Source organism: Otolemur garnettii, unplaced genomic scaffold, assembly GCF_000181295.1.
Source record: "Otolemur garnettii isolate 467f Iridium unplaced genomic scaffold, OtoGar3 scaffold00001, whole genome shotgun sequence".
Taxonomy (NCBI): Eukaryota; Metazoa; Chordata; class Mammalia; order Primates; family Galagidae; genus Otolemur; species Otolemur garnettii.
This window is the reverse complement of record NW_003852396.1, coordinates 50,719,998-50,792,086: the sequence shown is the minus strand read 5'-3', so window position 1 is coordinate 50,792,086 and position 72,089 is coordinate 50,719,998. Positions and strand designations below refer to the sequence as shown.

General features: G+C 38.2%; 1 protein-coding gene across 3 annotated transcripts; it reads right to left on the bottom strand.

The window, feature by feature from the left end:
• Nucleotides 1-15,364: 15,364 nt before the first annotated feature.
• SLC17A6 (solute carrier family 17 member 6) lies at nucleotides 15,365-56,096 on the bottom strand. Of its 3 annotated transcripts, none has more exons than XM_012801409.1 (12): nucleotides 55,133-56,096; nucleotides 52,077-52,329; nucleotides 50,456-50,574; nucleotides 33,917-34,031; nucleotides 32,717-32,804; nucleotides 31,105-31,195; nucleotides 27,737-27,875; nucleotides 23,043-23,192; nucleotides 17,989-18,121; nucleotides 17,439-17,549; nucleotides 16,829-16,956; nucleotides 15,365-16,112 (listed from the first exon to the last, which is right to left on the bottom strand). In XM_012801409.1, the coding sequence occupies exons 1-12, from the start codon at nucleotides 55,216-55,218 to the stop codon at nucleotides 15,777-15,779; spliced, it is 1,749 nt and encodes a 582-aa protein (XP_012656863.1). In that variant the 5' UTR covers nucleotides 55,219-56,096; the 3' UTR covers nucleotides 15,365-15,776. The 3 variants fall into 3 exon arrangements, with proteins under 3 accessions (XP_012656863.1, XP_003781233.1, XP_012656868.1); XM_003781185.2 differs by having other exon boundaries at nucleotides 27,737-27,879; nucleotides 31,109-31,195; XM_012801414.1 differs by lacking the exon at nucleotides 23,043-23,192.
• Between the last annotated feature and the right edge of the window lie 15,993 nt (nucleotides 56,097-72,089).

Genomic DNA, 72,089 nt, shown 5'->3' with positions numbered 1-72,089 from the left:
AGTAATGTGTAAAAAAAATAAACTTTGTCTGGCTTGTGGTTCTACAGGCTGAACAAGAAGCATCAGCGTCTATGACACCAGCATCTGCTTCTGGTGAGGGTTTCAGGGATCTGCCAATCAAGGTGGAAGGTGAAAGTGGAGCAGGTGTGTCACTTGGCAAGAGCAAGAACAAAAGAGGGAGAATACGAGGCCCAGCTCTCACACAAAGTGATGAAGTGGGAACCCACTCATTACCATGGAAAGGGCACCAAGCCATTCATGAGGGATCTCACCACGATGACCCAAATACCTCCCATCAGACTCCACATTCAACACTGGGGTTCAAATTTCAACTTGAGATTTAGAGAAGCAAAACATCCAAACCACACCAAGAGGCAAAGAACTAATGGTGAAATTTCTCTCGATCGTGATTTTATTTGCAATACTATTCTCATCAAGTAGGTTTGAAAAATAGCTGAACTTCAAGTAGTCCGTCTTAATCAAATCTTTTTTTTTAATGTGCACTTTTCTCTTGTATTTAAAGAGCACATTTCACTGAGGTTGCTTATTGAAAGGTCACCCTAAGATAAATTAAAAGTGGAGAAAGTATTATTGGCACAGGGGAAAAGTGGAGATTTGTTGCAGAAGGAAATAGCAGACCCTGCAGGAAGACATTTGAATCAGTGGGGGACAGTCAGGGTTGATGAATGTGTGGAGGAAAGTAATATAATTCCTGTAAATGTCCATACCCGTAGGAGAGAAAAGGCCAGGTCCAAAGCCAGACCCTCGAAAGAAGGCTTTCTTGGAGTCCAGGACTCAAAAAATAGTCTGAAGCTTCCACACAAGTCCTATCTGCCTCCTACTAGACAAGGTCTTGTCTGGAGCAAATTGCTTCTTACCAGGGTAAGACAGTTGGAGTAAAGGCTGGGAAGCATAGTCTTAATGTCTATCTTTTTCTTGTTTTACCTATCTCAGGTACCTTTTCTAATATTTCTTTGTTTCTCTGAATCTCCTAGCTAAAGACTTTTGGACACAGCCATATCAGCTCCTGCACCTGCCCAGGGTTCTGTTTGTTGAATAAGTAACCTGGCTAGAGTTCATGACAAGAGTTAATACTGTCCAAGTGACTCCATTACCAATGTATAGGATATCCTAAAGATTTCCTTCACTTGCTCAGAGCATTGAGAGTTACTAGATGCATCCTTAGCCACAGCTGAGACAACACCCTGCTCTGCCTTCTTCCCCTGCCTTCTTATTCCCCTTGTATTCCTTCTCCGGTGAGGAAACTTGCAATAAATCACTCACACAAATCCCATCTTAGGCTACTAAGAAATTCTACTTAGGATTCCTCCTCAGAGACGGTTCCTTAACAATCCAGTCTCAGGTAAAAACTTATCCTCCTACCATCCCCTTTTATTTTTTTTGCGTGAATATATACCACTCTTAAATGATTCTCCTTTTATTTAATTATTTTTTAAAAAATCCATCTCTTAGACATGACACATATGCTTATGCTCGGAACAGTGCCTGTTGTGTGGCCATACCTTGTTTGCTGAATGGATGGAGAGCAGGCTGCAAGCCTGGCTGAGGATGGAAATGCTTTCTCTCTTTAAACTTCAATCTCGGCGGTGCCTGTGGCTCAAAAGGGTAGGGTGCCGGTCCCATATGCCTTTGGAGGTGGCAGGTTCAAACCCAACCCCGGCCAAAAACTGCAAACTCCCCCCCCCCCCAAACTTCAATCTCTTGAATCTGGCTTCTGAGGCAGCTTTTTGAATGAAAGTTGAAGGTCAAAGGAAAAACATGATCTCTTCTTCAAAGATCTAGATCAAGAAAGAGGCAGGGCATTCACCATGGACCTTGTCAGGCAATCAGCTCAGGGTATCCTACAAGAGATGGTGAGGAAGAACCAAGGCACGTTCCAGCCCAGAGTTCTGAGGGAAAGCCTACGAGGAGAATCGGCCTGGAAACATTTTGCTCAGTTTGCATTGTTTTCATTATGTGTGCCAACATTTAAAAAAAGGTGAAATGTCAAAAAAAATCTGAATTCTTAGCCCCTCTTGGAAAATAAGTGGTAATCATTCCCATCAGGCCACAATCTGCTGGGATTGAAGGGCTGCGGCCCATTCTCAGTGGGGCATGAGTTTTCTGAGGTTCAACACCACTGCTAGCCATTCTTTTTCTTTTGTATGATATACTTGATCCCTGTGGGCCTTTGAGCTTGTAATTTCCATTGGGATCAGTTGAGAACATCTGTATTGAAATGTTCTTCTATAATTTTGTATTCTTTCTTTGAGAAACCTTCATTTAAAACTTTATCTTGTCTTGAGCTGTGCCGCGAGTAATGAAAGGAAAAATTAGAGTGGTGAACACAAGATTGTGGATCAACTCTGTACCTTTGTGTAAGGTGTGCCCTACACAAAGAGCCCAGGATGAAAGAGCCATGGGGGAAGAAACACAGCCAAAACTCTGTATACCAAGCAGTGTACCCTGGCATGGGACAGCCTCAACCAGGGGATGTCCTTTTCAAAACACACCTGCCTCTTTTTAATTCATTGGCGCGTAGAGGGACGCATATAGAGGCTGTGGCCATGAGGGAGCAATATCCCTGCACACCAACATGGTGCTAGCAGAAAGAGTCCCTGTTGGAACTATCAGTGGTAGCTTGGGCAGTGTGGCCGATGGGTGGAGGGGCTCTCCTGTACCTGTCACAGCACAGGCCCAGTTGGTGACTCAGATAAATATGAAAGCCAAGGGAAGCTACCCAGAAGGAAAGCTGGACATTGAGAATAGTTTTCAGGTTTAACTGTTAAGTGATATTATTAGAACCTAGAAGCAGAATGACCTGGAGGGATACTGGTTTTAATTTTCATGCACCTTTCCTAAGAGTTTCATATACTCTGCAGATCTCATAATGAGCTGTATACAGTTGCTGATTCTTAAATCAATACACTGCCCCCAAATACTAGCTCTGCCTCCTGCAGTGAGTGACGTTGCTATCATATCAAATAGCTTCACTGAATGGTGTTAATCATAGATTAAGACACAAACTGCCAAGTCAACAGAATCAGACTCTTGAGTGATTTGGAATCCCAGTCACACAGCCACATACACTTGTTTTATAGCCTTGTCTCCAGCGCTCATTTTGTTTCTTGCCCTTTGATACAGGACATCTGCCACCTGGTCTTGAGGGAACCGACAACGTGTCGTGTAAGACAGACTTCTTGTCAGCAGAATGGCAGCACAGTGTCTCTGTGACGGCTACCTCCCCATCCCCATCCAGAACTCGTGTTCACTTTTTCATTGCTGGCGAGCATTTCACATTTTCTATTCCAGATGGTGTTCATGGTAGGATCAGATGATCACATTCCTGCACATCTTAGAGACAATCCTGGGAAACTAATACCCTGGCTAAGCCAAGCCTAACGCATTGGTCAAAAATCTTATTAACTGTAGTAGAGGGAAGAAATGGAAAGATTATTAAACACAGCTGTTTGTGGTCAGTAACTGAACAAGATCTTAAGTGTAGATAGCCTGATAGGTTCTCCTAAGCACAAAGGAAAATTGTTATGTACTGAGTTGTGTCCTTCAAGAGTTAAAATGTTGGCAGGGCACGATGGCTCACACCTGTGATCCTAGCACTTTGGGTGGGTTGCCTGAGCTCAGAAGTTTGAGACCAGCCTAAGCAAGAGTGAGACCCCATGCCTACTAAAAACAGAAACAAACTATCTGGGCATGGTCATGTATGTCTGTAGTCCTACCTACTCGGGAGGCAGAGACAAGAGTATTGCTTGAACACAGGAGTTTGAGGTTGCTAGGAGCTACAATGTCACTACAGCACTCTACTCAGGGGAATAGGGTAAGACTTAATTTCAAAAAAAAAAAGAAAGAAAAGAAAAAGTAAATTTAAAAACAAAAAGAGTTCATATGTTGAAGTCCTTACCCCAACCACCTCAGAATAAGACCTTACCTGGAGATAAGATCATTGCAGATGTAATTAGTTAAGATGAGGTCAAAGTGGAGTAGGGTGATACCTTAATTCAATATGACTGGTACCTTTATAAAAATAAATCCATGTGAAGGCACCCACCCACATGTAAAGGGAGACTACCACACCCATCAAGATTGGAGTTATGCTGCCATAAACCAAGAAACTACCAGAAGCTAGAAGAGAAGCCTGCAACAGATCTTTCCTTAGTACCTTCGGCAGGACCATGAGCCTGCTAGCACCTCGATTTGAATCTTCGGGTCTTCAGAATGTTTGGTATTCTAAACACCCAATGTGTGATCCTTTGTTAAGATAGCCCTAGGAAACTAACACAGGGAATCTCAGTTGCAAATTTTAGATCGGAAATATTCCACCCACTTGATTATGTATTTTATTAATTATATGGCATAGTATTGGGAACTGTGGGAAAATATGAGAAAGATAAGATGTAATTCCTACTTCTGTGAATTTTCTGGGGTGCAAAAATTTAAGCACAAACAATGAGGCAATAATAAATGGGAACTACATAAAAATAAGAGTAATAGCTTGCTGTCAGTGAACAGAACCAAGCACACCACACTGGCCTTCCAGACCTCCTCCATTTTCCCTCAGTGCTCCCTTTCTCCCACCCCACCTAGGGTTTCCATGTAGCCATAGATCTGTTCCTGCCCCCATGAAGGACATCTCTATTAAACCCACCTTCGCTGGAGAGCAGATCTTTCTAATTATCACTCCTCTTGGAATTCATTTAGTTTGGTCTGTCCCATCCAAGAATGAATATTGCATCACATCTAAATTAGCATTAGTCATGGGTTCTAGCCCCAAACTGGACAAATTGAAGCATCTCCCTCAATCTTGTTTTTTGTTGTTTTTTTCGCCCCATTTGGAAAAATGGCAATAACACATGACCCTTCTCTATCCTCTATTAAAACACTGGAGTGAGGAGCAAATGAGGGAGAATATCTGGAAACATTTTTGATAACTATAATTTCTCTAATAGTTTATATCATGTTAAATATTTCCTCCCCCTCCTTTTTTTTTTCTGGGAGTCTCTGTGAGATCTATGTACTCCCTTCAATCAAATGGAAGAATTTGAAATTCCTGCATTTTCGCTACCTTAAAAATATTTACAAACTCAAAAATCAAATAATCTCATTTATTTTTACCACAATTCAGTGTGCGATGCATTGCTATATCATTTCTGCAGATGAGGGGACTAGAGCTCAGAGAAATTAAGTGGTTTGCTCACATGTGGCTTGAGGTTAAGATGTGAAATAAAACCCAGTGATCATCTCATTGCATTTGGTAACACCTAGTGAGAAAGTATTGTGGATCACTCAGCCCTTTGAATGGTTTTTAGGGTAGATCCTTAATATATATATAACCAAAACATGTCCATCATTAGTGGTGAAGAATAAGACATTGGCCTTGAAAGCCCTCCCATGACACATTACATTTTCATATGGCAAATCATAAGGAACTATGCTCTATCAAGAGAAAAGAGATAAATAAAATGAGTAAAAATCACAAAAAAACTGACACGGATACAAACAGAAGCTTACGTTGAATCTATAATTAAGATGTGTCTGTTTTTCCCTAGGTTAAGTGCATTGATATTTTTGAGAAAAGAGACTTGGCCATGGATCCTCTGGAATAAATAAGCCCTTAGGTATGAGGGAGACACAAAGACAATATTGATAAACTTTCTTTTCTCCTTGTATACAACCTTAATGTTTGAGACTGGATTTTGAAAGAGAAGAAAGAGAAAGACAGAGGTATTTTTGTAATAAATACAGTGTGTGCTTGTTTGTGTTCAGACTTGTGGAAGTTAGGGACAAGTGGATCATTCTGCCAGCACTTCATTATGCAAGATGTACAAAACACGAATCGTGCCTTTGTCAATATATTTGGTTATGTACATCCCGCCCTAGGGTTCGAGTTGCAAGTGGGTAGATAAGGAAGGAATGAATACACTGTTTTGTCTAGACAGCTGGAAAGATATTGCCATCCCCAAAGCACACCATCTTCCCCTTCACGTCTTCCTTGCCACTGTTGGACAGAACCTGCTTCCCTTCTACAAGACAGATGTGATCATCATAGGTCCCACGTAAAATCCCTTCAATTATAGCATAGTCTGGCATCTAAGGCCCTGCACAACCCACTCAGTCATCCTATTCAGCCTTATGTCTGCCCTTACACACACTTCATACTCTCCAAACACAGCATGGGTGACATATCACCACAAATTTTTTGATTTCTTTTTTATTTTATTGTATTATTTTTTTATTTCAGGTTAATATGAGGGCACTAATGATTAGGTTACATTGTTAGCATTTCTAAAGTAAGTTCAAGTTGTAGTTGAGCCCTTCATCCAGGAGTGTGCTCTATCCCCTTACATTGTGAGCATCAGGTGACAGCTTACCAATCCTCCTCCCTTTCCCCATCCGCCCACTCGAAATACCCTTGGGTTTTTCTCTCGTGTGGGTGTATAGTTGTTTTTCTGTTGGCTTCACATTCATGTTGAGCACCTTGGATAATGATATAGTCTCTATGCCTTTCTCAACTTAGGAAATGAACACAAACCTACTCCACCTTCAAAGTCCACTTCACTGTCTTTATCTTTCTCAGACCTCTCCTCTTTTCAGAAGAATACGTTTTATGGGAGAATAATATCATTCTTCCTACCTCTATAATTTGCTGAGCAAATCAAACATGACCACGCATTTTTCTATCTGTTAACTATTTGTTGGGCTCCTAATCTACACGAGGCCCTGGATATATGGGGGACAAAAGCTGTGCCTCCTGACTTTGACAGGTTACTGGGGGACATATACAGTATATACATGCACATGTGTTCCTAAACAAACACATACCTAGTTAAAATCATAATAAGTAGTCTGTAAAAGTGTCCTGGAAAGTGTAAAGTGGCATACATAGGTAATAACTGATTGTGTTTAGCTTTGATAGGCATAGTTTGCTTCCCCTAGTAAGAGATTTTTTATCCGTGAAGTTCCCTTATATGGGCAGTCTATTACTACCACCGTTTCCATCCTTCTCTATAAACAGTGAGCTGCTCATGGGCGGAGACCACGTCACATTCACTTTTGTATCACCATTGTGCCGTAACAGGTCAGCACAGAATTCGATAGATGTTGAATAAATAGGCAAATAGTGTAGCCCTTGAAAAGTATATTTTAGTATTCTACATTTCAGCTTAGCTAACTAGCATTTCTACCTGTAAGATAAATGCCCTTGCTCTATATACATACGCAGTAACATTTGAGTAGAGCTAACACTAAAATGCTAAAATAGTTACCAAGCTCTTTCCACCTTTGGGCTTTTGCACAGGCCATTTTTTCTTTCTGAAACTTTCTTCCCGTCATGCTGTGCCGGGCTAACTCCCCTTTGAGGTCCCACACGACATGTCAGATCCCTGAGAAAATTTCTTCAACCCATAGATTTAATCCAATGCCCTGACTTGCTTGTTTTTGTTGTTGTTATTGATGTTGATGTTTTGGTTTTGGTTTTTGAAGCGTGAACTCCTTCTGTCCCCCAAGCTGAATTGCAGTGGCATCATCATAGCCCACTGCAGTCTCGAGGAATCCCCCTACCTCAGCCTCCTGAGTAGCTGGGACCATAGGCCCACACCACTGAGCCCAGTTATTTTTCTTACATTTTTGTAAGATGAGGTCTCACTCCGTGTCACACAGGCTGGCCTGGAACTCCTGGCCTCATGTGATCCTCCTGAGGCTCCCAAATGCTGGGATTACAGGTGTCAGCCACCGCACCTGACCAAGTATGCTGTTTGAACTTCTTAAAGCACCTTACTTGTCTTTTACAGCATCTGCCACAATTGTAGTTGGCTTTTGTCTTTCATACTCATTTCTTTACCGTCTCTCACACTCCACTGATACTTCTATGAAGGCAGTGTCCGGTTACTCTTTTTCCCACTATATTCCTAATATTGTCACATAATACATTCTCAATAAATACTTGACTTTTGACAAACTGAAACTTACTGAATGAAAAAGTGGTTTTTAGCTATCTCAGAAGCACTCTAGTCACTCTCACAATGAAAGTCTGGGTTAACTCTCGGCCACTAGCTGCGTACTGCATGGACTTCAACCTGTCACTTCCCCTTTCCATCTTCTGCCTCCCCATCTATGAAATAAAAGGGTTGAAATGTGTTTCTATTTTATCCAGGACGCTAGTACTCTATACTATATTCCATTCAAACTGGTAAAAGTTGAGCATGACCTATGACCTTACATCCATGATTTTTCATACAAGCATTCCAATTCACTGCAGGGCAGTTAGTTAGTATAGGGTTTCATAAAATTCTAAGATTGCAAATTCTGTTAAACTATATAAGATGTCTCTGGAAGAGTCAAAGGGAAAAGAGTAGCACAGTATCACACAAAGAAGACCACCAGGATGAACAGCGTGTCTCCCACAATGTCTATCCTACTGGTTATCCAAACAGCTGGCTAGTTTTTTAAAAAAGTCAACAGAAATGTAAGCAGAAAGTGAACATTTAGCCTCATATTTAATGAAATTCTGAGTCTAATTATAATACTTCTTCCACTTGAAATGGGGAACTTAGCAATCGCCAGAGAGCCTAAAGGCAGAAAATTTTAGAGCTGAGAAGATTTTGCAAACCATTTTGTAAATTTTTTTAAAAACCATAGAGGCCAATCAACCCCATCATTTTCCGAACAAGAGAGCTGAGGCCCAGAGAGCTTTTATGACTCGCTTTGGATTATACAAAAGGGGAAGTGGCAGGTTTAGGGTTCAAACCCCAACAATTCTACTTCCTCTGCCATCCCATTGCAAATAGAATGGAGAGAGTTAACATGCCTTCAGACTAATGGAGACATCCTACTTCCCACACTCCATTCACGGAGATAGACTTGCCCCTTACGCTCTTTATTGTTTAATCCTTGAGAAGCAGTCCAATAGACTTCTGATGAGATCCATGGGAAAGATAGCTTTTATCTGTGACATTTATTCTCATTCACACTTTTGTTGGCTTTGTGCAGAAGGAACTTCATTTAGATTCATAAACCTGTTCATAAATGTGTATAATTCCCCCTGTCCTTGACTTTATAAAAGAAAAAAGAAAAATTCTGCAAAAGCTGTTGCACTAAATTCTATAGCTTCAGAAAACTGTCAAATGTCCTTGAAGACCTTAGTAATACCTTCACTGGCAGCTCAGACATTAAAAAAAAAAGACTAGAGAGCAGTAAAAGCTTGTGTTCTCTGGGAAAAATACCAAAGCTGGTTTACTTGCTTTTATATTTTAAAATGCAGAAAAATAGCATGAAAAATATGATAAAAATTCAGATGTGAATTCCTAGAATAAACGCATATTGATATTTTATGTTTTCTTCAGATCATCTTTCCAATAAAAAATAGGCAAAATTTGAATTTTTTTTCTGCTTTACCAAGAACAATTTCTTCTTTCTGTCCTGATGCAAAAACTGTGAATATTTTTGTGTGTATCCTTCCAATCTGTGTCTCTAACCTTCTGATACGCAGTGTATAGTATCTTGTGTTTTTATAAACATATGGCTATGTTTTACAAAAATAGTATTTTATGGTTCCTACTGTCTTGCACATTTTTGTCACATAAAATTTATGAAATATAAATAGAAAACAAATAACATGGGAACTACACTGAATGTGTTTAGTAGTGTTAAACATGAAAGTGCTTTCCAAATGGCTCTTGGTGATGAACCTGACTTTGAAGTATCAATATTTTATGTTTGCTTAGTATCATGGGGAAAGGTATAGAGAAATAACCTTTTTAAACATGTATGTATCTACATAGGATAAACGTTTATTACACTGCATTAATACACAGGGTGAAGTATTAAGCAATTTATGTATATATGATCTGATTTAAACACCAAACCAGCTATAAGTTAGGTATCCCAATGCCATTTTATAGATTAGAACAACCAAAGCTCGGATAAATTAACCCCTCAAAGTCATACCTTTCTTCAGAGTCAGTGTACTACTGTGACAAAGAGTATGAGATCTAGAGCCAGACTGCTTAGGTTCAGAGAAACCATACATTCTTATTGTAGGACCTTGGATAAGTTACCTAACTTCTCTGTGCCTATATTCCCTTATTTATAATCTGGTGTTATACTAGATAGATACTATTACAAAGTATCTATAGTAGTCTCAATAGTAGTATCTATTACAAAGCGTTATTGTGAAGATTAAATGACTTATGACACATATAAGTTAGTGTATATATACGTGATAGTTTATATGTTTATTTCAATGCCATGTATAAATGATTCCTATTATCATTATCGTTTTTTCTGAATCTCTCATTCATATCTTCCTTTAAAATTAAATCAAAAGGGCGTAGCAGAATGGTTACGGCACTAGCCACATACACCGAGGCTGGTGGGTTTGGGCTGGGCCCGGGCCCGCTAAACAACAATGACAACTGCAATCAAAAAATAGCCAGGCATTATGGCGTTTGTAGTCCCAGCTACTTGGGAGGCTGAAGCAAGAGAACTGCTTAAAGCCCAAGAATTTGAGGTTGCTGTGAGCTGTGGTGCCACAGCACTCTACCAGGGTGACATAGTGAGACTCTGTCTCAAAAAGTATATATGAATAAATAAAAATTAAATTAAATTAAAAGAAAATAACACTTAACCAAATGAATAAACAGCAAAGGACAGAAACCAAATGTAAACGAGGAAGGGACATTAAAAAAATGGCAATTGAGCCCAAAACTGAATCTTTACGCTTCTAGAGGAAGCAAAGAAAGAAACACGATGGGGCCCAGGTCCTTTGATATCTAATTGTTGACAGTGCACTCATGTACCAGAAAAAGCATTCCTCAAGCCTTTAGGAAGTCAAGGATCTTTATCTAATGCATACTGGGGAAAGTAATGAATAGGTCCTCACATGTGGTTGAAGAATGCTAAAGAAATTTATTCATTTGGTTTGTTCTTGATGAAAGTCAGATTTTCTGTCAATAAATGCTGCTAAATAAGAGAGGACAGTGTGATATGTCCAGACGATGCAGTTATTAAGTGCCAGGCAGCATTCAGGGGAAATCTCAGTTACAAGGGACTGAATAGTGTTAGACCAACCTTCACAAATAAGGTGTTTTTGACAGTGGCTGAATGGAAATTCAGGTTTGAGGTCTTGGATGGGGATAGAGAGAAAAAAAATTTGAATATCTCTTTTAGTTATATCACTACAAAAAGAATTCAATCTTTGTAGCTTCTACGGTGGTTCAAACTGAGGGTAGATGGAGAAAAAAACATGGAAAGGGAAAAACGTACAGGTCATGAGAAGCCCAGAGGAGGGACACAACAGAAAGAGATTTGAAGGAGAACTGGAGAATGGGCTTAGAAGTTCAGTGCGGCTTCCCTGCTACAGCGATTCCGGTACTGGGGATAGTAGACACTGATTTCACCCGGTGACCTGGGAGTTGTGAAGCATGAGGATCTCTGAGGGTGAGAAAAGCTTCCTTACCTGAAACTTAAAAAAAAAAAAATTGACATATGGAGTACACTTTTACACCTTGAAAGTATCTCACCTTCGGGAGATTTGGCAATTAAGAAAAAGCCTTCCTTAGGGTTGTTAGGGAGGGCCCATGTCCAGGAGCCTCCTCTCTGGGCCACATCTGTGTGGACTTGCTGGGCAGCTGGGAGTCAGAAAAATACCTCAGGAACTTCCTACTGTACCTTGTGAGGTGTGGGTGCTTCAAAAACATTGACTGAGCAGATGAATGATTCAGTGAGGGAGGCCCAGAAAAACCTGTAGCATTCCCTAAAAACAAATACAGGAATAATAAATGATTGTTGGTAAATAATAAATAAATAATGGATAACAACTTGATTATCCATCATGGGTTCTAGAGGTTGAAGGTGTGCATATGTGACACTGAATCTGCTTATCCACACAAGCACAAACAGGAAAGGGTGCAAGGATGAACACCCAATATTTCTAATACAGATGACAAAAGCAGCCAAATGTTGGAAATAACTGAGATGCTCCTAAGGAAGCTACGGGATTAAAAGATAGCATATAGTTCGTGTGACATAATAGAACATTAGACTATAGAACCCTATTAATCAAAATGAAAATATATAATATACATAAGTAGGCTGAAATATTGTATTTGTAAATTACAGAAGATATTCAAGATTTTTTGTTTGTTTTTTATAGAGAAGGTTCTGGAAATGTTAACAGTGCTTATCACTGGGCAGCAAGTTTATTGGTTAGATTTGTTTTCATTGGTTTTAATACTGTTCCTTACATAAAGAAGCACTCCTACCCACCGAGTGCTGCGTTTCTAATCAGAAAGCTAATGAGGAGACTTAAAAGTAAAAAGAAAATATTCTCTTGCTGTGGCCAAATAGTCTATCTTCTAGTTCTTTCCTTGCTGGGGAATCCTTAGCAAATTAACAACACTATATGAGATCTGGGTTTCCTTACCTGGAAAATACAAAAAGCAATAATGATACATGGCCTTTTCATTTTACAAGGTAGATTTGGGGTCACAACAAGTTAATGCAGGAGAAAACATTTCACAAGTTGTTAAAATGCTAGAGATGTATAATGATGAGGAAAGTGAGGGGAAACGGAGGAGAAAGAGGAGAAGCTGACGGATGGTGATTTTGTATGATAGATAAGAACAAATTAAAGTGGCCACTGCCTGTATTTGGAAACATCATTAGAACAATTTAATTTTCTCCGTTTGTTTTTGCCAAGGCTGCTGTAGTGCAGAGGCTATGTGGCTCTTCACAGGCAGGATCACAGCACATTACATCTTTGAAATCCTGGACTCCAGCAATCCTCCAGTCTCAGCCTCCTGCTAACTGAACTCCACTCACTGCACCCAACTAAGAACACTTTTCTTACAAGAAATGTAAGTTTTGTGTTATGGAATTGGTCAAATTAGTTAATTAACATTAATTTATATATCTCATTCCTGCATATCAAGTTATGCAGAGATGGCATCTGAGCCTCCTTCAGACTTAGGCTGGGTTTCTGGCCACTGTTTCTTTATGCAGAGGACTGTAGGAGGATAAAACATATCTCCTCACCTCCCACGTCCACACAATGGTAAGTTATGTGAGTGGTGGATGTGGGGGTAGCGGTTGAAGCCATGAATACTTACTTGATTCATTTTTTAAATAAAATACCTGGTTTAAAAGGAAAATAAGGGTAAATGCATAGCTAATCATAGTATTTCTTTCCAGTTTTGTAACAATCGCTGTGCCCCTTTGATCAAGTCGGGGTTCCTCATTTGTTAAATAAAGGGTGTCAATGACATCATCCTGCAAGTCCTTTGCGCGGTAAAGTTTCATGAGTCTCTGATTTTATAGATTCTATGGATTTAGATTACACAGACAGTCTTCCATTTCTACACATCTATAAACAGAAAAATCTAAGCTACATGATTGTCTCCGCAGTGACACACACATTCTGTTGTCTGCCTTGATAAACTTTGCTCACTGATAATTGGTTTAGCTGAAACATTATAATGTAACAGCATTACTCTATTTACCTTGGGGAAGTTATTCAAATTTTCTAAACTTCTGTTTCTTCATTTCTAAGCTAAAAATTAGAATATTTACTATTGGGGGTCATTGTGTAGTTCTATCAGATAATATGTAAAAAATGACTCGGATAGTTACACAGGCTATGTATAGTAATGAAAATTTTGTGGTAACCCAGATATAATAAGTTTTGAGTTTTTTCCCTAAATTTTTCTTTAAAGTTAGCAGCAATTACGAGCAGGCTGTCATTGCAAGATGGACTTCAACTCAGAACTTTCTCAATTTAAAACTCTCTGTGGAACCGTATCCCACAAAATTTAAAGAATGTCTTGCTCTTTCACTAAATCTCGAGGGGCTAAAAAGGCTCCCTTGAGCCTAGATGTGGCTTCATCAGAAGATCCACAAGATAAGTTCACATTAAAGTTAAAAATGAAACAAAATACATCCAGATTAATGTACTGTTTTTACAAAAGGATAAATAGAGCATTTTATTAATACTTTTCTCTGCAACAAGATGATCATTCACATCTTTTCATTCAACAAAACAAAAGCTCTGATCGCATTAAATCACTTTGAGACACAAAGCCAAAGGTATTTTTATTTTCTTAAGGTCAAGAACGGTTCGCATTTTTAAAATAAACTTTGTTTTATATTTGCAGTAGCAGGGTCTCCAGTCACTAGCACAATACAATGAAGAGATCAAATACCCAGAATAGACAATTAAATACACCAGGAATATTTTTAGTAGAATTGGGAAATGCATTATTATCATTTTAGAACATTATAAAGAGGTCTGATGTCAATTGTTTCAAAAGGAAAAAAAAAATCATTCCAACCACCCAAACAGCTACCACAAGCAAAATTAAGATCATGTACAGACAGGAAATTTTGTATGCATTGCACTTATTGCTTGGTACACAAATGTTGCAATTCATGTTGAGTTATATTAAGAAATGACAAGCAAAAATGCCTCTTCCCTATCTAAAATTCTATGACTCTATGAAAGTAGAAATTGCAGTCCCCTAACCCAACATTAGGTGTATGCTACTTTTGGTTTCATGTGAAGATCGTTTATTATGTTCCTGTGCATGAATATGTATAAGATATACAGATATATATAGATATAATTTCAATATAATTTATTGTCCTATATTTTAAGACAAATATCTCTCAAATAGGACTTTAAATAATAAAATCTTCTACTTACAATATCTCTATTAAGTTTATCTTTTCATAGTCTATATAGCTCTGTGGCACAAGTTTCATATAGCATTTATTAAGGAAGAAAGATATCTAAACCATTTTCTAGGTCATTGGTTGTTAATATTGCATGTGAAGGGCTACATCCCCATAGCAAATTTCTTATTAGATTCTTTATTTTGTATATATCTTTTTTTTTGTCCCTAACGCATGTTACAACCAGTACAAAGTTGTAATAAAAAATACATTGAAGTCTATTCTTTTTATAATTTTTTTTTTGCAAAAAAGTGACGTGAGGTGCTACATGAAAAGTTGGGTTTTATTGAAATGTGAAGGGTTTATACTGGTAGGTAAAGGAATGGAGGAACATGAAGCATACCCCTCAATTAACAAGCTCTCTTTGGGAGTAAGTGTATGTGCCCAAGCATTTCATAGGAAACACTGCAAGATATTCCTTTTGAGGACCAACAAAATATCCCACATTATGTAATTCTAATAATTATCAGTACAACTTGCTAGCTGCTAATATACAATATACTTCTTTAATGGTAAAATATCCCAGCTACATGATTTACAGTTAATAAACGTTGCCAACACATGAGGCAGCCAACTTGATTGTTTTGCTTATTTTTTTTTAAACAGGACTTCTGTATGATATCTTGCAATACATTGTAACAAATATTTAAGTGCATGTTGCATGATCAAGTAGCTTTGGCTTCCTAACCTTTGTAGGATGAGATGTGCCAACTGTTTAGTTGTGCTTTATTAAATGGTGATGAGTGTTCACTCGTGTGAATTGAATGAGTAACTACTTTGTTTCTACAGTTTTGACAAGTCAACCTTTACATCACAAAGGCAAGGATGGATTACCTGAATGGAAACGATAGAACTTCACAACTTCTACAGATTGCACTTGATGGTAACTTCATGGGTTTGTTTTGATATCATTTTTTACAGCAAGTCTTGCCTGGGTGATATGTTTACATGTTTACACCACATTTTTTTTTAAATTTTTGTGCAATCACAATGAATTTAATCACAAACACTAAAAATAAATCCAGCAATTAGTTTTGTTATGAATAATCATCTCGGTCCTTATAGCTATATGAGTCTCGTACCTCTTCTTGTACAAATTCCTCTTTCTTTTCCCAACCATTGGGCCAACCGCCATTGGCCTGTGTTGTGGCACCATAAGACTTGGCAGTACCATAATTTATATAATTTTGAGTAATGTCCCCTGTTTCTTCATCAAGCTCGTCTTCATGGATAAATCCACATTTTTCTTCACTTGTTTCCTCAGGATCTGCCCAGGGTTGCTTCTCTCCCGAAGCAAATATTGCATAAAATATAACTCCACCATAGTGAACTAGGGCAGCAATCAGGAAGACATACTGCCACTCCTCACGTGACTGCAGTGACAAGAAGTGGCATTGTGAGAATAAACTCCACACCATGGAAACGCCTAACCTAGTCCCCAAATGCTCTGCCATTGAGTTTTTACAAAACACTATCTTCAGGGAAATCTCTATCCTGACTCTATAAAGCAAGCATTCTCCTAAAAAAAAATTTCTGTAATACTGTCACTTTCATTATTTAATATTTTTAAATCTAAAAGTTAGAAATAACATTCAAAACATAGCTATGGCCCACTGATTTTTAAAGTATTCATCCTGTCTTGTCATTTCCATTGGATTGCTCTTCTTTTCATTCCACTATTTTTGTTTATTTCCTCTAGTAAGTCATAATTTTGAAGGTCTATAAACACATACAGGAAACTATAGCTGATGACAAATAAAGCTCAGAAGACTTGTGTTTATTTTTATACACTAGAAGCAAAATCTTGGAGGTTTGGGTTTGTTTTTGTCACACCTGAAATATCACAAATATTAAAAGGTGTTGAGAAACATATTTCTTATTGGTTGTGGAAATGAACTTTCTTAGTTCTTAAAGAGATATTTTCTTCCCTGTCTCAATTTTCTTCTTTAATTTTCATCCCTACGGAGAGGTGTGGTGACTGGAATAGACGGAGAATGCCAACAAGAACAAGTTAAGTCTTTCCCACAAAGGAACTCTCGTTGTGAGAGGAAATTTTCCACAACTAAACATCGGTTTTGCACCATCTTACCTTATTCTTGGTCATTGCACCAACAATGATAGGGCAAACCATTCCTGATAAGGTGCCGACACCGTTCGAAATGCCCATTAAGATACTGGCGTATCTCGGAGCAATGTCCAAATGGTTAACGTTGAAACCTGAAATGCACATGTGAGTTTTGACTCAGGGAATTCTAAGCCTCTTAAAAATGAGGACCTATAACAACATCACATCACAACTTTGAAAACAATACTGGATACGTAACATCTGCTTGACAACTATCCTTTGATAATTTAGCTCAGGGTTATCATGGAAATAGAATAAGGTATCCGATACTTAATATGTCATGCTCATGTCACAGTGAGGAGGAAATGTTTTCTTAACAACAAAAGCAGCAAAATGGTAATGGGAGTGGGGGAAGTGAGTAGCAAGCAATCCAAATAATGTTTTCTAAATGTTTTATTATTTTTAATTCCCTAATGGAAATACTTTGACTATTAACATTTACAAGATATGGGTGTATGTATGTGTGTATTATATACATATATATATAAATATAATAAACACACATATGATCACCAGCAAAAATCAGAATGTCACAAATACAAAGATGTCATAACTACAAAGAAACAAATCTTACCAGAAATAGCAAATCCGCTGAATCCCACTGCAAGTACCAAGAACGAGATAGCCACCCCTCTGGTATGAGAATAGCCAACAACCAGAAGCAATGTGGCTTCCATGCCAAAACCTTCAGAAGCAAATACATGGAAATACTTTAAAAATATGTGTAGATTTTACCAATGAGGCAAAACTGCTAAAAAGCTAATACTTACTAATTTAGAATTTCTACTTCAGCAAGTCTGTCTTAAAAAATAATAATAATAGTAATAATTTATGACAGATTACTGAAGCCGTTCTTGTGTTTTCATAAAAACATCCAGAACAACCCAGAGTTTCAACGGTGAGTAAACTTTGTTACAATATATACAAATGAGATTATTATGTAGTTATTCAAAACTAGGGATTATGAAAAGTTTGAAGATGGGAAAGTGATTTTAAATAAGTAATAAAGGCACAAATTTAGCTGCAATTAAGTAATTTGATATGAGTAGAAACAGTTATTCACGCCTGTGGATTAGAATTTAGTGACCTTAGAAGCGGGTCCCTACTAACACTTACGGACTTACCACCACAGTTCATGATCTTTCTCACGGTGGTAGTTGAAAGAATTTGCTTGCTTCTTAGAAAATCTGCAATTTGCCCTCCAATAGGCACAATGATTGTCATTACTAAGTGTGGCACAGCGGACAGCATGCCAACCTGATGAAAAACAAGAAGGGGGAGAAATATACGTGACCACAAACAATGTGAGCCAGGTAATGGCCTTGGTTTTCTGAATCCATCATCAGTGCTTTATGGACAAAGGAAGAGAAATACTATCTCCAAATGACCGCTTACTCGTTCCTAGAATGACTTCCAGAGAATAAATGAGAAAAGCTAAATACATGTACTTTGATCCCTTTTTATCATCTACAAGAAGGGAATTTTTGGTGGTGTTGTGACTCAGTAAATTTTGAGTATATGAATCAACCATGATGAATCTTATCACACGGCACTTTATATTTGTGTCTCTATCTAATTTCTCCAATGTGTTTGCACAAATACATCATTAGCAGGAGAAGGATGGAAGAGAAACAAAAGAGAAAAAATACACTTGACCCACTTTGAAGAAGTTGTATTTTTAAATTCATTTTTTAATTCATACGACTAAAAATATATTGTATTTGGATTTTGAAAACACTAGGCACATATCTCTTATACGTTTTATAACAGATTTAATTTCCATAGAGTAAGTACCCAGATAGTGCAGATCGATTCTTCAATTTTAATTATTTTCTATATCAATTATCAATACTTGGTCACACTGTCCTATAGTGGCATATAATTTCTGAATTAATTTTATACTAAATAGCACAATCTAAAGCATACCTAGCATCAGTTCAACAAACATGTTTAACCATTCATTATATGCATAACACTTGTTCTCCAGGCTTTATAGGGGCAGGAAGTATGAATAAAATGAATTTAGAAGGTGCATTACCACATACAGGGTGGTAGCAAATTTTGATAGCAAACAAATAAGGAAGTTTCTTACAAAGTATACTTTGCAGCTCAGGTCCTGGTATATGTAAGTATTAACCAACTGTTTATTATTTGTATTAAGTATGTCTTAGTTATTGAAAGTATAAAACAGCAATCTGTTTGGTAGTGTTGTGTAGTATAGTATCAAGGTCATAGGCTTGCGGTCTTGTAATAATTAATTGAGGTAGCGAATGATTCTAAGAAAGCTAAATCTTTAGACTATTTACCCCTTCCAGCCCAGACGGAAGTCTTTAACACTAATATTGATATTTTCTCTAGTTTCTATTTTCCCATCATTTCAATATAAATGACAAAACTGAGACTCAGAAGGTTTAAGTGATTGTCAGGGCCAAGTTTTGAGCCAGTTCCACCTGAGTCCAAAGACTAAGGTCTTACTTAACCTCTGTGCTTAGCACCCCCCCCCATATAAGACTAAAACCCAAACACAATCAGACAACATATGCAAATGTGCTTCCTTTACAACAAAACCTGGCATGCAGCAGGTGCTCAACAAATGTGAGCTAAGTAAAGATACCAAGCCAACTGACATTAGGGCTAACTTGTCACTGAGAATGCCTCTTTACTTGTCATTGTACTTTAGAAAAAGTACAATGGCTCTTTCTTCCTAACTGCAGTAGATACAGTTAAAGCAATGTGTAGAAAGAAACCTTTTAGCAAAACGTTCTGAAACATATCGTTAGGATTTTTATAGAATTACATGCCGTGTTTTTGATGTTTATAAAGGCAGGCTGAAAGCTTGGGAGTAATCATGTTTCCCAAGTCCACATAATTGGCCTTCATTTTGACCCAGGATTTAATGCCTCTGAGTATCTTCTACTATTATTATCTATTCAAACAAACAGTTTGATTGCATGCATAAGCAGAGAACAAACCTACGATAATAGTCATAACTGAACAAAGTTACCATTTATTCGCTCTCAGTAAAGGGTATGCAAGATGCTACCAATTCTAGAGATTAAATAAAACACTGACTGAACAGCTGAGGGTAATGCATGTCCTCCCTGGCAATACAGAAGTACATTCTGTCTTTCAGTTGGGCCACAGAAGGTTCAAACCTTCACGGGCCATGGAAGGTTTAAAATGTTATGAAAATTATTCAACTGTCTTCTCAGCTTTTGGTGACTTGTTTTGAACAATCACTTCCCACGTGATCAGAACAATCAAAACCTTCTTAGACTATCATCAGAAGTTCCTCATTACTTTTTTAGACTTGACAGCTGTAGGTTAAAATGTCTTGAGCTCATAACTGATGGATTTTTCACAGAAACTCCATCCTCCCTTTTGCTTCTCTGGGTCACAATCAGGAGTGCATCTCTCTCCATTTGATCCACGCTCTGTTCAGAAATGGGCGGGCTGCACACGAGGGAAGGACAGCAGCCCACGCTATTCTCTTCCTCTCCTACATATGAAGCTCAAAAGGGACAAATGTCTGCTCACTCGGTTGATTTCTGTTAGGTAATCTTTTCTTCCAAAAAACATGACCTTATTCTGATATGCTATCCTCAAAAGTCTGAAAATTTTTACTTAGGAACATAAGCTAACATAATATATACATATAAGCCTGCTCTAATGTAAATTACGATATATACATATATCAACTAAAATACTTATGTAGTTAAATAATATATACATATTAGTTCCAATATGTGCTATATAACATATTATATAACTATATATAATTAGTTTACAGTCATATACTTAACTAATACGTGTAGATCTAATTATATTTCTACACAGATTGCTTTAAACATACCTACTGCAGCTAAATGTAATTATGTGTGTGTGTGTGTGTGTGTGTGTATACACTCTCTGTCTGAACTGATTCAATATACCTGAAGTGAAGATTAAACCATTACATATGTGGTTTTATCAATAGATTTCCATCTTAACTAAGGTTGGAGAGAGTGACCTTTCATGTAAATATTTTATTTATTATAATTAGTTAAATTTTGCTATATTTCTGAAAACACTATTAATACCATTCTTTATAATAAGAAATTTGGTGCTAACATTTATTCAGTAAGCCAGCCCAATGTTATATAGCAATACTTTACTATAGAGCTTGGATTCTCAGCCATCTCAGCCCAGACCCAAAGCCCATGCTTTATGTCCTCCATCACTTCTTCTGCATATTTTTTAGGTAACTAAAAAAAAAAAAAAAAATTTTTTTACCAAGCTAATGAAAATCTGAAGACAAATCTCCGTGTATAGAATTTATCTACAATTTTAGTTAAAAATTTTAATAAATCAAATAAGTCAACTCGTCTAGTGGATTTATTTTTAGTTTTTGCAACACTATTGCTTTTACTCGCGCCTTCTCAATTAACTGGCGCGCTGCAGAGCGAGAATGACCATGCGGTTTCATTAACATCAGCGGGCTCTCGCACCCTCCTCCATGAGCCCTGACTTTATTAATAGCCTCTCAGGGTCCTATTTGTCCTAGTTTATGAACGTGGACTCACACCTCCAGCAGCCTTTGTTGAGAAGTGTAACACCTCTCAGAGCTCCCAAAGGCTACCCTGCAATGTTTGATTAGCTCCAGAGAGAAGAGCCGTGTCTAAAGCAGCCATTCTTCTCAGGGATGGAGGAAACAGTTTCCTTAGAAACAGGGATTACAAAAGAGCTCTTAGAATAGCTACTCCTCAACTCAGGTTTTCTTCAGCCCCGGAACTCAGATAGTCTTTCAAGTAGAGATGTAATATGAATAGCAAGCCCAGCTGGACTTATGTAATGACATGAAGAGAGATGGCAAGACCATTGCCAGCACAGTGCATTCAGGACTCAGCAAAGAGCAGGGCACAGAGATGGCATTCAGCAAAGACTCTGCAAATGCTGGAATGGATATCCGTGTATGATTTACCTAAATGTGCATGGCATAGGAAAGGGAATGGAAACAGAAATCAAAGAATCTGGGCCTAAACTTGATTCTGTCATTTGTTACTATCACGACTTTAGGCAATTTAAATATTTTCTCTAGTTTCTGTTTTCCCAGCGTTTTAATATTCATGATGATAGTTGTCCAACAGGTTTGTTCATGAAGATGAAAGAACATTCTAAATTTCAAATCCTTACATAAATATACTGCAGTGTTTTTATGTTAGAGAAAATCTCAAAACGATGATATTTCTATAGCTGTGAACAAATGCCTGTGGCACTTAGCATGTTGTGCTGTAATTGGCAACTTATTTTTTTGACTACGCCACCAAACTGTGAACACTTGAGGACAGAAACAATGTTTTTATTTCTGAATCTAACACAAAGATCTGCATATCATGTGCAATGATCCTTGGTAAATTAATAAATTAGATGAACAAACCATAAGAATGTTTTCAGATTTTTTTTTGCTATCTTCCTATCTTTTAGCTAAACAGATTTCTGAAAGCTTGAAAGAAGAGATAGATTGGTAATTACCTAAGTACAATTCCATTTGAATAGAATACTTTTTCATTCACTGTTATATTTTCTCTGACCTGAGACTTGGAAGAAGTTATGTTGAATTACAGGGAAAAGACTACACTGCAGCTCACCCCCACTGGGATGTAAGTTCCATGAAGTTAGAGACTAGGTCTTTTTTGCCTATATTCCCACCACCACACAGCAGTTTCTAGTAGGCAATAGAATACAATAGACCCTGAAACACTTTATATATCCTCTATTTCCTATAAGTTCTGTTTTGAATGAATAGATGAGTAACATATTAAATTTGGGAGATAAAATCCTTTTTTACTTTGTTGTCCCAGTTAGAGTTCCATGGTTGTAGCCTAGCACACAGGAACCTCAAATTCCTGGCTTCAAGCAATCCTCCTGCCTCAGCCTCCCAAGTATCTGGAACTACAGGCCCCTGTCACAATGACTGGCTAATTATTCTATTTTAAGTAAAGATGGAGGCTCTGCCTTGCTCAGGCTGGACTCAAACTTCTGAGTTCAAGCAATCCTCCTACCATATTTTCCTAGAGTATAGGATTATAGGCATGAGCCACCATGCCCAGCCTAGAAGATAAAATCTTGGCAAAGAAATTTAAAATCCACGTAAATACAAAAATCATCCACTCTTGAAATAAAGATAATCTTTACATACCTTGCTGATTTCAAATCCAAAGACTTCTTCAAAATATGCTGGCTGACTAATAAGCAATAAATAAAAAGTCCAACTTCTGCAGAAGTTTGCGACAATTATTGCATAGACCGGCATAGATGTAAAAAATTTCCTCCATGGAGTCTTGAATTTCTGAAATCCCAAAAAGAGAGTTATTCTGACCATTTTCTAACTTACATGGGAATAACAGGTGCTTTGTATTTTCAAGATGTATATGAAGGGGTGGGAGCAGAAGATTGAAAGGAAGTAATGAATCATTAATTACAAACACCTAGAGAACCTCAGCCACAAGAATAATCATTGGAAAATAAAAAAAATAAGATATCAACCTCTGTTAGTCATGAAATTGCCCCAGCTTTAGGAATAAATATAAAAGATTCCATGTATGTAGGAAATTAATTCCAAAAGCATAGATCTAGTTTCTATGATTTTTTTTTATTTTTTCCTTTTTTTTCTTAGCAGTGATAGATCATGCCTCAGCTAAAATTCATTGCCACATCAGCAGATTTCTGATATCCAACATACGTTATTTAAAACATTGAAAATTCCATGTAGTTGGGAAGAAAAAGAAATAAAAATTTAAGTGTGTACCCTATCTCAAGTCAATTATTCTACTACCAAGCTATACATTGTCTTAACAGCTAACAGATATCAGTACAAATTCTATGATACTGGAGTGCAATGTTTTGTGACATTCACATGGCAAATGGCTTGGTGGAGGCATGTAAACCCCTTCTCCCCCCCAGGATACCCTGGGCATAGTTACCTATAGATACTCAGACATTAAAAATTAACAGTCTAAACATGATTGGCTTTGTGTAGGAAACGCTTTAAAAAATTAAAGCTCCTGTATATGCCCAAACATAAAGCAAGTACGTATTGTCCCCTGAACCTGATATTTTTAGACTTTAAAACATCTCTCATATTTCCAAATACTTTCTCAATTACTTTATTCTGAATATCAAATACTGTCTGGTGAAGAAGCAATATTACCTACCCTGATGTAACTTTACTCAAAGCTGGCGTGGGATGCTGGACCTGGCTTTGTGACTGGAAGAGGAGGCAAACATCTTTGACCCAGATGTAATGACTGTTTTTGGATATAAGGCCTCGTCATGACTAATATTGGGTGGGACTTTAAATGCAAGCTAGTAGGAAGTTAAATCGTGCTGATCACTAGTACATACACTTAGAAGGCGAAAAAGAAACAAATCAAAAACCTCTCCTAATAATAAGTAATGAATACTGTGCTAGGATAATGACAGTATTATAACTAGGTTCAAAAAGTGAAATTTTAAAAAAATATTTTACATATGTCCTAAAAAAAGTAGTCCCAAATCAATATACTTATTTCACAGAGAACAAAAATGTCCAAACACAGGAAAGTCTGCAGTATAATATCTCTATAAGAAATTACTTCAGAAGATTATTAGAAATAAAAAACAGTTGCCTGCTAGGAAAATGTTCCCGTCTTCGCGCCAGGATCATCTCCCCTAAGAACTTTCTTCTTTAGGCAGCAGAATACTTCATCAAATGTAAAAGTATTTAATTCTACACCACAAAAAATTGTTGGGGGCTCTGAAGGGGAGTCTATGGTATTATAACATTCTGTTTATTGAACTAGCTATTTGATTCACAGGTGTGTTTAATTTATTAAAAATTAGCAAATTTGGGGCAGCGCCTGTGGCTCAGGGGGTAGGGCGCCAGCCCCATATACTGAGGGTGGCAGGTTCAAACCCAGCCCCAGCCAAATTGCAACAACAAAAAAAATTGCAACATCTGGGTGTTGTGGTGGGTGTCTATAGTCCCAGCTACTCAGGAGGCTGAGGCAAGAGAATCGCCTAAGCCCAGGAATTGGAGGTTGCTGTGAGCTGTGTGATACCATGGGTGATGGAGTGAGACTCTGTCTCAAAAAAAATTAGCAAGTCTTTTATGATTTGTGCATCTTTTTCTGCATATATATTTAAAGATAACCTCTATTACTGATTAAAGTGTTTCCACTTTAGAAAAATACAAGATTTCCTGTTTGTAGAATATTAATTCTAAAAGCATGAATACAGATTTCTAAGAATTATTTTTCCTTTTTCCATTATTCTTTATTTTTAAAAGAAAACAGATTAAAAACATGTTCTAGTCAATTGCTATGTATAATTTTTAACAAGGTCCAGACTCAAAACAAATGGCTATAAAATACATATTAATATAGACTAGGTATTAGAATATGGGCTGGGTATTAGACATTTGAGTATGTTTTAGGTATTAGATGTTAGGAAATTATTTTTAATTGTATTAAGTTTGATAGCATAGTAGTGGGATTGTGAAGGAGAATGGTGTCATTTTTCTAAAGATACATGTGAAGTATTTGTGGGCAAGGAATTATGATGTTCTATTTTAAAATAGTATAGCAAAACAAAAGATAAATAAATACGGCAAGATGTTAACAATTACTGCACCTATGTGGTTAGCACACAATGTTTATCTGACCATTCTTTCTGTTTTGCTGCATATTGAATTCATTCATGATAAAATGTGAAATGCAAGTTTCATTCCCATTGTGTCACATTTTAAAATGTGCTTTGAAGCTACAGAAACATAGGACACATTAGTAAGGAGTAAAATTTTACATTTAGAAAATCAATCAGGTATGGGAAATGAAGATTCATGTTGTTTTATCACCCTACCTGCTATTCTTTGGGGGGGCTAAAGGAATTGATTTTTACTTAGGCTAAACTTTTGGCTTTTTTTTTTTTTAATTTATGTCTGATTTAGTCACATGACCTCTCAAGAACTGGCAAAGGAAAGAAATAGCAAAGGAATGAGGCTCAGGCTGATCGGATTGTGTTTTGGCTCGAAACTGAAGCTAAATACAGAACTCACCACAACCAGCTTGTATTTAACTGCAGCTGACAGGCACTGGACCACGCTGCCAATTCGCAACCCACCCCCATATCACCTCATTTCTTGAGTAGCCACTCTAAACAATTTCTAGTTCATTGAAAGATAGAAACAGGAAGAAAAAAGTTCTAATGACAATCTTCTAATTCATGAAACCACAAAGTAATATATATATATACATTTTTTGAGATAGAGTCTCACTTTGTCACTCTCAGTAGAGTGCTATGGTGTCATAGCTCACAGCAACCTCAAACTCTTGGGCTGAAATGATCCTCTTGGCCTCAGCCTCCCAAGTTGCTGGGACTACAGGCACCCACTACACCATCTGGCTATTTTTTAGAGACAGGGTCTTGCACTTGCTCAGGCTGATCTCAAAACTCCTGAGCTCAAGCAATCCACCTGCCTTGGCCTTCCAGAGTCCTACGAATTTTTTTTTTAATCACTGAAGTTTCACTTCTGAAAGTTATGCAATGGGATTTTTCTTATTCATCAAAGAACAAGGTAGCTCAGCAGCAGTGGGTGATAGACTTTTTTACCTAGGATGAAATGTCAAAGACAGGCCATCCAGTACAAATGAAGTAGAGAATCAGGGCTGGAATCAAACACACCTAAAATACAGACGGAGCTTTTCAAAAAAAAGAGCAGATTCATACACTGCAAGGGGCAAATTTGGCCTCTCAGCCAGTGCCTGATACCTTCTAGCACTTACCGTATGAAACCGAGTTACTGACTAGGTTGATCAGATTGTGAAATTACTAAACCTGTCCAAATGCATTTTTTACTAAATACTATCTGTATTTACTAATTTTATGATATCAGATGGCTATTTGTTAATGACTATGATTACATTGTCACCTGGAATAAAATATTTGCATTATTGAAACAGAATTACATTTTTTCCCTTTGTAAATGATATTTAAGAAATCAAACCATTCAAAATAGGTCTCATGATGTTATCTTTCTGATATTTGATATTCATAACAATACTCAAAGATGATGATATTTCATCAATAAAGGGATTAAATTTTGTTTAAAATATTTTTATGTTAGTGTTCGAATATTTCAGTATTTCCTAAACCACATATAACATAAATATGTATGTGTAAAACCTACATTTAGAACATAATAGTCCTCCTTTGTCTGAAGTTTCACTTGCTGAAATATCGTTTAACCATAAGATAGTACAATAAGATATTTTGAGAGAGAGAGAGATTGTGCATCTGTATTCATATAACTTTAGTTACAGGAGACTGTTAAAATTGTTCTATTTGTATTAGCCTTTGTTGATCTATAAATTTTTTAATTAATCACAGGTATTTATAAGAAAAAACAGTAGTGTATGTAGGGTTTGGTATTATCTACAGTTTCACTGAGGCTCTTGGAAAGTTTCCCTTACAGATAAGGGGGAGCTACTGTACCGAATAAATATAAAAATACAAATAGAATATCCATGATTAGGAATTTCTTATAATTTAAAATTAACAAATATTGGTTGAATTTGTTTACATTTTAGACCGTATGAACGGTTTTTAAAACTTGCTTAAGTTGACAGTCATAACTCAAATCCAAAGCACATTTTTAAATGCTTAAGAAAAGAAAAGAAAAAAAAAAAGATGGATGAAGGAAGAGTGGTAGTTATTTCTGTCAGGGAATATGAATAGATTGAAAAAGCCCATCATGATTAATACCAAATGAGTTTGTTGAATAAGGACTTGCACTTGGTCAAGAGGGGATGAGATGGGGAATAAGATTAAGAATATACACCATAATAAAGTTCTTACTTCCATTGCACCTAAAAGATTTGCACTCTCTCCAATGCTTTCTTCTATGTACCTACGTTCTTCATCTGTAATCGTAGGATGTTTTGCAGGGCTCTCGTAAGACACCAAAAGCCAAAACATGTACCAGACCATTCCAAAGCTTCCTGCAAGCAACAATTCAAAAAGGGAAAGTCACATAAAGCCATCACAAATATTTCCATTGAATGGCAACATGCTGGAATGAAACTGCAATAATCTTATGACAAAATTCTACAGGCTGGGAATTCACACTTTTGTTCTCCAGCTGGCTTTAGGTATCTCTTCTTGTCTTTTGCCACTACACGTCAAACTTCCTCAAGTCTAGTCCTGTGCTTTTATTTTTTTGTTCTATTAAACCGCACTGTGAGACAAGGAATGATAAATAATTATGGAGTAATGTCTTCTGAAAGGTATTTATATACACAACACAAATTTACTGAACAGTTCCTATTCTAGGCACTCTGCTAATGGAGAGAAACTAGATAAAATACCTGTCCGCAAACAACTTTTTAAGCGGTAAATAAATCCCTGTCTTATTTGTCTGTCTTGAATAAATACATGAAACTGATTTGCATTTCTAGAGAAAAGAATTGCTCATTTTACCTTCCCATTGGCACTTAAATAAAAACCTAGATTATTTTAGCCCGAGTGACTTACATAAACCACGAGCCTCTCTGATGAATGTGGTAACACTTAACCCTTCAGGGGACCATCTGCCCCAGTATTCTCAGTGCATACTGTTGCCCAATAATCATTCTTTGGGCAGACAAAAGTTCTAACTCCCAAGGACACAAATTGTTTGCAAATCCTCTTTTCATTCCCTTCTTTCGTTGGCACTCTCCGCATTAAAACACATCCCTACTGTTTGACAGAAAACTGTAACCATTAATAACAGAAAGAAGTTTGAGTGATTTGTTCTGGTTTCCCAGCAGCTGCCTGTTTCATTTTCCTTCACACTATTCTCTTCATCCCTTGGGTAACAATCTGAATGGCCCTGATCTCTATAATATTATATATATATATATTTTCTTTTTCTTATTTAATCTCTAAGAACTGTTCTTTAGTACCATGAATGGCTTCTGATGCGCAGTGTTCCTTGATGTAAGCACTCTAAATTGTATATAAAATCAACACATTGTACCCCATAAATGCATTAATGTACACAGTTGTGATTTAAATTTTAAAAAACATAAAAAAATAAAAACATGAAAAAAGTAATTATTGAACCCACCAGCAAACGTGATTTAAGGTCAGGAAGTGTTTGAAAAGTTGGTGCAACGTAGTGACTACTAAATATAGCTCTCCTACTTCACATCCTGGCTGGGCCACTCATGAGCTATACGATCCAACCAGTGACCAAACCTCTTTTAATTTCCAGTAAAAAATGGAATAAAAATTGATTTTCATGGGATAATGGGAATTAAAGTTGAAGGAGATAATATATAAATCATTCAGCACAGTGGATGGCACAAAAAAGCACCCAATACTTGGCAGCTCTTATAATTTTATAATAATCATCATTACCACTAACTGAATTCCCCTAAATGCCAGACACCCTGCTAATTACACTGTACACATTAACTGTTTTAAAACTTACTCCACTATATGGGCATCTAATTAATCTTTAAAATATGAATATTGAATGTGTGGCTTCAGATCCAGTTATTGTTACACACAACAAATAAGCAATACTATGATATGGTATTTTCTGGTCATCTAATGTTTTAACTTTGATGTTGTCTCATTCAGTTATAAATATCAAATGAGACGTAACTTTAAATAAAGACATTAGATTTTATGAGTGCCTTGTTTAGGTTTGTATTCTTACTTTACAATCACCTCTATCTTCAATTAAGGAATGGACTAACCCCAAATCAGAGTATTTAGTGGATAGCCATACCAACTTGGGAGACATACTCTGCAAACCAGTGCTTTTAAACTCTGTTGAATTGTGGGCTCCCTTGAAAATTTCATAAAATTTACATCAGAAATTAAAATCTGATGTAAAAATTCTTCCTAAAGGATAAATATTCGCAAATACCTATACAATTTAAGGCAGAGATCGAAAAACCTATCCGTGGCTTTTTAACCACAAAAGGAGGCCCTATCGTAAAGTAGAATTTAATAACACCTGGCAAGCATAAGAATTTGTCAGATAAGAACATTTCAAAATGTGAAGAAGTCGGGACAAATTTGGAAGCAGCGAGATAGTGATCTACTGCACGACTTCATTAATCTTTCAGATTCTCATGCCAGTGTCCAAGGACGGTGTTAATCAGTGACAGTACCAGTTGGAATCCAGCTCTCCTATATTTCTCCCTTTCCCCATTATTAAAAAGTGCCTCTTAGAGAGAAAGATCTTAGGGATCCTTGGAAGTGCTAAGCTTTCAGCTTCTTGTTAGAAAATAAATAAAAAAGGGTGTTCAAAGTTAATGTTTCTTATTTTATTTTAAAACGGGACCTCTAATTCTGGGGAAGCAGGGACTGAGGTGTGCTGCTGAAGTAGCTGACTACTGATATTTCATCTCAAAACGGAATTGCTGCATGAGCACTAACTGCTGTCCAGCTTTCAATTCAGTAGTGGTGAAGCAGAATCAGGGAAATAATCAAGAAAGTAACAGCAAAAAAGAATAGGAAGTGATGTCCAGCTCTTTCCTTCTCATTGGCTTTTATTTGTATAAATTCATGGGGTACCAGTGTAATTTACATGGGTGGATTGTGTAATGGGGAAGCCAGGGCTTTGGGGGTATTGGGTGTAAATATAAATGAGCATAATCTCTGTGAAAAACAGTGTAAGGATTTCTCCAAGAACTAAAAGCAGAACTACCAGCAAGGAAAAGAGAGATTGCACCAAAAAGATAACTGTACTCATGTGTTAACTGCAGCACTATTAAAAATAGCAGAGATATGAAATTAACTTAAGTGTCCATCAATAGCTGACAAGATTAAAAAAATGTGGTAGATGCACACCATGGAATACTCCTCATCAGACTTTAAATAGCGCACGTAACGCTTTTTCTTCATAATCAAGGACATATATTTTATACGTTACAAAGTTTCCATCAGCCAAGTGATTGCTTTTAAAACAAGAAATAACGATGTCGAGAAACTAAGAAATATAATAAATTCCTTGATCTTAGAATATGAACAGATGATTATTTTTTGTCACATTTAGATCTATAATCCACCCCAACTGATTATGTTTTGAACAGATGATTCTTAAAGGAAGAAAATAAGTGAATAAACACAGAAATGTATTCAGTCATTGACCTCCTTATCTGCCACCACTCTTCCTTATCTGCAACCACTCTTCCTATGCACATTTTATTTAAAATATGTAGAACTAGGACATACCATAGACATAAAATACCGAAGACCAGCCAGTATACTGTACGAGAATGCCAGCTAAGGGCATTGCAATCACAGCTCCGGCATAGGAACCTGAAGGGAGGAAGGGGGTGAAATCAGCGTAAGTTCTTGACTCCACCTCCCCTTGCTTGGTTGATTTCACAAACACATGCTTGCACCCGCAGGTACGTGTGCACACACACCCATACACACAGCTCACACCAGACACACCTACACACTTACATAGGACTATGTAAGTGGATACCATTTACCTCTTACCTGACACAAAACAGAAATTTAAAAATAATAAAAAAGCCACACTGGAGGGCACACATTTCTGTGCTGGGTCGGGAGCGGAGTCTTCAGCACTAACCAGTCACCTTAAATCTACCCTGGACACCTCGCTCCTCTCTCTCCTGTAGCACAGTCATGTAGCTTCGGTTTTGTGTAGTATTTTCTGGTTTCATTTTAAAATTTACCAAAAGCAATTGTGCAAACAATGTCTTAAAAGTATAGACAGATAGCAGCATGGATGCCCATCATTGAAGCCCACATGCTTGTAAATTATGTAGGAAATAACACTGTGAAGCTAATGTTATAGTTTAAATACAAAGAAAGATTACAGCAGCCTTAATTTCCTATCATTAGGATTATTGATGGTGGTTCAAATTTTCCTAATTTTAAAATAGGTGGATATTCTTGATATTTGGAAAGGGAACCACTTTCCTGCCTTGCTGGTTTGGTATAAAGACAAAATACCGGAACTCTCTGCAGACAAAGGATGGCTTGAAATCACATTAACTATCTTAAGATATTATAAAAGTAAGCTGTGAACCAAAGGTCCTTTCAGATTAGTGGGAAAAGCTCTAAATTTTAAAAATTGGGATTAAGGATTTAATATACATTTGTTAATTATGTTACATAAAATAGTGGTAAACTCATTTTTGTTCTGAAAATTGAAGTTATAATAATTAGGAAAGTGGAACAACAGTACTTATGAGAATAGTTGAAAATCATATCAATTTTAATTACATAGTTATTTTTATACGGATTTTGTCCACTAACCTTCTAGCACACAGTTATATCAAGTACAAATTCTGACAAAGTGTTAGGTGTTAACACCAAACCAGATTCAAAGTAAAATGAATGTGTGGAAACATAAATTCAGTCTCTACTTCTTTATATTTTTAACCTTTGTAGAAGTTTTTAAAATTTGTATTTTTTCATCTCTATATTAGGCTATAATAAAAGGAAACAGCACTGAGTTTCTCAAAAAATAATACGTTAATAGAAGAGTATTTTGAAAACCACCCATGAGTATATTTGAAAACTTAGGTAAGTGGATCAGCTCCTCAAAAAATATAAAGCACAAGAAAAAATAGAGGATTTAAGAACACTAAGAGTTACAGAAAAAGAAATGGTGGTCAAAACCTTACACACACAAACCCCGCACACACTCTCATAGGTACCAGCCTGAAAACTAGATGGTTTTACAAGTGAATCTAGCAAATTTTCAATTCTTACCCAAATTTTTCCTAAACTTTAACCCACCATAACCACATCTACACACGGTACTCACCACCATAACCACATCTGCACACAGCCGGTACTCACCACAGAAGGAGGTGGTTGCCAGTCTACTCCGCTCTAGAGGAGGGGCCCATTTGCTCCATATCCCATGACATGCTGGGTAGGTGACGCCCTGTGAAGGGGAGAGACATGTATCACCGTTTAGGATCCAGGTCCATGGTGAAACGTGCATACTCCCTCCTCTGATGCTGTTTTCTATAGGACAGTCACAGGTATTAGGAAAAGCTCCTACTCGTGGCCCTCACCAATTCCCTGACATTCCGTTTTAAAAGCCTTCAGTCTGAACTGCGTAAGACAGAGTCCTTTTACTAATCAGTTCCATTCCTGCACACCCTAAGGTCTTTCTACCTCAAATTTCTTCCAACTGAGGCAAAAAAGAAAAAAAAATGAGTTGATATATAAATCCATTCATGTGCAATTCTGAACAGTTTGAGAAATTTAGAAGATATTTTTGCAAGGCACAAAATTCAGTGATTCCCAAATAAAAGGTATCTATCTGTAGAGGAAAGGTGTTGCTTAGATACCAGAATGCAAACTTTCTGAAAGTAGAACTTTAGACCCCTAAAATAATTACCCTGTTCCTATTACTTGTGTGCTATCATTTTTATTAGAGGAGGGGAATTAATTTGCCCTCATATTTTATATTATTTATCAATTAATTTGAGGGAATTAATTTGCCGTCCTATTTTATATTATTTATCAATTCCCATTACACTCCACAGAAGGAGAAGGAGTAATTGGTAGCTCAAATTCAAGTGTTTAAATGGTAGTATTTCACATTCCACAGGCTGATGGAACAGGACCTAACCATTACAGTTTGATGACAAAAAAATATATTCAATGAAATAGTTTGGTGAAACTCAATCTTGAATTCAAGACTGACCGGGGCTTAGGAAAAAAAACTCCCCAAAGGAATTAATTGGGTAGCAAAGGACAGACTGAAATATTCTTATTACAACACATTAACAAAAGTGCCTGTTTTTCTTAAGTCAAATAGTCACTAGAACATTTCTTTAATCCACCTCAATTTTAGCAGTCACAATTAAAATTTAAGCTTGTTTAAAACAAAAATATTTGCCTAACTTTGCTAATGTCCCATTTTTTTCCTTTAACACGAGGTAGATATTGCCTATTAAAATACGTTTATATATAAAGTCAAAGATAAACTAATCTTACTCCATTCCATGCCAACATTAAAATGATTATCATCTCGTAGTTCCATACCTCAACAAGTCCCTGCAATATTCTTACAAAAATGACACACCCATAATGCACCCTGGCTGCTGATGGGATTAACATATTGAGGGTAGAGGTAAGAAGTATGGCAGCTCCAAAAACCCTGAAATAGAAAAGATGGGAACACTGTTAAAAAGATTCGGCATTTTATACACACAGATGTAAATTTCTCAGTCAAGTTCAACCCTTAAGATAATCGACAACTGCAAACAGTCTTGAGGGATGGTTTCTCTCTGAGAGAATAAACTATGTTCTGGATGTGCTTGTCTAGCCATTGCAAACATACACTTGGGACTATCTCAATAGTCTACATTATTTGATCCACAGAAATGAATGAAGGATACAATAAATCTGGGTATACTTATATGCATTATCTTAATAGATCCAATTACCAGTTATAAATACGTAGTGAGTCACTGTATATGTTTTCAGTTTCTATTTCAGTCTACACTGTAAGGGGCTGAAGGACAAGAGCCCGTTTTGCCAAATCCACTCTGTTCTTCTCAACACTCAGCACAGTGCAGAAGCCAGAGATAATATTCACTGGAGTTACTGAAAAGTGATGAATACATAAATGGAATTGTGCTTTATATTATAAGCTTCCTCAGAAGCTGCACAGACCTAGAAATTTTATAAATAAAATCATACTTTAAATGCCCAGAGAAACTTCCTGATTGGATCCCCCAGCACATGGTTTTATAATGTAACAACTAGACTTAATACATGTCTCAGGGTATTTTTTTCTTTTTTCTTTCACCTTTTTTATTTTTCTTTGTAGGTATGTAGACAGATTGTGTTTGAAGCACACCTCTAGTAGCACACATACACACAACAATTCAAGAAAGAATTGATAGAAAATATGGTGCTAAGGTCTTTATCCATCTGCAAGTACAAATTCTATTCCATTCCATCATTTTTTTAAAATAAAGCTTCTATAATGTGTATACTAAGGAATAAAAATGGCCCCTTAGTTGGGTAACTTTAGAACCATTCTCTTTGCAAAGATATTTTGAAGCATAGCATCTTGAATGAGCTTATCTGTGTGTTTTGGTCAAGTATCAGTGAATTATACACTAAGATTTCAATTCACTCAAGGCTCGTCACCTCATAGGAGTTCTGCTTTTTCCAGGGGGCACATTTAAATATAATCCATTTAAGACCTGGATTTCTAAAAGAGGCTCTGATCATTAATGCTACTGAAATTTGGGAAATGGCTTTGAGAAGGGCAGAAGTGGAACAGCTCTTTTTCTATCAATTATTTACTATTTATATGTTGTATAAAAATGTATGCAGCCTATATCCACCTTCCCTCATTGGCTTCTCTCCACTGAGTTAAATATTCGTTCATCAGGCAAATATTCTGGTCCATTCTTCCTTCAAGATGTTTGCTCAAAATAAGTATCTTGGTTTTAAGTCAAAAATAATTTTGCATGCTTGAGGAAAATGCTTTTTATCTAAGTTCACCTAACCTGGGCCTTCTTTTCCTATGTTTTAGAAGTATGATGTATGTGTTTTATTTTCTATGACTATAACTTCCTATCTTCACTTGCTCTCTCCTTCTTTGAAGGGCTGTTAAATACTGCTCCCTCCAGATAACCTGGCGAGAAATGAATTGTGTCCATTCTTTAGCTTTGGGTTTGTCAACCTCTGCATTACTGACTTTGGGCCTGTGTATTGGCTGAGGTTTAGCAGCTTCTGTGACCTTTACCCACTAGGTGCCAGGAGCACCTCTCTCCAAGTTATGACAGCAGAAATGCCTCTAGCCATCACCGAGTGTCCCTTATGAAACAAAATCAGCACCAGTAGAGATAAATCAGCTGTGAAACATTCATAAAGAGCCCAGTATAGTCAGAACTAACTTAATAAGTGCTTATTTGACTTGTATCACAGTAACCCTTCTAATGCTGTAAACTATACACAAACAACCTAACAATGACATGAGTATTTTTAATATGCCCATGTTGTAGATGAAGAAATGGAACCCCAGAGAAGGGAAATCACTTGCTCAAGTTGTTAACCAGTTCTAAGCAAAAGATACTTGTTTTCTATCCAGTTGTCTTTGAAATCCAGTGAGTTTTGGATTTACATCAAATTTTGTACATTCTATGTAGTTAGTAATGCATTTTAGGACTGCAACTATAAATTTATTTTTTTAATTTAATTTTTATTAAATCATAACTGTAAACATTTATGGGGTACAACACGATGATTTGATACACAATGTGGAATGCTTACATCAAACTCATTAACAGAACCAGCACCTCACTTCCTTATTATTTTAGTGGTAAGACTTTATAATATACTCTTCTTTGTTTTGAAATGTCCCCTTGCATTGTGCACGTTAGGTGAGCCCCCACCACGTACCTTCCCTCCACTTGCCCTATTAGGATGAATTAAAATAACCATCTTCAAAAAACCACTTAAAAATCACACTCTTATTCCTGAAATAAAATACCAATAGATCAACAATGTTAATGTTCACCTTTCGTTATTGCCCTAAACAATGTTTCTAACCATGTAATCTCTTGATAAGATCTAATTACTTTTAATGTTCAGTTCCTTAATTCCTTTACCCAACATTTTCTATCAGTGTCCATTGCGTGTGAAAATGCATCGACTTTATTCTAACTAGTTAAGAATAAAATTTTCCAAACCAGATGACTTTATCTTCTTTAGTTTCACACAGTTGCCATCCAGATTAATATACAAGTAATTAAAATGTTGATTACTAAAATTCTTGCCCTATTGGGGCAGCCTTTACACTTTGCTTTACCATATAGCTAAAAACTGAGGCAGCCTCCCCACTGAACACTCAGTCATGCACTGGCACTTCACACCTCTGTGAGATTATGTTTAGAGCACAAGGGTGTGCAGAAGAGAGGGGGGCTAAGATTTCCAGAGTTATTGCTATACTTTCTATGCCTATATTAACTCACTTAATCTTCACAACTCTCTGAGTTAGTCTTTCTTCTCATTTACAAGTAAGGAAATGGAAACAGTCAAGAAATTTAAAAAAAAAGCAAGTAATAGAGCTGAGATTTGAAACCAGGGCTCTCTGACATGAAAATCTGTTTTTCCCTGAAGCAACTAGATACTCAGAAAAAGACAAGGATGGCCCTCAGTGCAGTAGGAAAAAGAGAGACAAGTAACCAAGAGAAAACATACACCAAAGGCATTAACCAAAGTACACGTAGAAAACAAAAGAGTGAAAAGTTCATACCGGTTGGGTTAGCCAGGATGCAAACCTTTCATAGGGAAACTTGCTTTCTAGCTGGGCCTTGGAAGATGAATGTGAAAAAGAAGGAAGAAATTCCAAAAGGAAGGAATGGATCGGCAAAGGTTTAACAATGGAAGAATTTATAGTAGAGACCCAAAACTAGGGCAGTATTGAAAGATGAAGTATCTCAGGAATGGAAAAACAAACACCATGTGTACCCACTATTAAATTGGAGCTAACTGATGGGCACACACATGCACAGAGGGAAGTGACACTCAGCAGAAGTCAACCCCGGGGAGGAGGAAGGAAGGGAGGGGCAAAACCCTCCACTGTACCTACCAACAGGTACGATGGACACTGTTTGGGTGATGGGCACACCTATAGCCAGGACTCAAGCATTACAAATCCATGCAACCTAAAACATTTATACCTCCTTAATATTTTGAAATGTAAAGAAAGAAGAAAAGAAAATGGCTGGTGGCACGGGTGAGTAGGTGAGGTAAGAACATCTAGAATGAGATGATAAACAAGAAGTGTTTGAGGAAATGTAGAGCAAAAAGGAGGTAAGGGGTGGAGGCCGTAGTGTCGAACGTCTTTCAGAAGATGGAGTTTGGGGTGATCACAAGGATGCCTGGTGCTTAGGCCCCTGAAGCGAAGCACACATATCCTTGAGGGGAGAAGGGTCTGAGCCAGGGAGGGAGAAAGTGATCAAGATCTTTCTGAACTACAGACAAGATGATGGCTTGCAAAGGAATAAGAGGCCAAAGTCATGGATGGTGGTGGAGGAGAAGGAGACTGACACAGTATGTGAAGGGCAGCACTCGACCAGCAGACATCTCACAGACCACCAGAGCTGCAGAGCAGCACCAAGGAGGAGGGAGGAGAGAAGAGAGGAGAGGAGAGAGAAAAGAGGAGAGAAAAATGAGGAGAGAGAGGAGGAGAGAGAAAAAGAGGAAAGAGAGGAGGAGAGTGAGAGGAGACACAGAAGATGAGGAAGAGAAGAGAAGGAGGGACTAAAGAAAAGTGCACCCTTATGTAGGTTCAGCTAGGGGAAGTCTCAGAATGATGACAGGATAGTAAAATAGCCAATAAGGAGTTACTGCTCTAGCAGGAAGAGCCCTTAGGGGCAGGCCATAAGTTTGAAATTTTCAGCGGGTAATTGGGACAGGGACATGAGGCAGGTTTTGTGGTTGGGAGATAAGGAGATGGTCTAGCAGACAACTCCCTGTTGTTCAGAGGGCAACACCCTGTGCTTGGAAAGGAGCTGTAACTTAAGAGTGAGACAGCTAGTCTGGGTCTGTCGAAAGCAGGAAGGGACTTTTGGGGGCAGGGGCTTTTCTGGAGCAATTACCTAAGAGTATGCAACAAAAATTTTTGTAGGACTCTAGCTTTGTCATTTAATAATTATGTGACTGGAAAGTGGCTTAACTTCTCTAAGCTTCTGATTCCTTGTCTTTGAAAAGGGCAGTACTAGGCGAGGGTTAAGGACATGGCTTCTAGAGCCAGACTGAGTTCAAAGCTCATCTCTGCCACTTATTCCTGCAGTGACCTTCAGCAGTTTCATTTTCAGTGCTTTGGGCCTGGCCCTGTAACTCATGCCTGCTGCAGATCCTAGATGCTTCACCCCTAAGATCTACTATACTACAATAAGAGCAGAATTAATCTAGCCTCCAACAGTGCCAGCAACAGCATATAAAATAATGTGTAAAATCATATAAACTGAATAATAGGCTGAATAATAGATGGCTGCCACAGAGGGAAGTGAGAGGAGAATTTTATTGGTTCCTTCTTATGTTTTCGAGTAAGTAATTAAATGGAGAGGCTCATTGATGAAGGGTTCTGTCTTTTTGGAAAGGGAATCTGGGTTTCAACAAAGACATGGAAGAAGTAGTGGAACTGAGTATGGGAAAGAATTTCAAGAATATAAGGTTGGCACAGAGGTTTCCAGACTTTAGCATACATGATAATAAACTCGGGGCTTGTTAACATACAGATTGCCACTTGTCAGAGTTTGTGACTTAGCAAGTATTTATGGGCTTGATAATTTGCATTTCTATTAAGTTCCCAGGTGGCTTGTTTTGCTTTGAGAATCATTGGCTTAGCAGAAGTAGATATCCCCCCCCACCCTAGGATATCAAAAAGGGGACAGATATTGGAGACCTAGAATAAACAGAGCTGGACAGAGTGGAAACAGGGACCTTTTACTATGCAGGGGAGAGGAAAGGGCAAAATGGAAACACCACAAATTGAAATTAGATCACTAGGTCAAGAACCAAAGTGAATTTTTCTGACCCAATTTTGACTACCCTTACTTGCAAATTGAGTGGCTGCCATATTTTTCTTGAAGACATTTAAGCAGCATGATATAGAATGAGTTAAGAATACAGTCTGTGGTTACAGTGTGAGAATTAAAGTCCAGTTCTAATTTTTTATCAGGTATGACCTGGGTGGTTTCTCATTACTTAAATTCCCTAAGTCTCACTTTCTCCCTCTGTATAATGGAGGTAAATTTCCCTATTTCAAAGGAATATCATGAAGATTTAAATGAATCAATGATGAAGGAGGACAATGTCTAGTTCATAATAGTTTATAAATGTTACGTGTCATCATATAGAAATTTCTTAAACCTTAAGAGACCTTCCAAAGAATGGTCATGCCTCATCCCTTTCTTCCAGAATAATTTTGCCCTGATTAAACAATGCTAATTCTGTGACAATGGATGCATGGTTGTTCCATGCCAGACTGAAATTTTAGCCACTCAAAGTGGATGAACACATGTAAAGGGAATTCTATCTCCTTCTGAAGTCATACAGAATTTATTGAAATGCATCAAGCTCTCAGTCTATGCCTTAATAGTCCATCTAAAATATCAGAAGGGAAACAAATGACCAACAAAACAAATTCACAGCTTTCTCTAGATCAATATCCTTCTTAGCATCCTCCACCCTCATCCTCAATACTTGTCCACCCTCCTCTCTCTCTCTTTCTCTCTCTCTCTCACACACACATGCCCACACCTACACCTCTTTTTTAATCAATCTCTTTCAGACATTTCTAAAGTACTGTAGATCACTTTTAAAAAATTTAATCCATGAGTTCATATGTTCTCCCATTCTTCCTATTATTTATGCCTCTTCTACAATAGGGTCCAAATTGTCACTTCTTCAAACCCCATGGGGCTAGCAGAGTGCTTGTATATAGCATGTTCTTAAGAATGAGCATCCAATTCCCTTTATGTAAAGACTTTAAATAAGTGAGCTATTATAACATCTTTTCCTGAGATATATAGATAGATATACAGATAGATATATAGATGTAGATATAGATATAGATATAGATATAGATATAGATAGATCTTACTTCTATGAACCTTCTTGATCTCACTTCCCTTTCCAATCAATTGACCATTTGGTTGTTTTTGAGCTATTAATGGTGAGAGGCTATTGCTATGGGTCAATTCTGTCAATTCCAGTCAATTCTAGGAAGCTGACTTACTTTCATCTAGGAACTGTAGGGTGCCTGCTATGGGCTAGAACTCACAGTTCTCCTGTGGATAAATCCTCTCTTGAGCGAGTTGCTGAATTCAAGTGCAGGGCTCCAGTCTGGCCTCATCTTTTACTCTTCCAAGGACACTGGAATTGCCTGAAATTGACTGCCATCACACCAGCAGTTCATCACTGCATCTTCATCAGCCTCTGAAACCATTGGCTCTGCTTTTAAAATTAAATCAGGCGGTAATGCCTCAGAAGTGACATAATATCCTCTCAAGGAACCTCACCATTTATTAATGTTTAATGTAGTTATAAATATTACATCATGCTTACTTAACAGTCATCATTTTTGTTTTCCCTGATGCCAGAAAACAAAAACAAAAGCACTAAATATATTTTTGGTATGTCACTAGAGGGAAATTTATTATATGCCAGGAAATAGTTAATATCCATGGAAATTTTATTATCCCTAACACTAATCTTAACTTTGAATCACATAATTGGGTTCTATAGCCCCACTGCCCTGAAAATAATATCGACAGTCACAAGTTTTTGAAGTTTATTCTCTTATCAAAATACTTGTCTAGCAAACAAAACCAAGAAAATAGATAAATTCTTAAAATTATTAATTTTTTATGCACTTAGCCCACTTAGCTTTTTCCTATGGACTTAGCCCATATTAGCTAATACAGTGATTTTTTAAAGGGAATCTAAGATTAAAAAAAAAAAACTTTAAAAGAAAACACACTGTGAAGATATTTAATAGGAGAAATGTGTTAGTAACCAAGAATATAACTTACTATCAGACAGCCTGTGATTTATAATCCAGTTCTGCTCCTTACTATCTAGTGGTATTTGGAAAATAACTGCTTATCCCTATTCAGATCTCTCATGAGTAAAAGAAGGATAAGAATGCCTTAGGAAAAACACGATGTATGTCAAATTTTAGTTATATATGTACATATTAAATATATCTATTTAGACACAGATCACTTTTTACTACATTTTTATATATTTATTATATATAACTAAATTAGATTATATATGTATGTAATATATAATATATATCTCTATATAACTATATATTATATAATATATAGTAAACATATATATTTAGATGTAGATCACTTTTTACATCTTTATATATTTCTTATATATAACTAAATTAGATTATATATGTATGTGCTATATAATATATATCTCTATATTTATATATAACTATACATTATATTATAGATTACACATATATTATTTCTATTTTATATTTTATATATACTTGTACATATGTTATTCTATTGAATTCTAATTTCATCTGCCTCCTGAAATGGAGAATAAAGCAATTTTGAAGATGGGTTATAGTTTATTTTTTCGCTCTTCTCATCCTCAAGACACATGTCTCTACTATTTATGAAAAGCTGGCCCACCCTGATGGAAAAGCTCTTCTGCCATTCCCCCACTCCTCTCCACCTCACATGGACGGAGGCTGTGTTTTCACTCAGTGAAGATGGTTTTCTATTTTTCCCCACTGTAATCTAAAAGCTAGATTCCACGATTATCTATAGGGAAGGAGAAGTCTGTTTCCTACTTCATCAGGTAAGGTTAGTGACCAGTTAATGCTTGACCTCAGTAGCCCTAAAGAAATGTATACTGTTTGTACGTTCATTTTTACAATCTTGTCATTTGATATTTTGTTCTGGATTTTTAAGGTACATCTTCAATGCCTGTCTGTAAGCTAATCAAAACATTTGATAAAATATCAAACAATAATGCAGTTTATAGGAGGATGTTTTCATGAAATTTGTGATTATAGAAGATAAATTTAAGATTCTATTCAATGTGATAAACCAATTACATGTTAATAAAATTAATCTTTGACTTCTGCTTTATATTATCATGTTTGTTATTATTGGTTTTGTTTTGCCTTTTGCTTTACAATCCATTTCAATAAAGAAACTCTCTTAAGATCTGAACACCACTTCTTCTAAATAAGGGTTAATAACAAGCAGGAAAATAAAAAATACTAGACATTACATTAAAAAGCATTTTATGGAAATAAATACACGTTTTCCAAGTAAATACTTATCCATCTGGGGGCTCTTTTTGATTCTTTTGATTATAAAAGTAGATTTTCTATATCAGCTAATAGATTTATATCACTAATGTATGTATATTAAACTACCCATGAAAAAAATTAGCAAATTACACAAACTTTTTCAGCAATAAACTAACTAAAATAATATTATCACTGAACAAATTGATGAAACTACAAAGTTGGGAATTCAATACAGACAGCTGAACTTGAACTTGTAAGTAGTAAGCTGAATCTCAACCAGGCTGATATTTCATTTCAAATCCTTTTCTTTAGAACTGGCAGCTCAAGCACTTGCTTAAAAACGCACTCCTGATATGAATATAAGTCAAAGGGCATCAGTAATAGAGCTGGGGAGAGGAAAAAAGGGAAATAAGTATATAAATAATATGTAAAATACTAACTATTTCTTAAGAAAAAGAAGAATTAGAAACTAATAGGTGCTTTTAATTTTTCCAAGAACATTATAATCTCTATGAAATGACATAGAGCTATTTGCTTATTAAAGCTGATTTTCAAAATCAGCCCTTTGAAATCCACGTATGATTGTTGTTTTCCTCATGATTTCTAAGGCAGCGAATAACATATGACAATAAATTCATTTTGATTGTTTTCAAGTTAAAGCCTTTCTTCTCCTCTTCCCCTTCCTCTGTTTCTTCTTCTTCCCCTCCCCGTTCCTTTCTCTTTCAAAGAACACCGGTCCTCTTAAAACGGTGGCGAGCTCTATATCACTAAAGAGGTTGGCAAAATCAAGAGATACAATAGTAATCACGATATAGAAAGCAATGCAGCTGCTGAAAATCCACATCACCCACTGGCTGGTGATTAAGAATCAATGCCGCCAGTATTGAGTTGGCTTTGACACTCCCAATCATATTCTTTATAAGGGTCCGTAGCCACACACCCTTGAGTATCAAGCTCACCCCAAAAGGATTTTCCCAGAAGAGGTGGTAAGAACACTGGCGACTTGTCACTTCTACAGATGATATATAGTTTCCCTAAATCGATCAATTCATTTCCATTTGGGCAGTGACTTGTCACTTATCAGGGGACTGGTGTTCTTCACCCCAGGTGTGGGACTAATTCTCTCCTGGAGGGTCTGCAAGAGTCGACTGATTCAGGCTGTTTAATCTATTTAATCTAATCAAATCAGCGCCCGGACACCTCCCTTTATCACATCTGATGCCCCTATTCCTATATTAAAAAAGGAATACAGAGGCACAAGACAGCCCTCTGGGTCCCTTGGTACATCATTAAGTTGTAAAAATGACTTCATCATTCATGACAGAGAAATTAGATGGCCCCAATTGTGGCATATGGCAGCGGGAGAATCGCTCTACCAGCTGCCCACCTGACTCACTCCTCCCTCCAAATCACGGCCCTCCCTTCCAGAAGCTGCCTCTGCATTGCGGTAGCAGAATGCTGCAGCAGCAACAGCAGCAGAAGCCTGCACTAGTAAGGGGTGAGGGGATTGGAGAATGAAAAGAGAGAGAGAAGCTCATGTGGGCAAAGCACGTGCAGGCCCTTGGAGACCCCTCCCCCCTCAATCCATCTATTCATCTGGTGGTAAAAGGCATTTTCTTTTGTCAGAAAAAGAAAGCCCCTTCTGCAATACCCCAGATACCTAACCTATAGGGCCCACAATAGGAAGGGGGCTAGATGTTTGATCAGCAGCTAGATGAGTGAGATAAAATCATCTCTAATCCTAAAAGGCTAGGTGCCTATAAAACATTTCTACTAGAGTAGGATGATGGTCCTCTGCAGCAGGCTTTATGTTCATAGTCTGAATTATTTTCTCCCACAAAAGACATTAGTAAGTATTTCTCACTGGAAGGCTTAAAGGACCCCTTGTTGAAATGGATATTGCAATGGATAGGCAAGCAGAAAGGAAACAAAAATAATAATGGTAGTGTTTGTGTGCATGTTTAATAAGGGATCTTAAATATTTAGTTCTCAGTGCTTATTCCAATAAATAAATAAAACATAGCTTTGTTTTGTTTAGTTTTTTTTTTTTTTTTTTATTTCTGTGAAGAAAGAAAGGCAGAATCAATCCAGTAAAATTGCTCCTTTCTGGGATCCAGACATGAAGATGTTACGGTTAAAATGTCTGTCTTCCTCTCTTTCTGATGGTCATTCTAACCAGGATTTTCCACAAATAGACAAGCCACAATATTCACCTAAAACACACTAAATGTCGGTTTTGTAAATTCAGATGCAAATGCAAACAATTTTAAAACCATGCTTTTGGATTGGTGCATGTTTAAGTATAAATTACTTTTATGTTAGGTGTATAAATTGAGTTGTGAAAACTCAACCAGTGAACCCCCCCCCCCCCAAGGAACAGACTCCTTGTTTTTTTTTGCAGACAAAAGATCTAAATTACCCCTCACTAGTCCCGTTCACTTCTCTGCCATCTTCTAGATGCCCCAACTGTTGAAGGAACGAAGTGGGCAGAAAAAGTTCTATGTACTATGCTTTCTTCTATAGACTAGCATGCTATTTGTCTAAATTGTTATCAGCTGTGGAGTCTGCCCTTTGTAAAGAAAAGAACAAAATCACTCATCTTGTGGCTAAACAGTTTGGGAGCACAAATAAAAATACAGAGCTCCAGAATATTTCTCCTGGAGAAAAAAAAAAAAAAAAAAGAACAAATAAAACTAAGGATCCCTTGGGCCTGCTAAAGGCTTCTCTAATTCAGGGATTTCTCTCCTGGATTTGGGGCATGATCTACTGTAATCACTCATTCAGAGAGCAGATGGCTCAGCCTACTCATGAAAGTGGACTTTGCAGAGAAGTAAATAGAATCAGGCCAAGATGTTAAATTTCAGGGTAAAAGTAACCCGTGATTGTGCATTACCAGACACCTGAGATCTAGCCACAACCCCTTTGCAACCTTAGATAAAACACTATATCTACTGCTCTCAAACGAAGGCCTTGTATTACATGAGCCCTGTTCAGCTCCAGTGTGGGTTCTTCCTGTTATGGGGAGTTCACTGTATCTGCAGCCATGTGTGATCCTTAGTGGCTCACTCAGTAAAGAGCTATTTTTTTCTTTAGCAAAAGTCAAGTTAGAAACCCAAGGAATATCTGACAAGACAAAATGTTGCACTTAGGCATTGAACTCACTTTAAATAAAGGTTAGGGGTAGGTAGGGGGAAATAAACCTAACTTTCAATGGAGAAGTCTATCCTCAGGCTTAAATGGATTTCTCTAAGCCTGGTTAGAATTCAGAGATGGCATGCACTGAATTACCAGCATCTTCTATACTCCTAGCTAAAAATACTTGTTAGGACAGCATTTTAAACCTTCAGATGAGATTTATGACATTTTCAATGAACAATAATTTCAATTGTAAACAACGTGTATGGGAAAATTATTTAAAAGGCAGAAATAGGACCCAGGAAAAAGACTTTAAAATCACAAAGGAAATAATCTATTTGCATTACAAATACTTAATGCAAATTTAAACACCTAAGCTGAATGGTGAGGATTTCCCCCCCTTCTTCCAATTCTTTTTCTTTTTCTTTTTTTTTTTTTTTTTTGAGACAGAGCCTCAAGCTATCCCCCTGGGTAGAGTGCCGTGGCATCACAGCTCACAGCAACCTCCAACTCCTGGGCTCAAGCGAGTCTCCTGCCTCCGCCTCCCAAGTAGCTGGGACCACAGGCGCCCGCCACAACGCCTGGCTATTTTTTGGTTGCAGCCGTCATTGTTGTTTGGCGGGTCCAGGCTGGGAATTCGAACCCGCCACCTTAGGTGTACGTGGCTGGCGCCTTAGCAATTCTTTTTCTGATTTAATATTTTCTTAAGAGTAAACAATAACAGCAACAAGTACTTGGCTTTAGGTACTTCAAAAAACTTCACACATATTCTCTTACTTAGCTGTCCCTGAGCCATATGAGGTAGGTACTTTGATTAATCCTCTTTTACTGAAATACCAAGGAGACTCAAAAGGGTCAAATTGGATTCTATGTCATTCAGTTATGAAGTAACACATGCAGGAGTCTGAACCTAAACAGTTTTGCCTTAGAGCCTAAATCTTCCTGCTTATTATTAAAGCCCCAAAGACCTTGTTGTGATGTGCATTTTATGTATTCAACAAATATCTATCATGGGTCAAGCATGCTTGGAGATGTTAGCAGAACAGCAATGATAAAAGCATGGCCAAGACTACCTGCACTCACAGAGCTTACATGATATTGGAGAAAAGAAAATACTAAAGAAAAAACAGACAAATTAGTAAAATAATGGGATGACAGGTGGTAACTATTATGTAAAAATATTCAAGCAGGGTGGAGAAATTAGGAGGACAGAATCAAGGTATAAAAATGGTAAATAGAGTTTAAATAATATTGTCACCTAATAAAGGCAAGATAGTATTTGTGGTACAGTGTTACATTAAAACATCATTATTTGGGCCAAACTCCTTTGGTATATTTGCCCTTCTACAGTAATGCTCTTTGTGAAAATTATGTTTTTCCCCCACTAAAGATTTGCCCTGGTGTTTAATGCAGGGCAAAAACAGTCTTCACAAATCTCCCATTTGTAAATATCTGAATTACTATAAACCCCATGTCTTGTATTATTTAAAGATAAAATTAACTTGCTACCAACATCTTTTTCATTACTATATTACTATTTTTATTTACTGCATTACTATATTTTTATACTATATTAAATATGTTCTTATCTTAAAAAAGTGCGAGTTTGTAAGGAATTTTCCTTTAATTCCTCACCCTAAGGCCCTCCGAGGAGGTGATTAAATTCTCTTTCCCACAGTGTGCACTAGCTCTTTAAGGAAAGAGAAAGGAAAAATTGATGCAAGAGCCCTCCTCTGGGACTGAGTTTACTCCCCTCCTTACTCTCCTTACCCTTCTCAAAGCAGGAAAGCAAGAATACTTAGAATCTGACCAGGTAAAGGACCAAGAGTTTATATTCTGATCCAAAGTGGGGCTGCCTTTGCTTACACAATAAAATTCAGAAGACAAATTACTGCTGTTTGTTTTTCATTGACAAATCAGCCAGGAGGTGTAACCAGGAGTCATTCCCCCTTGAGGAGCTGTGTCCACACCTCTCAGTTCCTCCACTCTTGTTCCACCCACAACAGTGAGGGCACACCCTTTCCAAAGTGAGTTTCTTTTGCATCTACAGGGAAAGGAATCTGTATCCCACCCAATAATAGGAAATATACGTCTTTCAAACATTATAAAAATCTCTCAGATTTTGTATTTATAAAGAGCCTTCTGAGATAAAATTCTAAGATATTTAGAATATCTTCTAAGATAAAATTGCATTTGCAGGAATGGACACTCACCAACACATTAATAATAGGTTCACATGGGTGATTAAATTATTCATGATTTTTTTGTTATCCTTTCTCATATCATTCTCTTATTTAGTATAAAATACTTTTATGACCAGAAAGCAAATATTATACATGCTTAAAACCTCTTTGCATAGAGGCCTTCAACTGTATTCACAAGGTTTTGCTATATGTAAATTTCATTTGTAAAAAATGAAGCAAATACATCAAAATACGCAGGTGTGATACGTTAGTGTCTATAAGTTTCTATATGTTCAAAATATTTTGTAATGAACTTTAACTTCATTTTCTCAGTCTCATGGAACACCAAATATTGTATATGTAAATATTAAGTTTCTCTCCCTCGAATATTCACTGAAAGATGAATTTGAGTCCAAATAAGAGTTATAAAATTCAGAAATTATTCCTTTGAGGAAAACCTACAACGTTAGAACCTAAGCACCAGTCATTTACTACTAAACAGGACACAACAGCAGCAATGAACGTCCATTTTTGAACAAAAATCAGGATACCTGCTTACTGATCTCCCAGCATTACAAAGAAGAGTAGCTGGAAAATCCCTGGTGGTTTTTACTGGCAGGAAAATGTTAATATTTGGCCAGCTGAATATTTTGGCTATGAAAATATTTTTAAAGGAACCACCATAATGTTCTCATTTGACATCATATTGATTTTTATGTAACATACAAATCTTGTTTTTGGTGACTTATTGGAATTTTATGTAACATAAAAATTCTTGTTGTGTGGTGAATTATTGGAATTTTTTCTCCTAAAGTGAAAATATTTCATATACGTATACTTAGGTTATCTTTCTTGAACATTTTTTTTGCTTTAGGAAATAATTATTTTAGGAAGGTTGAAGGTACTATTGGGATTTGAAAACAAAATGTAACACGTTCATAAATAGGCATAATGAACAGAATATTTTCTTTACAATTTTTTGCCTGATATCCATTTTTCTTTTAACATATCACATCATATTGGGCTCTTGCAGAGAGTTAATACTTTCATCTTAAATTGAGTTTTTTGAAAAAGAATATTAGCCTCATAGTTGGCCTGAGTGCCAACCAACCCTGTTGTCCAGTAAAGACGAGATCCAAAAGGCATCGCTCCCAATCTTTTACACTTCCCTCCCAACATTTCCAAGATCTATCCAAGAATCCTTGCCCTAGGTTAATTACTCCTGAAATTAGTTTCCAAGAATTCCTCCCCAGGAGGTCCTGAGTAAAACCTTGGGGTTGAAGACGCTCTAGTGAAAAGGACGGTGAGTTGCAAAGTCTTTGGGATGAGGGTGATTTAAGTGAAAGGTGGAGAGGGCCCAGGTTACAAATGGAGACACGTGACCAGTCGTGTCCAGTTATAATCTTTTTCCTCTAAAATGTAACTTTTGGTGGGAGGGAGAGGGGTACAATCATAGGTGCGAGGTCAAGGTCAAGGAGTAGGGTGCCGGCCCCATATACTGGAGGTAGCGTGTTCAAGCCCGGCCCAGACCAAAAACTACAAAAAAATAAAAAAATAAAAAAAGAATGACCCTAAGTCTTTATTTTGCGTCTCTAAATTGCAAGAACTGGAAGGGCCGGGCGGGTACATTTGTCCTATGCAGGTTGAACAATTAAGCCTTAAGAGCATTTAGTTTTGTTTATCTGGACACACAGCCGGAACAAAGAAAGATACCCAAGGCCTGCCGGTGTGTTGAGGGGGCTCCTTGACAACCCCCACTCCATCAGCGCTTATACCTTAGGCTTCCCGGTCTCTGCAGGTGGCGCTGGGAGCGCTCCCGTAAGCTGCGGTTAGGACCCTGGCTGCGGCCAAGGCAGGGGCAAGAGGCCTCTGTACGCGGCTGAGCACCTCCCCCGCCTCCCCCTCCTACCCAGAGGAGCTCATTAACAGGTGGAATCGCACCCCTGGCGCCAGAATTCCCGCTTGCCTCCATAGAAACAAATCCTTCAGACCAGAGCACCACCTGGGCGGGCTCCAGTCCGGGCATTCGACGTGCCCTGCCAGGGAGTCAGCAGCCCGGGGTTCCCAGGCACCCAGGGGACGCTTGGGAGAGAGCACAGCATGTGATACCCCCCACCCTCAGTGCACTGGGCTGCACTGCCCCAGCTCAGCCTGCTCCTCTCCTGACTTCCGCTCCTATCTGGGGCTATAAGGCACGTCCACCCTTTCGCCAAAACACGTTTCAGCCACAGCAACAGAGGGGAAGAGAGCCTGGGCAGGTCCCAGAGAGCCTAAATCCTTCCAGGCGCTTTATTCTGGAATGAAGCACCAGCAGTGTGGCAAGGGACTAGACCTCCCCCGGGAAGGAGTTCTCAAACCCCCTGGGCTGTCTACCCTGCCCCCAGCTTCCGCTGCCTCTACCTAGTGTGCAAATTTGCGCCTCCAAGCTCTGACCCCTCGGCGTGTTACCTGTTGGCTGCCAGCCTAGACGCGATGTAGCCGCCCGGAATCTGGGTGATGATGTAGCCCCAAAAGAAGGAACCATGGATCATGCCCACCGTTTCCGGGTCCCAGTTGAATTTGGCTTTCTATGGAAGTAGGAAAAACAAAAGGGGAGAGAGAGAGTCAGTGTCAAAGATTCACCTTCAGTGGTTGGCGGGCCAGAGCCTTAATGGTGGAGAGCGCTTCTGGCATTGGGGGTGGGGAGTAGGAACAGAGGTGCTTTAGTTTTCGTTTCCTAACAAAATTGCCCCTTCGGAATTAAGAAAAAAAAAAAAAAAACTTGTTCTCACTAATGAAATTTATTGGGATTTTGCTAGCGAGGCTGGGCACCCTGGCTTTGCTCCCTGCTATTGGCAGGCAGATGGGAATCACCCCAAAAGAACGAGTAATTCTCAGGGCCTAGTCTTAGAAATTTGAATTCCCCATAACGGCATTTTTTAGCCAGATGGAGACTCCTGGCCAAGGTCCTTTTAGTGGACACAGTAATCGGGTGACTTAGAGAATGCAATCCAGCCCTCAGGACCTATATAGGGAAATTCTGGAAAAGGAAAACAGGGACCCAGGGATGAAAGGTGCGGGCTCAGAAGCGCCTGGGAGAAATACTGTTCCTGGGAATGGGGATGGGTCGCAGGCCCGAAAGGTTTAGAGTGACCAGGTGACTTGGGGGTGGTGAGGGAGGCATTATTCAGGGGTTGTAATAAGTACCGGATAGGGTATGTCTGAAGGTCAAGTTCTAACTCCGCCCTGGCCAGCCCCGGTGGCTCCCCGAGATGACTCAGTCTCCAAGTAACCCCAGCGAAATACCTGCATTTAGAACTTGAGAGAATTGATCCCATCCCGGGAGGCGCAGAGAGCTGGGGACCCTTTCTTTCTCTTTAAATAACGTTTCAAAACCAAACGCCTTTGGCGGGGTCTCCCGGATTCCCCAGAGGCCGGTTGCGCTAACCGCTTACCATCCACAGAGCATTCCCTATTGTTCGGTCTACTTTATGGTCGCTCAGGTCTCTAAAGCAGGAAGTCGAGACCCACGGGTTTCTATGACCTTGACCAGACCCTGTCCTCTCTAAGTGTCACTCCCAGCGACCCAACACTCTCCCGCACCTGCGGCTTCTTTCCCCGCCTGTGAGGTAGACCCCTGAAGACCTCTCCCCTAACCTGCTGATGGGCTTACAGCTAACTGGATTTCTGTTTACGGTTCTGTTTCATTTCTAATATTGAGAATGTTTTGGCGGGAATTGGAGGAAGTCAGGGGAAAAGGAAAACTAATACATTATTCTATTCCTCTGAATAAAAGAATATTTCGATTGAGCTTTAGCGGAGGGTCGTTATCGATTTCTTGTATTAAATCACGCTTCACAAACACCTGGTGAGCTAGACCCTATTTTCCTCTTTGCAAACGAGGAATAGAAGGCACCAACAGCCGAGCGAAAAGACAGGTGACACTATTACAGAATGGCAGGACCAGAGAGAGGGGCTGTGGGAGCAGCCAGGCCTCCTGCAGGGTCAGAAAAACAGGAAAACGGGGCTCGGACAGGCGCTGTGGCTTCGCGAGGCCACCTAGCCGGCAAGCCGCCCTGCCGTTGCCCACCTCCTTGATGACCTTGCCCCCTCGGTGGATGGTGCTGTTGTTGACCATGTCCACGATGGCCACGCCCAGGTTGCAGCGGATGCCGAAGGAGATGCAGAAGCCCAGGCCGCTCATGATGGCGATGATGTAGCGGCGCGGCAGGCCGAAGCACGTGCAGTCGCACAGCGGAGCCTTCTTCTCGGGCACCTGCAGGGGCTTCCCATCCTCCGTCAGCTCGATGGTCTCCCCGGTCTCCTGCTTCTTCTCCAGCACCCTGAGTGGCAGAGCGGGGTGGGGGGCGGGGGAGGTCAAGGACGCCCGGGGTTAGGCACCCGCGCCGCCCGCCCACTCTAGCGTTCCCGGACGCTTGGGGCTGCGGGGAGGGCCGCTGACCTCACCCCTCCCTCAGGGGTTCGGGAGGTGGGCGCCACCAAGCTTCGCGACCTCTCCTGCTCGCCAGCATTCTGCCCTTCCCCTCCCGCCACCAGGTCGCTTCAACTTCAATACCTTTAGGCCCCAAACCGTGAGTCCCCCATTCTGTCGGGAGCGACATCTCGGCGCCTTGATTCCCAGATACAGTCTGCTAGGGCCTCATTTTCTTGCAGGCTCTGCAGTTTGTTAGGGAAGAAGTGACCGGAGCCTCCTTTGCACCTGTGCAGACGCCTCCCCACTCACGCAGGGTCTCACCCCGCGGCTGGCAGGTGAAATCCTGCCACCCGGCCTTCTGCGGGCGGGCCCAGCCACAGCCCCGCACCGCAGCTATCTTCTTTTTAACTAATTTGAGGCTTTCTTTCTCTAGGCCGCCGAGATCCCGCCCTGCAGCTGAGCTCAATTGCCCGACCCCAGGACTAAGGCCTCTCCAGGCCGGCGCCCAGGCGGGAGAAGGGCCGAGAACGCTCTCCGACTCGGTCAGGAACTCTGTTGCCCTTTCCTCCACCCCCAGGGTGCCGATTCAACGCTCGCACTACCATTACACATCTTACTTTTTTTTTTTTTTTTTGACTCGAATAGCAGACAAAGACCTTCCCAGCATATGGCGACACCTAAGCTTCCTACTGCCAGAACATGAATAATTAATTATTCACAGTCTTGCGTCATTACTATCTCGGCTACAAACACTGAAAAGTATCATGGGCCCATTTCCAAAGACATAAAATACGACACCCAGATAAGCAAGCGAGCCCCCCCCAAATAAACTTTTGTGAGACTTTCCATCCCAATGTGGAAGATTTCAATTAGAAAAAAATTGTCTTAGATTTTCCCAAGATTTCACTCATCTGATTCAATTCTTTGCGGGCTTTGGTCCTTAGGATACAGAAAGGGGAGAGGTGAAGGCGAACACGGAGCGGAGCTGTGGAATGGTTTTGTTAAAAGGTGGTGGTGTTTCTCTAGTCCACACCATAAGCGTGAAATTTCTATTAAAAAAAGAATGTGAAATGTAACAGTATCTCCATAGCCCCTTGGGACTGATACTTCTGATTTTTTTTTAAATAGAGGCTTTTCGTTTATAGTTTGCTCATAGTTTTCCAATAAGTTATGTAATTATTTTTAATCGGTGCCCTTTTAAATGATGTATGCACACACAATCGCTTTCACACACACGGGGGAAAACAAATGAAATCTTTAGATCAATTCTGAGAATGCATAGCTGGGGATGTTGCTGTCAGGCAATTTGAGATTATGGAAAATAATATCAGACTTCCAAATTCCTAAACTATCGTCTAGGAAATAGGTCATACAGGAATTTGCAGCTAGGTTAAGGCTCATTCTTAAAATCCAGGCAAAATTTTAGAAAACACTGCAGTTTATTTATACTGGGAGGAAAAAAAAATCAGCCTCTGTAATTTTTTTTTTTTGCATTCCTTTTATATGCTCAAATATGCAAAGTTGAACTCTGCATCTGAACTCCCCACCTGATGGCGGATGGGCTGGGAATGAACAGCCCTTTCCCAGGTAGCAGCGGGACTGCAGGGCCCTTGCGGTATCTGCTGCCGCAGACGCAGAGGTGCATAACCTTCCTACACGAAGCCCACCAGAACAGAAGAGATGTGAAAAACTGGAAAATGCATCGGTTCATTCTTTACATTTCTTACACATTTACAACGACTTCAGCTTCCCACATGAGAATATTAGTGATCTCTTAAAATCGTTGGTCTTTTTATGTTTGCCCTCTTTTTTATTCTCCTTCTGTTCAGAAGAATTGTATCCACATGACATACTTAAAATTTTTTAAAGTTGTGAACCGTAGCCTAATTGGCACCGTGACTACAGGAGTATACAATTTAAGAAAAAAAATATTTCTAGATCAAAGTAATTTTGCTAGTTATTATTCTGGTGGTTCTTCCATGTACTGTGAATTTACTATGCAAGAAATGGACTTCTAGGAGAAAGCAAATAATTAAGGTCCATATAGACACATCCATATATACATATATATTTTCAGTTTCAGAGAGAAGAATTACTTCAACTTCAGCTGTCAATTACTGATACATTTGGATTTCTCTTCATTCAATTCAGAAGAAAGATTTCATTGAGGGATTTTTCTACGATGACCATAAAACTGAGGTCTAATTTTTTGTCCTTGTTACTACTCTTTGGAATTTCTTGGTTGATTTTTTAGAGGGTTGTGATTTTTATTCATTTGTCTATATCAAAGCGATTTGACTTGAGGTATCTATAAGAAGAAAAAAAGGAGGAAAGAAAGAAAGAAGGAAAGAAAGAAAGAAAGAAAGGAAGGAAGGAAGGAAAGGGTTTGTTCTTTGAACAAGTGCCAGTCATTTCTCAATTGTAAAAAAGGATAAATCCCGGGTAGGAAAAATGAAAATCTATCAGCAGGTACCGGAACAAAAATCTCTCTTACACACACACACACACACACACACACACGACAGGTTCATTTAGTCCAACATTCTTGCATCAGTAAGCAGGTTTCCAGAGCAGCCCCTACTTTAGCAATGGACAGCAAAAAGACTTTCTGATCATATTACAATCTCTTTGAGCAACCAGGGCTTACGGAAATGGCCCTGCAGATCTTTTCATGCTGAGCCCCAGGTAAGCATGGGTTTGCTCTCTCTTACCTGTAGATCTGGCCGAGGGATTTTCCTGCAAAATTCTTTAGCCCCTCTTTTCCGGGGGCCAAAATCCTTTGTTTTACTGACTCCATTCTTGCAAGGACTGTTCTCGGCTCTTGCCAGATTTAAATAGTGATGGCTATGAAAGGCGAAGGCTGCGCATATTGTCTCAATCGCTTTAAGGTAGTTGTGGGCTTTTTCTCCTCAGCAGAATGTGATTGGTGTGCCTCCAGCAAGAGTGCGAGTGAGAAAGGGGAGGGAGAGTGAGAATGAGAATACAACAGAATAGCTGCCTGCAACCCACGGTTTCCTAATAGGAGAGTTGGTAGACACAATCAGAAAGTCTCATTGGAAGGGGAGGATCCGGTGGCAAAGAGCGCACGCAGTGCCATGGTATTTGGGCGGATGCAGAGGAGTGAATCCTGGTCCTGGAAGTCGGTCCGCTGCAAATCAGCGTAAATTCCCCAGTTAGAAGGCTTAGTGCTTTCAAATCGGTTGGCTTTTAGACGAAGGGGACGAATTTCACGGAATCCTTGTGTAAGGGCAGCGTCAAAAGCATAGTACTTTGTAAAATGGTGTCTTTGCTGTGAGGAACAGCACACGTTCAAAACTCAGGGGAGCGTCTCAGGTCTCAGGTGAGCAAACGCTGCTCCTAGTTTTTCCTCCCTGCCCGTGACCTCCTCCCATCACGCCGGCGTAACTCTGCTCTGCGGTAGAATCGAATTAAGATGGAGGAGGCTTGCTGCTTTTTGAGGACGTGAGTAAATAACAAGACACACGGTTCTGATTTGGGCAGCGTCTGGGAACATTTTTTTTTCCCCCCACCGGCTGACAGCGCCGGTCTGGGCGGGTCTCTCCGCAGAATGGTTCAGCACCACGGACAGAGTAAGTTTCAGGAAAAGGGGAAGCTGCTTTTGGCTTGCAAGGTTGCCAACTTTCTAGGGGAGCTGGGCGGATTGCCCTGACCAAGGACCATACTGGGGCTCTTCAGGAACGGATGCTATGGAAACCATGTGGGAAGATGTCATCATCTCTAGAGTTTGCAGGGAGAATGGTGCATTCAGCTCTGCAAGGGAGGAAGACTTTATTAAAAATTGACAAGCTACTTCTGGTTTGCTACATTTTGCCCAGCATGCTGACGCCAGCTATGACAGTGTTGCAGGGGGAAAAGATTGCAACATATTTCACTTATGTTAGCGGTATTCTAGCACACCTGGGCTCCCTTGAATATAAAACGTATGCACACAAACGGCATCATTTTCTTGTTCATGTGTTTGTTTTAACTCCTGATAAGAAAAGGAAGGAAGGAAGATAAGGAGGGAGATAGAGATAGAAAGAGAGAGAGCTAAAGTTAGAGGTGTGAGAGAGATGCAAAAAAAGAATGACTGTAACCTCAGGACACTCTATTAAATAAAAGACAAGGAGTTTAATAAAAATCCATGGGAATTGTAAGCTTTTTCATTTACTAATGTACAGTAGGATACTGAAATGTCAATACACTGATGAAACTTGTGACTATCCCTTGGGCTTGTCAACAAAGTATAATTGATTTTAAGCTTTAATTTGCATACATTCCATTCACCTATATATTTACTTCCCACCACCTTCTTGCAAAATGGAAATTTTGGAAGGCACTCATGTAAGACTTTTGGTTTTTCTGTATAGGTGTAGCATCAATGAAATTATTTCATTAAGCAAAGCAAGAAAACAATGTTAAATTAATGTGAATTATTAATGCCTTTCGCATGAATCACAAACCTCTTAGATGCTCTTCAGACAAAAGCTTACAAAATAGATCGGCCTTGAACCACATTCTCAAGGTCAAAATCTTGAAGGTCATCAAAGCCAAGGAGAGGAGTATATTTCACTTAGGGTCCCTGGCAGGAAATCTCAGAAGTGTGACTCGAAGTACACTATATTAGGAATCATGTAAAAATATTTTCTAAATAGTTCAAATGAGATAGCAGATATTGTACTCACTGAATGAATAGCTGAGAAAAAGTCAAAAGTACCTCTCTGCCATTATTAACATTGATAGTTGTTAAATTATATTTCATTATAAATTATAACAAAGACAGAATAATGGAGCATCATTCTCTTATTTTGATAAATATGCATTGAATATATATTTGCAATAAAACAGTAAATTTGATTTTTCTAAGACTCTGCAATGCCTCAAGTAATATAGATTTCCAATGAAGATGAAGTAAGAAGAAGGGGCGAAAACTTATTCATCTACCTCCTTGCCAACAAAAGATTTACACTGCTTAAGACTTTGACTCATCTAGGTGCTTTTTCAAAATATATGTTTTTTAAAAATCTTTAGTGACTAAATGTATTGCATTTTATTTATTTAGTGATATATATGATTTTGAAATTCTGTAAAGTTATACAAAAAATAGACTTATAACAAATATCTGTGAAGCTGTGGTAGTGGCATAAAAATGATTTTTCTAGGCACCCCTGCTGAAGTTTCACCACCCACGACTAGAAATATAAACCACCAGTAAACATGATGGCTAAATCTTCACTATGCATAGTTGAGAGAACATCAAGTGATACAACTCCAACTTTAAAGCTTTGCTTCTAGGGTAAAATCATTATATTCACCTTTATGGAAATGAATGTCATCTAGGTCTTGATTACAGGGTGAGTGCTTGGATCAGAATAACTGCTAATATTTATTAATTCATTCTAAAAATATTCATGGAGTGCCAAGAATTACACTGGGTCTGGGAATGCCCCTGAAAGCTCTCACAAACGACATGGGAGATAGACGTATAAATACAATTACAAATAATTATGGGTGAAGTTAAATAAGTTAAATAACCCAGCCTGAGAGGGAAAGTGTATGGAAAATACTTGAAGAGGCAATATTTCCTTGTATATCTTAATACTTTGAAAGAAATTCAGTCCTTTAAAGATGATGGCAGCCCAGTGGAGTTTGGCCAGGAAGGATGGTGGTAGTTGGATATGATCCCAGCCAAAGGAAACATCTTTAACAAAGTGATAAACAAGGAAAAATGTTGCATGTGGAAAAGTACAAGAATTGTTACCAGGCTACATGAGAGTGAAGAATGCCATGTAGGCTATGCTTAAATTAATAGCTGCTCCCAAGGTAAGAGACACATTCTCAGGCACTATTTGCTAACCCAGCAGATATTATTCATCTGTAGTCCCAAGTTGCAAAACACTGAACATGTATTTTGTGATCCTCAATTTATCAAATTTATCCTTATGTATGCAAAGAAACACTAGTAGTTATAGCATGCTATAAATTCAGCAGTATTTAAAAAAGCCTTCTCTTCTCTGGACACCTTTCTCTTTTACCCCTAATATCTTACATTCAATTTTAACAGTACCTTAAATTGCATCATTAAACAACTATTCCTCTAGAGGAAGAATTGTTCCTCTTCCCAAGCACCGTGAACAAGAAAAGGAGAAGCTTTCATTGAATATAACTAATGCGGCTCAAGCGGCTAAGGCGCCAGCCACATACACCTAAGGTGGCGGGTTCGAATCCCCAGCCTGGGCCCACCAAACAACAATGATGGCTGCAACAAAAAAATGGCCAGGCGTTGTGGTGGGCGCCTGTAGTCCCAGCTACTTGGGAGGCTGAGGCAGGAGACTCGCTTGAGCCCAGGAGTTGGAGGTTGCTGTGAGCGTGATGCCATGGCACTCTACCCAGGGGGATAGCTTGAGGCTCCGTCTCAAAAAAAAAAAAAAAGAATATAACTAATGTAGGAAAACATTACAACGTATGAATGGCCTTGACTTACATGGTGATCTAATTTATTCCCCCAAATTATTATGTAAACTAAAATAAGTTTGTTTCATGTTATTGAGAAGGAAAGTGACATTTAAGAATGGCCTGGAGTCACACAGATGAGAGAACATCACAGCTTAGAGTAGTTTCACAAGTTAAAAATCTTATTAAAATACAGATTCTAATTCAATAGGTCTAGAATGGAACTCAAGATTTCAGAAATTCTAACAAGTTTCCGAGATTGCTTGTCCAAGGATCACACTTGAATACCATCAGCTTAGAGGCTGGAATGTGAAATCGGTTGACCTGGGTTTGATTTTGGTTCTAACGATTCTCATCCCTGCAACTTTGAGTCAGACATTTAATTAGCATTAACAGACTTCAGTCTCCTTACTGGTACAAGTCAAGGCTTGTAGTGGGCAATCTCTATCATCCTTTTGACTTGTGAAATTCTACGATTTTTCATTATTTTATTCATTGACGTAAAATCTCTTTTCCTTTGTTTCTCTCTCCTTAAGATCTTTCCATTATAATTGTGCTAAAAGGCTAATAAATACACTGGGAAAAGCCATTAATATATAAGAATGTGTTCTTTTCTCAAAGTTCTATCCTCTTACTGTTAATATTATTTTACTGTTAATACTTAGTTTTATGTACAATTATTTAAATAATTTCATTCATAGTCTCTTTTTGAAATGTAGATATTACTCAACATCAATGTAATAGGTTTATATGTATTTGTTCATACTATTTCTTTGTGAGGACATACTCTTGAGAAATCATTTAAATGTCTTGCAAATGTTGCCCTCTGGTGGAAAGTTGTGTTAAAACTTTGGACACAACAGTACTTATGTAATTGGACCTATTGTTTCTTTCTTTTTTCCATCCTTTTAGGTATTTGTTAAATTTACATATAAAAATATTAAGTCACTTTTATGGGTAACACATTAGCGATTGCCTTACCTGTCCAGGTAATAAAAATATTTATAAAAAAGTTGGTATTCTGAGAATCCCTGAGTCAACAAAAAGTTACTTTTGTGAAGGAAATATCATCATATTTAGGTTTTAGAAATGGCTTGATAATCACATAGGAAGAATGGTTTAAACTTTCTAATCCACATAGATTAAATTATGGTAATTTTATAAATATTTAGAAATAGTAGTATAAATTTGATGTTTTCCTACTCATCAACAAAAAATGTATATTTTAAAGGGATCATATTTAAGATTATTAGAAAATTATTTCTATGGTATTTATATGGCAAGTTTATTTTAAACATGCCTCAAGAACATACCTCAAGGTGGTGACAGTGACTGTACTCCCAGCTACTGTGGAGGCTCAGAAGGGAGGATTTATGGAATCCAGGAGTTAGAGGACAGTTTGGGCAAGATAGCCAGACTCTGATCCCCGCCTCCAAAAAACCCTCAAGATGACTGATTCTGAAGCTATTGCAAATAATACATTTTATGTTTATCATTTTAACAAATATGCTCTCAACTACTGTCTTCTGTGAGTTGGGCTCTTCCCTGGGATATAGTAAATGAACTCAGCACAGTTTTATAGCTTTTTATATTACATTTAGAGAGTGTATCTTCCTAAAGAGGAGACTGATTTTAAAAGCTTTTTTACAATATGGCTTTATTTGACATTGAATTCCTGAGTAAATGTTCACTCTAATAATTACATATTTCTTTCAGGTTGAGGCTATACAAATAAGCTCTAGGATTCATCTGTGACTTTTTTCTTATCAAGGGTTTTTAAGCGGACAATTTTTAGTTCAGCTTTATTTGATTTTACTTTGCAGTGTTAGCCTCAGAGACAATGTCCAAGAAATTATCATTATGCAACTTTCTGAGAGCTGGCTAAAAGAAATAATTTAGTTTGTCCTGAGAACCACATCTATGTACACGACTCAATATTCTGCACTGCTCTATTTTGTAAGATAGTATAAGATATCTTCTGATTTCTCTGTGATCTATGTGTTAAAAAAACAGAAAGCAGAAGATTTTAGGTGAATGTACATTGGTACCTCAAATGTATATTTTAACGACCAAAAATGTTTGTACATAATCACATATGCAAGGTGTCCTTTTTGTGTGAATCTACTGTCTGTATTTATTATTTACCACAAGATAAATCTGAACATCTCATTCAGTCTTTTCTTTCTGTACTCAGAGAAAAATAAATTTAACCCACGCCATTGTGCCTTGGGAAAATAGAACCTTTAAAGTAAATAGAGGCCAAACACTGTTCTTCTAATGCCAGAATAGTATTCCTAATTTTGAGTTCCACACTATACATAAAGAGTAACAAGTCATTGTATCATAAGGACATTTGTACTAGACTGTTTATCACAGCTCAATTTACAATCACCAAAATAGCAGAATGTCCACCAACCCAGGAATGGATTAACAAGCTGCGGTATATGTATACAATGGAATGCTATTCAGCCATTAAAAAGAATCTCCATCTTTTTTAATGACTGAATAGTGTGAAGTTGGAACATATTCTTCTTAGTAAAGTATCACAAGAATGGAGAAACAAGAATCCAATGTACTCAATTCTAATACGAAGCCAGTAGATGATCTAATACAAACCTTCATGGGAGAAAAACTCAGATCAATTCAAGGAGGGAGGCAAGGGATCAAGAAAGCAGGGAGAGGAGAGGAGGGAGGGGAATGGGGGACTACAGTGTATGGCACACCTCTTGGGATGAGACACAGTTATAGGAGGGACTTTACCTAACAAATGTAATCAGTGTAACCTAATTCTTTGTAATCTCAATGAACCCCAAACAATAAAAAAGAGAGAGAGAGAGAGAGAGAGTAACATAGTAACTATAGCAGTACTTTGAAAATGTTGACCTCTTTAAACTCTCAGATTGGTGGGACCACGCCTATGGTTCATCTTACAAGGGTACATTCGAATCTTTCTAAATGTAGAATATAAATGCCTTAACACGATAACTAAGAAAATGCCATGAAGGCTATGTGAACCAGTTTGATGAGAATATTTCAAATTGTATATAAAACCAGCACACTGTACCCCATGACTACATTAATGTACACAGCTATTATTTAATAAAAAAATAAACTCTCAGATTTTTCGTAAAGCAAAAGTCATAATTGTATAAGGGAAGATGGGGAAAAATTAAGAATAGGAATGAAATGCAACTCTCTACAATAAAAGAAATATATACTCTAATATGAGGGAGACCAAAGTGGAGATCCCCAGGACCTATGGTATTTTACAAATAAACAAATAGATTTGATGACAAATAATATGTCATATTATTTGTACAAGACAAAATCAGACCTGATTGAAATATCTCTATCCTGCACTTCTGATTCTCTTCCTCTGGCTACCAAAAGTTTTTTGTAACACCGTGGAATACTACCTTCCTTGAAGGAAGAATGCTAATATTATTGAAATCTACCACCTGGCTATAAGTCCCTAGAGATTTTTTATTTAAATTCCTGCTAATTTCTAAGTTACTTAAGCTACCAGAGGCAAAGGATGGGGGCAGCTCTACTTTTAAAATATTTACAGTGACATTTTCCAAAGCAAAGATCTGAATACATAGGCTTTCAATGAAACAGAATATTTAAAATCCGACATTTCATTGCTATAAACATGCTAATCTTAATTTTGAAGTAAAAACAAGAGACAGTGGTGATAATGATTTTCTAACTTCTGCCCTCTAGTGGTGGAAAAATACTTTTCCCATGCAAAGGTCAAACCTAAAAGATTACAATTATTTGAAAGTCAGTGGGTAAACATATTTCCATTGAGATATATATGTGTGTGTGTAGATGTATGTGTGTGTGTGTATGATTGGTCCTCCTACAAAGAAGAAAAAGACTTTGATAAATCATTATTGAAAACTTTGCTGCTACTTACACAGCTTTCTGTGCCTGCTTGTGAGCTTACAATGATAAAGATCTGGTTATACTGTGGGAAGAGCCACAGAGGGCACATCCTACTGTATTGAGTGTTCATTCCATCTTTGGACTCTGAGTACCAATTCTTGTAGTCTTTAATTGTGAGGAAAGAGTCAAAAGTCTGAAACCTCCTAGACTGACCTTTCAAATTCTGAGCCAATCAACCTTTTAAATTAATATTTAAGTCTGTTTCCTTAAATATTAAGCAGAACATCCACTACTTGCAACTGAGAGAATTTGATGTATCATCTAAAAGTATTTTTTTTTTTTTTTTTTTTTTTTGGCCGGGGCCGGGTTTGAACCTGCCACCTCTGGTATATGGGGCCGGCACCCTACTCCTCTGAGCCACAGGCACCGCCCTATCTAAAAGTATTTGATGGATGGATTAATGGAAGAAGGATGGATAAACAGAATCAAGGTGTAGAATATAAAGGCAAAACACTGGAAAGAGGGAGGAGTCATGTAAAAATAATCATAGAATAAAATATTAGAAAGACAGAATAGGCTCAGGTCAAGGAAAGCCTTGAATTTCAAGGTTAATTTAATTAAATTTTGTTCACCACTTCTACATTATGACCGTGAACCAGCTCTTTGGCTGAGTACCAGAGACACAGAGACAAGACACACATTTGCTCCTATTTTAAAAAGTTAGACCTTTTAGTGGATAACTGGAAAATATTTTTAAATTTACAGGCAAAGAAATAATTTGACCAAGCAGAGTAGTATTCTTAGAATTTTAATCAGGCAACTATGTGAAGAGAGAGGAGGGCAGGAGGGTGAGGGATAAAACTTACCCTACTGGGTACAGTGAACACTAACGATTCTGGTAACACACACACCAAAGTCCTGACTTCAGCATTCTACAAGGTTCTCGTGTAAAGAAAAATGTGTACCCCCTTAATATTCTGAAATCAAAGAAATGTGTATGCAGAAGATAGAAGTAGGGGTCTGAGTTCAGAAGATGAGCAATATGTATATCAGTTGATGCAATATTTTTTTAAATAAGTCTTTCCCATTTTATGATTCACTTTAAAATCACTTAGGAGTGTGGAAAAATTGCCCATATTCATACAGATAGTAAGCACAAACTAGAATCAGGACACAGGTCTTTTGCTTAGACCAATTTGTAAATCAATAACTCAAAGAACATTGAGAAATTGCTTTTGTGGGATAACTTAATTTCTAGTGAGCACATTTCCTTTATCCCTAGCCCATTTTCCTGTTTCATCATGGATGTAACACTAGACATTCCAAAAGGAAAAATAAACACACCTATTTAGTGAGTGAACAAGAAAAAATGTCACTGGAAAGTGGTAATAATTAATAACGCTTACTCTTCCTACCCTTTGCCCCAAGGTAGCAGGTGCTCACCATCCAAAAATGTCCTCCTTGGTTGCTGTGAGCTATGACATCACAGCACTCTACAGAGGGTGATAAAGTGAGGCTCTGTCTCTCTTAAAAAAAAAAAAAGTCCTCCTCAGTACAGATTCTGGTAGATGGATCTGATGGGACTGACTTGGATTAAGAGTTGGAAGCTAATGAACCCCACCCCCTGTTTACAGGATAATTTGAATTTCTGTTTTAGTAAAAGTCTTCAAGGTAGAAACAGGTCTTAAAACAATATTAGCATGTGCAAAATATGAAAAATGGCATCCCTGTTATCCCTGTTATTTGAGTAGAGCTGGGGTTTCTTGCAGTGCTTCCTACCGAAGACACTACCATATCCGAAGAGAGAAGAAGAGAGAAGAATAAGTTTTAATAGCTCATTACTTCATATTCTAGGGAAGTAAAATTTTGGCGACACAAATTAAAATGCTATTTTGACATAGCAAGTAAGACAAAGCACAGAAATGTCTCTAATCTGTCGTGTAGCTCGTGTTTAGATTAGCTTTTATTTTATAAAGCTGATGTATGTTCCTAGCTCTATAAGTCATATCTAGATTTTCTGTTTTGTTTTGAAAAGCAGCACTCCTTTGATTCGTTATATCTATTCAAAATTCTTGCTATTGAAAGGCAGCATATCATTGGAAAAGATTAAATAAGCAAATGAGTGTGTGTGTGTTACAGGATAAAGGATGCTTGGAGTAGAATAAACCCAATATCAGCTATGATGATTATTATACCATGTTGGCTGATTTTCAATTTTTGACTTATCTTTTGACATCCTCCTATTAAAGATGGAAATTAATTTTAATTCTCTCTCACAGAGGCACTTCCTATCCTTTCCCTACTTTTATTAAAATTAAAATTCAATATTTATGTAGTAACTGTTGCAAGAATGTTAAGCAACTATCTCAAGGTCACACATTCAGTGTCAGAGTTAAAATTACAACTCAAGTAACCCACTTCTCATTGCTCGCGGCAATAAGAAGCAACAGGGTTGCTTTCCTTTGATTTCCTTTCTCATATGGCATTTTCTTTCCTTTAGTGGTTATAATGGCATCTTTCTGTTGGTGAATGCTGTTTTCTTCTGTTTCTGTGTTTCTATCATTCATCAGTCTTAAAATACTTAGAACAATAAAACTCCCTTGATATAAACAAATCCATCAGGTAATCTCTCAATTCTACTACCTTTTCTTTCCCCACTGGACAGTTCTCTCCTGAGGCTCTCTCTTCTTCTATTTCCATCTGAACTGAATGCTCTCCAGTCCTGTTGCCCAGTTGTGGACCTGGGGTCCTTTGTCAATCACCCGCATCCTGAGAGGCCACTCCCCCTCTCTGCTGTGCTACCTGCTTGCTTTTTGGGTCTGCTTTTCTAGGATTACATATTCCTGCAGTTTCCTGAAATAGGGGACTTGGAGGTAAATTATTTGAAACACGGATATTTGAAAATTGATTTTTTAAATAATTTATACCTTCATGCTAGATGTTTTGTTTCTATTAATTCTATATGAAAAACTGTTTTCCTGATAATTTTGATGGCTGTGTCCTATTCCTTTTCATTTTAGACTAGGGCCATCCAAATACTTGAAGCCTTGTCTATGATTTAAAAATAATTTCTCTGGAGACTTTATGATAGTCTATCTCTAGTGTTATGAAAATTCCTGTTATATCTTCAGAAGGGGCATTTTTTTCTAGTCTTTGAGCTTGTCACTCATTTGTGTCCTTCAATCTTGAAGTGTTATTTTATCTCATTGACGATTTCCTTTCCTCTGTTTTTTCCTATTCTTTCTCAAAATTCTTCACTTGCATATTCACCACCCTGAATCAATCTTCCACATTAAAAGTCATCTTCTCTTTAATTATTTATCTGTTTAGATTTCTAATATTTTTCACAGTTTTCTTCTTTTTTCTTTCAACACATTCATTTTTAAAGCACCTGCTCTTATGTCTTTAATTTCTAAAAGCATTTTATGTTCTGCATCTTTTTTTCCTTAATAGTATCTTATTCTCGTTTAAAGGATGCACTTACCTTCTCTCTCTGAAATTTTTACTTTTAGTTACTATTTTTAATTTTCTTCTGGCCCCTGTTTTCATCAACTTCCTTTCTGTTTGTTTCACCTTCCTTCAGTCCTTTTCTTAACTACCTAGTGGTTCTTGGTTGTTCACACGTACTTAGGAATTAGGCACTGGCAGGTATGTGGGGCTTGCCAACCTGTATCGTTCTCACAGCCCTTTTGTATGGACACCAGATAGCAACAAATATATGTTTTTATTTCTCAAATTGATAAACTTCTTTATACAGGAGTCCTTGAACCTCTTTTCTGGAAAGGATTAGGCCTCTGCCCACCAGCATTCTCAAATATGAGTAGGAAAGGGGTGGGGAGTAGAGTGTCACCATTCAGTATGCAACCTTTGAGATTTCTCCCTGACTTCGGTAAGGCGTCTCTCCCTCCTCTCAGCTCAGCCTGCTGTCTCTGAGGCCTGGTCTATGAGAGAGAAACTTCTGTCTTCTACCATGATTGGTGAAGTCCTTTTGTCTTGCTGCATAGGCTGGGGTAGATGAAAGTCTTTCTTGTACAGACTTGCCGAAAAACACTGTGTTTTTTGGGCTAAGTCCACCACACTGGTAATTCCAGCTCCCAAGGTTTTCCAGGGTAGGAGCACGAATTGAATAGCTTTCCGCTGAAAGGCATTTGGGTTTCATCTCCCTCAGCTGTCTAGACCCAGTGGCTTAACTTCTTCTAAAACCTCATTAAAATCTCCTAATGCTGTATCTCGTGTCTCATTCCCATTTATAGCTTAACAACAACAACAACAAAACCTCTGCTTTCCTATCATTGTAACAAGTCCCAGGAGAATGTGGGCATGAAGTTTAATGCTTAATCTTCCAGACTTAACTGGAAATCTGTGTCCCTTCTATATTTAAAACAAAACTTCAGTGTGTAAACTTCTCTATTTGAGGGCAGAAAAGTCATAACAGAATTCATCCCAGAAAAAAAAAGTCTAATATTCAAGTTTACACACGTTACATTTCGTCATTATGACCAGTTCGATGATTACATGCAGAATTTTAAAGAATGACTTCTCTAGGGCAGCCGCCTCTCCATCCTTATCTTAACTAGTCTCACTTTCGTTCCTACCCACCATGAACACAGACCCAGTGTGTTTTTGGATTAGGGTCTTTTCACTGTCTTCCTATCCTACTACCCTTCTTATGTTCTTTGCATTCTTTATTTTTTTCCCCAAGTGGTATGACATTTATTTATTTATTTCAGCTGAATATGAGAGTATATGTGATTATAATGTTTGTGGTTGTTAGGTAAGGTCCCTGTTGTAGTTCATTCTAAAACATATGGCTGGGTATATAAAACATCCTGGGTATTTTTCTGCTTAAATCCTGTTTTCGAGGCCAGTTGTTGCCGTGACAAATGATGACAGTGTGGCTTAACAAAACACAAATTTGCTCTGTGTGTGATTTATAAGCCTGACAAGGGTCTTCCTGGGCTAATGGCATGGTGTAAGCAGGGCTGCGTTCTCTGGCCACCGTAGGGGGGAATCTACTCCTTATCTTTTTCAGTCTCTGATGGCTGCCCGCATCCCTTAACTCATGACACCCCAACCTCTGGTTAACACTCGTCACCTCTGCTCTCATCATTGCATCTCCTCCTCTGCCTCCACCGCGTCTCTCTTTCACCCATAAGAACCCTTATGATGGGAAAGGCCACCCAGATAACCTAGGATAATCACCACGTCTCAAGACCCTTAATGTAATCAGATTTTCCCAGTCCCCTTTTCCACCTAAGGTCACATATTCACAGGCTCTGGGGATTTTTGAAGAGAACACCTTTGGGAGGTTACTATTCTGCTATCACAGTGTCTGTTGTTTGTTTTGTTTTGTTTTGTGCTCTGCCTTTATAAAAAAAATCCTAAATGGGGTTTTTATAGGAGCTGTGCCTATATCTTATTCATAATGCTATTCCCAATACCTAGAAGACTCCTTCTTAAAGAGAAAGTGCTCTATTATTTTAATAAACCGATGTTTATTTTTGGTTACAGTGATTTCTACTTGTATGCTTAAAAAGCATGTGAGCAGGCAGCTTAAGAGCACTCAGTAATTGTTCGTATTCACTCAGTGGCCACACGGTGGCAGCTGCAAGGCAGGTCGTCTTCAGTGGTGGGCTCAGTGAGTGACCCCGTCTTCAGTCGGGGACTTGCTGGATAGACCCTGGAGCACCTGTACACGTTCAGACTGGTCCACAATCTCTCCTTGACTAGCAATAAATTCTTCTTTTCCAGCAGCAACTTGCTCTTCCTTTTCAGTTTTTCCAGGATCTCTGTAGAAATAGAGATCAAGTACGATGTCACTACACGTGTGCCCACATGGTGCCACACACGTGCAAAATTTCCTGGGTCAACACTGGCACGTCAGACCCCAGAGGCAGCACCCTTGGTGTTGCCTGGCAGGGTGATGTGTGCAGAATCCAGAGCAGAACCTTTGTTACACAAAGAAAGACAAGCAGGTTAGCATACACCACCTCTGGTTGGCGGCTGGTAGTCAGCCCTGCAATCAGTAGCCAGCGGAAGACAACAGCAGCAAGCCATTACTCTGAATGAACTGACACTAACAGCAGCTGGATTTCCAATGGTAATTGAGAATGGCACAAGCTGCCAGCAGCAGCTTTCCCCAGGTCCTTTGATGGCTGATGTAGATGCCATCACTTTTCCTTTTGTAGATAGACAGTTCCATTTAACAGTCAATACTGGTGCTGCCTGAGTGGATTCTCACAAGAAATAAGAAGATATTCTCCTCCTTCATCTGGGGGACAGGAAGGGCTCTACAACTTGTGAGAGTTTCCATTTAAGTTACCATGGGAACGCAGGATTGGACCTGATATCCCATCTTTGGGTAGCATGGAAAGGTCTAACAGATAACAGGTGTTTTTGAAAAAATGAGTAATGAGATCTTGCCCTTCGACTTGTTTTCTAAGGAATGAATGGATTTTACCCCCCTTCTTACAGTGTGGGCCTCCTAAATGAATGCTTGGTCACCAGGCTCTCTGGCTCCAGTCCACTTTTTACTCCTCTGTGGAATTCATCTCCCAGAAGCAACATTCTGATCACTTGTTTTATCACAATCTTTCAGGACTTCAATCTCTTTAAGGAATAATTCCCCAGCTCCTCCTGACATTTGCTCATTAGTCAACAACTGGTCTGAATCTACTATTCCAGATTGATTTCCGTCTTTCCCCATTAGTGTTCCACATCCTCCAACAAATTAGAACCCTCTGTTACTCACAAAACCCGGTGCCCTGCTCCTCTGCCTTTGCGCTTACCATTACCTCGCCCGGAGTAGCGCTGCCTCTGACTCCATCTTCAGCGCCCATCTCTAGGCATCATTCAAGACCCGTATCAGATGCATTTTCCTTAGTGAAGTTCCAGTCTTCATCCTCTCATTGGCAGCTGGGATCCGGCCATAACTGTCATCGGTAGAAACAGACCAACCTTGGAGGAGGTAATTAAAATTCTTTAAGACCCATTTTCTGTACGTGTTACGTGGAAAGAACGATGTCTACCTTTTGCAGATTAAATCATGCACGTAAGCCACCTCTGACAGCATCTGTCATAGAACTTAATAGATGAGAATGATCCTTCTTATTATTGTTTATTGAAACCTCCTACATGACAAATATCACTTTCTCTCTTGCAGTCTTCGAAAGTGGTGATCCACATTTACATCATCTGTATTTTCCGTGACTTTTGCCCAAATATGTGAGAAACAGTATAAACAGTACAAATGGGTGAAGAAATAAATCCTCCTTAACCTTTATACTGCACGGTCCCCTTAGGGGAAAAGTTCTTGTGTTAATTTCCTAGAGCTGCCGTAAGAAATGACCACAACCAAATAGCTTATAATAACAAAAATGTACCGTGGGTTCCTTCTGTAAGGGAGAGAGCCTCCTGTGTCTCTCTCCTACCCTCTAGTGGCCCGTGGCGATCCTTGTGGTCCCCACCTTGTGGATGCGTCACTCCCACCTCTTCCTCCAGCTTTCTATGGCTTTTTTTTTTCCTGGTGTCTCTGGCTCGTCTCTTCTTTTAAGGATGTGAATCCTTGCCCTTACAGCTCACCCTCAATCCAGAATGGCTTCATCTCAAGGCCCCAATGATACCTGTTAATGCCTGTTTCCAAACAATTTCACATTCTAAGATTTAGGGTGGACATGAATTGGAAGGGGCATTATTTATCCCACTATAGTTATGTACGAACCTCCTCACCACTTAAAACGTGTTATAATTAAAAATTCTAGAGCTAGACTGTGTAAACCCTTAGTCTCTGCCTAGATGCCCCCGCCTACCCTTATAGGATGTACAGCTTTTGGTTACCTCATTTAACTATATCCAGCTTCAGTTTCTGCATAAGGGAAATGAGTATAATGATGCTAATACCTACCTCAAGGGACTTCTGTGAGTATTGCAATAGAAGATCCTCACAGTGGGTTAGTTTCCCCTGGTTTTTATTTATTTCTTTATTTTTAACATACACAGAGATAGGTATTTATATATGTACACACACATCATTTAATGCAGTGCCTAGCACATGATTATCAGCATCAACATCTGTAACTAGTCTAAGTAAAATTATTACCATTATTACTAATCTTGTTATTTGAAGCCTGCAAGTAGCTCTTACTTATTTGACCACCATCTGACTTTGTCCCCCCCCATTGTTATTAATAAACAACACACATTTGATTCTTCTTCTTTTCTTTCTTTCTTCTTTTCCTTCCCTCCCCCCTTCCTCTCTTTATTGTATAAGGCAGGTGCCTCTGCCCAGGAAACTCACCCCTCCCACTTCTTACCTGAGTCCTCAACATGTCTGTCTGGGTTTAGGTGTTACTAGCTCAGGGAGGTATTCTCTGACAACCTCCATAGAATCTAATAGATCTCAATAGCTTTTATTAGATTTTATGGCAATTATGTACTGATTAAATTATTATACTCAATCATAACTGAATGAATTTTAGGTAATTAATATTTAACACCTGGCTGCTCCGGGGATAAGAACTCTGTCTATTGTCAGGTGAACTCAGATTGCCCGGGGTTGAATCCCGGCTCCTTCCTGCTTCCTGCTTCAGTGAGTCCTTTAATCTGACTAAATCTCAGTTTCCTCATATCAATGGTGATGGTAACTTTAATTACCTCCAGCAATTGTTGTGAAGATTGAAATCTTGCATAGAGAACACATAGCTCACATGGTGAGTGTCTAAAACTTGCTAATTAGGATTAATTATTTTTTTTTTCACTTCTTGGCATCTAATCCGTTAAGTGAATGAATTAATAGGGAATAAAGGAACCAGGTCATTGGCCAAGTCTAGGAATACAATCTGTGCCGTAGACTAATGTGACAATTCAATAGGTTCCCATTACCTTGTCCTCATTAGAGGTTTTTTTCTAGCCAAAGGAATAGAAAGCCCGGGGGAAGAGCTGTCTAACACCTCTACCCCCAAATGGCTTCCTTTGTTATGGCCCTTACAATCCTATTTAGAACCAGAATTTTAAAAAAATGAGAAAGGTGCAGAGAATCATTTACTTCTGGCCTGAGGGTGGACGTTTGGAAGTGAGGAAAGCCTTCCGGGAGGACAGAAAAATACCAGGCGAAAGGAAATCGGGTTCTTTAGCAGGTGAAGTGTGACTGGAGGCAAGACTTTGGGTTGAGGAGGGATGGAACTTCATCTAGACTTTGCAGTTTTCCATGTGCTTCCCTACAGTCCAGGAACAATTAACACTGCTGAATCAATATTAAAAAAGTAGCTTTAAAATGTTGAAGAAGGATTTACTATTTTAAGAGATCGGTGTTCTTGAATGCAGACATCT

Excerpts from the sequence above, each read along its gene's own strand:
- SLC17A6 (XM_012801409.1), bottom strand. The coding sequence starts at position 55,218 with ATGGAGTCAGTAAAACAAAGGATTTTGGCCCCCGGAAAAGAGGGGCTA. Across the intron at positions 50,575-52,076 it reads GGGGCAAGGTCATCAAGGAG|AAAGCCAAATTCAACTGGGA; the intron begins GTGGGCAACGGC and ends CTACTTCCATAG. Across the intron at positions 31,196-32,716 it reads GGCAACCACCTCCTTCTGTG|GTTCCTATGCCGGAGCTGTG; the intron begins GTGAGTACCGGC and ends TCCTCCCTTCAG.